The sequence below is a fragment of the Microcaecilia unicolor genome, chromosome 3 (genome assembly GCF_901765095.1).
Source record: "Microcaecilia unicolor chromosome 3, aMicUni1.1, whole genome shotgun sequence".
NCBI classification, from domain to species: Eukaryota; Metazoa; Chordata; class Amphibia; order Gymnophiona; family Siphonopidae; genus Microcaecilia; species Microcaecilia unicolor.
In genome coordinates this window covers 234,341,388-234,413,476 of record NC_044033.1, presented here as the reverse complement: position 1 = coordinate 234,413,476, position 72,089 = coordinate 234,341,388, and the positions used below count along the sequence as shown (strand labels likewise).

General features: G+C 44.6%; 1 pseudogene; it reads right to left on the bottom strand.

Moving 5' to 3' along the window:
- Window positions 1–44,321: 44,321 nt before the first annotated feature.
- On the bottom strand, window positions 44,322–68,876 carry LOC115464437 (annotated as a pseudogene).
- Window positions 68,877–72,089: the final 3,213 nt, after the last annotated feature.

Here is a 72,089-nt window from a genome sequence, read left to right as displayed (position 1 = left end):
CTCAGGGGAAAGCACGGGGGACAAGAGCGCTGACAACATAGGCTTCCCACAAAATTTACATTGGCCACCTTTCACTTCAACCCCGCACTTCGCGCAAAACCGACACTTCGCCAGCTTAGACATAATGGCTGCTATCACAATAAAAACAAACAGTTGCTTTGTGCTCTGACAGACTAATAGGCAAAACCGCCTAAGGCAAGAACACCCTTGAAGACGTTTTATCTCTGGACTGCCACATGAACAGCCAAAATAGCCGCCTTTTAAAAACATTTTTTTTAAACCTCTCTCGTTGCTGATGCCTAAACGCCTCAAGGGTACAGAACGAGGTCTGTAGCCGAGGTCAAGCAGTCCTCCAGAGGAAGAGCACAGGGGGAGGGACCCGGCCACCCGGGTGTGACACCCCATAGGGAATAAGAAGCCCCTGTAACAGAGATCCAAGTGTGGGTTCTCTAACATTTACAACCCAACCTAGAAACCCCAAACGGGCCTACCAGACTGAGTATACTGCACAGCAGTGGCGTACCAAGGGGGGGGGGGGGCGGTGGGGGCGGTCCGCCCCGAGTGCCAGTGGGTGGGGGGTGCTCCGCTCCCGCCGCCTCCCGTGGCCGTTCCCGCGGCGCCGCACATAAAAAAAAACGGCGAAGCAGCGTCGCAGGCAGCGCCTCGCGCCCTGCTTGTAAAAAAAAAAAATCAAATCTCCTTCCTTCTCCTCCTCGTCTTGACGTCTTGACGTCGACTCGGGCCTTCCAATCAATTTGATTGGAAGGCCCGAGTCGACGTCAAGATGGGGAGAAGGAAGGAGATTAGATTTTTTTTTTTTTTACAAGCAGGGCATGAGGCGCTGCCTGCGACGCTGCTTCGCCGGTTTTAACGGGACTGAGGTGGGGAAGGAGAGGGGTGAAAGGGACTCGGGTGGGGGTGTTCAGAGGGGACTGGGGTGGGGGTCTCAGACAGGGGAGGGGAGAAGGGGACTGGGGTGGGGGTGTTCAGAGGGGAAAAGGGGAGGGGAGAAGGGGACTGGGGTGGGGGTGTTCAGAGGGGAAAAGGGGAGGGGAGAAGGGGACTGGGGTGGGGAGAAGGGGACTGGGGTGGGGGTCTCAGACGGGGGAAGGGGAGGGGAGAAGGGGACTGGGGTGGGGGTGTTCAGAGGGGAAAAGGGGAGGGGAGAAGGGGACTGGGGTGGGGATCTCAGAGGGGAGAAGGGGACTGGGGTGGGGTGTTCAGAGGGGAAAAGGGGAGGGGAGAAGGGGACTGGGGTGGGGATCTCAGAGGGGAGAAGGGAAGGGGACTGGGGTGGGGGGTGTTCAGAGGGGAAAAGGGGAGGGGAGAAGGGGACTGGGGTGGGGGTGTTCAGAGGGGAGAAGGGAACTGGGGTGGGGATCTCAGACAGGGGAGGGGAGAAGGGGATTGGGGTGGGGATCTCAGAGGGGAGAAGGGGACTGGGGTGGGGGTGTTCAGAGGGGAAAAGGGGAGGGGAGAAGGGGACTGGGGTGGGGGTGTTCAGAGGAGAGAAGGGGACTGAGGTGGGGGTCTCAGACAGGGGAGGGGAGAAGGGGACTGTGGTGGGGGTCTCAGACAGGAGAAGGGGAGGGGAGAAGGGGACTGGGGTGGGGGTGTTCAGAGGGGAGAAGGGGGCTGGAACTGGGGGCTGAAAAAAGGGGCAGAAAGAGAGAGAGGGGACAGATCCTAGATGGAAGGGGGAGCGAGAGGGAGGGCAGACCCTGGATGGATGGGAGAGGGAGGGCAAATGGTGGATTGAAGGGGCAGAGAGAAAGGGGAGGCAGTGGATGGAAGGGACGGCAGAGAGGGCAGACACTGGATGGCAGAGAGAGAGAGAGAGTGAAGACAGATTCTGGATGGAAGGAAGACGGTGAAAAGAAGATGAGGAAAGCAGAAACCAGAGACAACAAACTATAAATAAAATATATTTTTTTATTTTTTTTGCTTTAGGATAAAGTATTGTAGATGTGTTAAATGTTTATAATAGAACATTTAAATAAGGTAATCTTTTTATTGAACTACTTTTAATACATTTTGACTAACTTTCGGAGAACAAAACCCCCTTCCTCAGGTCAGGATAGGATACTGTAACAGCACTATACTGTACTGACCCGAGGATGGAGGTTTTGGCCTCTGAAAGCTAAATGTATTAGTCCAATAAAATGGTATTATTTTACTTTCTATATTTGTTTTATTTCTATTTGTTAATTTGTAAAGTGGTGATTGGTACTTGTTAGTTTTTTTCAAATTTACATCTGCTGTCTTTATATTTTGCACAGTACTAGGGGACAGTTTCTGTTTCTGTGGTGTTGCACTGTATGCAGAGTCTGGCATTGGGGGTTCAGTTTAATTTTTGTCTAAATAGAAAGTTTATGATTACTTATTCTATAGTGGATTAGGGTGTATCTGTGTTTGTGAAAAAGACATGGCTTTCAGTTGGCATTGACTGTGCAGGATCTACGATCTGTACTATTCTGTCTGGTTTTGTTTTACAATAGGTGAATTGATGTTCTAGTGCTCACTGTAGTGTTTAAGATGCTTTCCTTTTCCTTGTGTGACTCGTAGAAATGACTGCTTATGGTATGGTAGAATTGCTCTATAGGTCCTGAGTGTTTTGTATTCTCGGCATGCCTAGTACTGGATTTGGGGGGGGGGGGGGGTTAAAAAATGACCGGCCCCGGGTGTCAACTACCCTAGGTACGCCACTGCTGCACAGGCTGCAACACATCTACCCTCTGCTGAGACTGAGAAAATACTGGTTAGTAGAAGGTCTGCACAGGCTACTTGTATAAGAAGTTTTAGTGTTCTCAGTCTCCCTCTGCTGGTAGGAGTGCATAACCCAAGTGTCTTGGTCTGGAGGATTGCTGAGGAACAATGTTTTACTCACAGTTACTGCCGATCAGAGGTTCTGCCCACTGGCACAGACTAGATTCTCTGTCGTACTGAGATTAGCAGTAGCTCAGAGCTGGCAGAATGGTGTACAATGCCCTTTTTCAGATTCCTTCAAGGTAAAAACTAAGTGCACTAACTAAGGGTAACACAAGAAAGGGTTCTGAACTGTCTTACAAAATGGCAACTACCTCATGACTAGAGGGAATTAAACAGGGGACACTCTGACCCAGTAAGCAGGGGGGAAACCCACCAGTGGGAACATAGCTTACCAACTGGCAACAGCTTAACCAAACATTTAACAGTTCTAAACAGACAGGCAAGTGGAATCACATTGCCCTATAACTACACCCATCATAATGCATTGCTGATGTGACTCTGCAGTGAGCATGACAGAAAAAGTGTCACACTTACCCCAGAACCACATCACAACCAAGGAAAGGCTATCAGAGGACAGAACACTCCCCGCCTGGTATTATCGCTAGATATCATTATTACTATTATCATACTTAACAGCTTAATGACATGCAAAGTCCATTATCTGTATTCAGGCTATTCGTCAGCTGCAGGGTCATCTTCTTCACCACTCAGAACCTGCAACGAGAGACAGACAGACAACAACACTAAACACAAAAGAGAGAAAAAGTCTTTGAGTCTCTGGTCTTCCTGGGTAGATAATGACTCGCAGAGCTCATGCCTCTTCATGTGGTACAAGGAACACAACTTCAGTGATGGGTCTGCAGAAGTTCTTTGCTGTTCCTTGTTTCACAGTTCTGACTTCAATTTTTCTGACTCTTCCATCTGCACTGAGAATGGTTTTGGTGACTAATGCCAGGGGTCAATCGTTGTGTTGAGTTTGGTTGTCCTTGAGTAAGACAATATCGCCTTCATGGATGTTAGTCTTACTGTTATGCAATTTACTGCGAATCTGTAGGGTCTGGAGGTACTTTCATCTCCAGCGGCTCCAGAAGGTGTGAGCATGGCCTTGTCTCCATTGCCACCTGCACAGGTCTTGAATCTGGGTGAGTTTCTTTTTCTCTTGCTTTGGAGTAAGCTTCATACTCGCTATGGCATCCTTGGAATTGAATTTCCACACCCTGTGGTGCTCAGGGCAGTCATTGGACTGGGTAAGCTCTGCACTCCCCAGGTCTTTGCTAGCCAGATACTCTGCTGGCTCATTTTTTTGCTGTGGCTTCAAGTCGAGTAGCTGACGTCACTGCTGGTTGGTTGGCTTGGGCTCCTCTGAAGCTTGATGAGTAGTGTGGATGTCCAGCTCCCTCTGGTTTAGGCCAAGGGAGTTCAGCCAATATCCTGCTTGAGAGCAACTTCTCTGGTCTTTTTTGCCCCCACCCTGTGTGAAGGCTCAGACTCTGCGATGAGCGTTCTTGCTTGGGTCTTTGCCCTGACCCTGTGTGAAGGCTCAGACTCTTCGATGAGCTTTCTTGCTCGGGCCTCTTTTGCCACCACCCTGTGTGAAGGCTCAGACTTTGCGATGAGTGTTCTTGCTCAGGTCTCTTTTGCTCCCACCCTGTGTGAAGGCTCAGACTCTGCGATGAGCGTTCTTGCTCGTGTCTCTTTTGCCTCCACCCTGTGTGAAGGCTCAGACTCTGTGGCTGAAATGGACCGTCTCCGTTAGCGCGTTTTTCTGGAGCAAGTGCCAGTGGTAGTGCATCCGTGTGAGTACATGCGTGTGGTTTCTGAGGGTGGTATACCCCAAAGATAGGTAGGTACCAGTACTCTTCGTTCTCTTTCAATGGTGGGGCCAGCTCTGTGTGGCCATTGATGAGCATGTTCTGCATGAAGGTTATGAAATGCTGCCTCATCTCTGGTTTCCTCCTCAAGGTTTTCCTCAACGAGACAAGTCGGGAGAGAGCATAGCTTCTGTTGTTTGGGAGTCGAAACCTAGGCTTACGGAATGGGAGGGGTGCTACTCATTTGTTTGACTCATCTTTTCTGAGCTCTTTGTTCATAATGTTCAAGAATTCTTTATCTTCTATGGAGAAACCAGGTTTGTCATCATCTTTGATGGTCTGGAACACTGAGCTTCCCAGATGTTCTCCTAAATCTGCTGCGGAAATGGTTTTATAAAGTGTCGAGACAACGCTCCTCTCTTTGTAAACAGGAGTCTCTTTGATAGTTAGGTGGTTGTTACATGCTTCAAACAGTGAAGTGCGCCCGGTTGCTCTGCTCATCTATGATGACATACATTTTGATTGCCTTCTCAGGCCACCCTTCAGGATACACTTTGGCCAGGCATATCTTGGTACAGGATCTACCTTCATGGCCTTTCCCACACACTGTTGTGCATTTCGGAGTGACTTGAAGTGTCGGTGTACTTCCCTCTTCCTTCTCCCCGCCATGATTCATCTCGGGGTTGGGATGTGGCTTTGCCCCTTCTGGGTGTAGGGCATAGACGTGTTGGTTGCTACCATACTCTGTGCACTGGACAGGTATTCTGCAGTCTCTGGCGAGATGGTCTGAGGAAGAACAGCACCTGTAACAGAATCTATACCTTTTTAGTAATTCTTTATGCTCCCTCAAAGGTTTCCCTATGAACCCTCAGCACTTTCTGAGAGGGTGAGGTGCTCTATGTATAGGGCACTGTTCTTTGGGTTCCCCTACATTCTCTGTGGAGGAAGAAGAATCAGTCAGTGTAGACATTGAGGGTGACACTTCTGTCTTATGTACAGACAAGCCGTTAAGCTCATTAAAACGGGCAAGAGGGGTAACCTGTCCGGCTCCAGGCGCCCCTCCCCCTCACCCCCATAAACCTCCCTCCCTCCTCCTCCTCACCCCGAAAAACTCCCTCCCTCCCCTTCCCCCCTCTTCCTCACCCCCTCCCCTACCTGTCACCCTCTCCCTCACACCCTTCCCTATCCAAGTTCCAGGACCCCCATCCCCCTCCCCCTATCTCTCCTCCCCCCTTTCCCCTATCTCCTCCTGCCCCTATTTCTTCCCCTTCCCCCTATCTCCCCCTCCTATCTCCTCCTCCCCCTTTCCCCTCCCCCTCTCCAAGTTCCAGGACCCCCTCCCCCTTCTTCCCATCCCCCCTCCCTGAGTTTTAGGACCCCCATCCCGCCTTCTTCCCACCCCCTCCCCATCCCCCCATTTCCCCTTCTTCCCATCCTCCTCCCCTTTATCTCCACCTCCCCCTTTCCCCCTCCACCTATCTCCCCCTCCCCTCCAAGTTCCAGGACCCCCGCCCCCCTTCTTCCCACCCCCGATCCCCCGATCCTCCCCCTAATCCCCTCCCCCCGCAATTTGAGTTCCAGGACCCCCCTCCCACCCCTCCTATTCGAGTTCCAGGACCCCCCTCCCCTTCCAGTTCCAGGACCGGCCCTCCCCTTCCAGTGGAGTTCCAGGACCCCCCTCCCCCTCTGTCATTTCAGGACTCCCCCCCCTCCCCTCTGTCATTTCAGGACCCCCCCTCCCCTCCTCCCCTCTGTCATTTCAGGACCCCCTCCCCTCTGTCGTTTCAGGACTCCCCTCCCCCCTCTCTGCCCCTACCCTTCGTAAGAGCCAGCTGTTGTTTAACAGTTTGTACCTCCTGCAAGCACGGACGCCACTTCAGACAGGCTTTGCTTTCGCTTGGGTGATCGGCTGAAAGGGGCGGGCAGAGGAGGTGGGTGTGGGAGATCCATCAGTCTTCTACCCGGAGGCCAGCCCCACTGCCACCACTCTCTATCCTCCTAAACCTCTCTTCCCACTGCTGCCCAGTGCTCGCAACAGGTTCCACCTACGCTACCCCATCTTCTTTCCGATTGGAGAAAGCTCGCATGAATCCAAACTGTAAGATCGGGAGGGAATAGCGATTGGCCCTGACTGGCGCAAAGCTGCTCAGGTGGACGGAGGATCTGCCGCGAAACTGTTCCTTACTGCCTCTAACAACGTCGGGACAGTTCTGTGACGTGCTGCGCTGTTCTGCGCACGCGCGGCATGTCGGTCACTCTTCATTTATATAGTAGGAGGTTTTTTGTACAGTTTAACTGGTTTCCCCTCCAGGAACTGGCTTGATTCAGGTAGCTCAACCGTGAGCCAAGGATCATTTCTTCTTTTAGCTATGTCTCTAATGAACCTTGTGAAGACATTAAAAGGAGGATATTTCCCTTGATTTTCTTGTTTGTATTGTGTGCCAACTACTGACTACCTCTACCTAATGTCGTGTGGTAGCTTTACTAAGATGCTCTTGGTGCCCCGAGGTGTGTCTAGCTGGCTGAGGTTTGGAAAACTGTTTTCGGCCTTGACTGCTTCCATCTCGTGTAGGAGGTTTCCCAGCTCTTGCAGCTTGTAGTTTTCTGCCTGATATCGTTGGGACTCTATCCAGCCTGTTGAATAGTTAATTTTCAATGGCTTCTGGGCTGCCATAGTACTCTTCGAGTCTTTACCACATCTCTTTTAACCCCTTTGAAGGGTCATTCAAATATGAATGTTTCAACTCCTCTACTCGTACGGCTGTTTCTTTCCCCAGCCAGTGAAGCATCATGTTCATCTCTTGTTTGGGAGTAAGCCCCATGCCCTTGATGACGTCCTTGAAGTCTGATTTCCACGCCCTGTAACGCTCAGGCCGGCCGTTGAACTGAGTAAGCCCTGAGCCTCCCAGGTCTTTGCGTGATAAATACCTTACTAGCTCGTCTCTTGTTGAGGCTTCATGTTGAACAGTTGAGGCCCCTGCTGGCTGGCTGGCCTTGTCTTCTGCGGGGATAGATGTGGAATACGACCAACCTGCTGGTTCCTGCTTGCATGAAGAGTAAATAGCTGGTGTTCCTCCGGGAACTGGAATGGTGCCTCACATTCTCCTTGCCTCCTGTTACCATGTGGCTCTGCAGCTTATGGCTGCAGTGAGGTGTCTGCTTCGTTAACCACTCTCGGGACATGAACTGTAGATAATGCGTCAGAGCGTGTAAGCGCATATAAGTTGGTGGGAAGAAAGCTGGCTATCATGCCATGTTGTACCTTGAGCTTTCTTTCCTCAGGTGGTATTCCCACCGATAAGGATGGTTTTGGCTCCTCAGCATCCGAGGACTCCCCTGAATTCAACTGTTCCAATGCCCTGAAAAATGGTGGAGAGTGTGTCAACACATAATCATTAGTTCTTAGGGCAGGATCTTCAGAGACAAAGTAGCTAAGTCTTTTGTTTCCATCATTCTGCCCCAATGCGTTTTCAAGGACATTAGCCTTCACCTCAAGTCCAGCAATTTCTTTGTCTTGCTGGAGCATTTCTATCATGATGTCCAACTCAGCCTTTCGACGTGCTGCCTCAGCTTCCATTTCAGCTTTTGCACGTGCTGCTTCAACTTCTCTACATGCTGCCTCAGCTTCTAGCTCTGCCCTTTGTAACTTCAGGGCGGTTTCTTTCCCACTGTGGCGACAGCGAGCCTTGGCCATTTCCATCATAGTCCACGCCTGCAGGGCTGCCAAGCTGTCAAGTTTTCAAGGCAGAAACTAGGTTCGTGAGCCCTTGGGCCACTGCCGTGGAGCAGCAGTGGCAGGCAAAACCATCCCACACCAGAGACAAGGCAGAACTCTGACAGGAACAGCTAGACTTCACCTGCACTTGACCGCCGTTCCTCAGGAGTTGAGCCCCTGGGTGCAGGCGGCCGGCAGGACTTACCGGACAGGGCAGGAACTGGATACCAACTCGGCTGAACAGGCACTGAGGGTCAGAGGGGAAAGGAATATACATGGGCAGCAAGGCAGGAACTGGGCTAGGACTCACAGACAGAACATACTACACAAGGCAGGGAAAAGAACAAGCTACAGGACAGGAACTGAAAGCTGCCACGCAGCCACTGAAACAGGGTACAAATACTGACAGACAAGAGTCAGGACTGAAAGCTGCAGAGCAGCCACTAAGCAAGAGACACAGACAAACCAAGAACTAGACACAGAAATACAAACAAGAAACCAGACTAGGAAACAAGCAATAAACCTAAGCTAAACTACACACAGACTAACTAGAAACAGACAAGGAACTATACAAGAAACCAGACTAGGCAGAAGTGCAACAAAGCACCAACAAACCAGGGACCTTAGACGATGCAAAGGCAAACACAGAAGTTTCCAGGTGATTAATAAAGCCCATCAGCTGCTGAAGTTCAGCTGCAGGAATCACAAGGCAGCTATGGGTGCTGTTCAGGCACTAACAAGAGAAGCAAGTCTGGCAGCCCGGAAGATCCGGGCCGGACTGGGCTGAAGTCTGGAATGGGTGACAGTTCATAGCAACCACCAGTTCTGGCCACCAGAGGGCGAGGTGAGCACAGACAAGGAAACGGTCTCAAACGTGACACGAGCTAGCTGTCAATTGGCTGGAGTGGTTTGTTGCACTTGATCTGGAGGATCTTGAGGTTTTGGCCATATGCTTAGACGAGTGGGAGTATAGGGAGATACTGTCTTGTGGATCTGCAATTACAGTCTCTAACTTCTTTACAGCCTCAGCCACTTCCGCTCTATGCTTTTGATCTGTGGGCTCTTGGAGTTCCTTTTCTACCAGACTATGCTCAGTATTTGTCTCATCTAAGAACTGGTAGTGCTCTGCTGACTTCTGCTGATAGCGTGCATAGCTGGTCTCTATTGATGACAGACTAGCGCGCCCTTGTCTGCCTCTGCTTTTGAAGCTCTAAATATGTTTTCTTCTACTTCTCTCCAGAGATTGCTTAGCTTCTCTGAATACTTCTCCTGTGTTGCTTGATAACTTTCCAGGAATTTCTGGGTTAATTTTGCGAATTCTTTTACCTTGACTCTGTTGAGGCTGCTGTGCATGGCTATCTGCTGAATGTGCGTCACCCTCTAGCTTAGGGTTACCATATTTTGTCCTCTGAAAAAGAGGACACATGTCACGCTCCCTGCCCCGTCCCTGCCCCGCCCACACCACGTCCCTTTCGGATCCTCATCCCGCCCTGTCACATATTCCCCTCCCCTGCCCCCGTCACCTCTCCTCCCCCTTGTCACATATTCCCCTCCCCTTCCCTTACTTTCCTGCCCCGAAGAGGTCACTAGACCACCAGGGCAGATAGTAAGGGAAGGGGAGGGGAGGGGAGACCCATGGTGCTGCCCGCCTGCCCGTTTGTCCAGAAATCCGGACAAACGTGCGTGCGGGCAAAACCCGCTGGACGCCCTGGACATGCCCTCAAAAAGAGGCCATGCCCGGGGAAATCCGGAGGAATGGTAACCCTACTCTAGCTGCTTCTGTGTATCTGGTGCAGGAAGTACTTTATCTGTTTCAGTCTGTGTGATGTTGAGCTCTGCCATCCTGTGATTGCTATATCAGTCTGTATTTAGTAAGAAGACAGCTCTTATTTAAGAAGAAGCTGGAAGTGCTCAGGTACTCTGTGTACAAGCTGTAAAGAAAATCAATTGCAGTGGCTCTCTCTATTCTTTGACTCAGGTTATTGAACATAGGAGATGGGAGGGGTAAGAGTTGCTCTGTGTCAGAATCCTCCCTCCTTTTGTGTGGCTTAGCAAGAACACACCCTCCTAGCCCTTGCCTAGAGGGTTGTCAGATCAGGTTTCTATCTTAGCTGCAGCCAATGGGGCGGAGCTTCACTTGAGCAGAGTCAGGAAATTGTTACAATTTTGTTTCTGTTCTGCAGGCAGGGGGCGTTGGCTTCTCTCGAGCTAAGCAGCAAGTTGTTATAATTTTTGCTTGGGTTCTGCAGGCAGGGGGCGGAGCTTCACTAGAGCAGAGCCAGTAAATTGTTACAATTTGATCTAATCTGTAGGCAGGGGGCGGAGCTTCACCTGAGCTAAGCAGCCAGAAATTGTTTCAATATGGAACTGTTCATTAATATGTTCACCTAGGAACTGCCAGCATCTAACACAGGAATCAGCTTTCTCTATATCTTCTGCTTTTCCCATATGCTTAACTTCTTCTGTTGAATGACATAATTCGGAAGGCTTTCACTTCAAGCCATCAAATACAGTTCTTTGGCTCTCTTCCAAGCTGAACCCTCCTTTCTTCCTTTCCTGTTAGGCTAGATCTTTTGCCACCCCTCTGTCAAGTTAGTTTTACTTTAGTTTTTACTTAGTTTTTACCGTGCAGGCCTTTAGGACTTGTTGCCATAAATCCTATATCCCGCCGTACAATCTTGGCACACCAGTTCACACCTGGAGACTCTTATCTCTCTGAAAAGTCCTTTATTGAATAACAATGTTTTACTCACAGTTACTGCCGATCAGAGGTTCTGCCCACTGGCACAGACTAGAGTTTCCGTGGTACTGAGATTAGCAGTAGCTCAGAGCTGGCAGAATGGTGTACAATGAATGCCCTTTTTCACATTCCTTCAAGGTGCACTAACCAAGGGTAACACAAGAAAGGGTTCTGAACTGTCTTACAAGATGGCAACTACCTCGTGACTAGAGGGAATAAAACAGGGGACACTGACCCAGTAAGCAGGGGGGAAACCCACCAATGGGAACATAGCTTACCAACTGGCAACAGCTTAATCAATCATTTAACAGTTCTAAGCAGATAGGCAAGTGGAATCACATTGCCCTATAACTACACCCACCATAATGCATTGCTGATGTGACTCTGCAGTGAGCATGACAGAAAAAGTGTCACACTCACCCCAGAGCCACATCACAAGCAAGGAAAGGCTGTCAGAGGACAGAACAATCCCTGATCTGCGTAGTTTTTGAAACACTGAAAAACTGATTCACTTCTACCTGTTCTATACCACTCAGGATTTTATAGACATAAGTATGTAAGTTTTGCCATACTGGGACAGACCGAAGGTCCATCAGGCCCAGCATCCTGTTTCCAACAGTGGCCAATCCAGGTTACAAGTACCTGGCAAGATCCCAAAACAGTACAATACATTTTATGCTGCTTATCTTAGAAATACAAAAAACAAAAATAATGGCTAAGCCTTGTCCAACAATAATTTGTAGAAATACACAACAATACCTAGACAAAGTAAATGTATTGCAATAAAAAATCTAACGACTGAAGAGGTTATCTCATAACATCCAGAGTGTCCATGTATGCCAACTATTGTTATGGCTCACAGGTCTGTATATATTTGTAATCATTGAACACCTCCAGCCAACCAGTAGTACCAAAAAGTGCTCATATAAATAAGCTTAAATGCCTCTTTGTTATTCACTGATTTTTCATTAATTGAATGAAAGCATAGATATCTAGGCACGGGAATATCAATATGTACTACTGTTCAAAAAATTCAAAAATTAAACATTATTGCAATAAACAAGCAAATAATGCACAAAATCCACTTAACTTGAGAGCTCCAAGCACTATCTAGTATCTTCTACGGCTGGAGCTCATCGGGTTTCACCTTGACATTGTGAAACCTCATTGGCAACTCCGATAATGTTGTAAGCCCGACAAGACCCTGTTTCGCGGTCTCTTGCTTTGTCAAGGGCATAGATTTTGCAACAATGACTGATGTTTGGCGACATCAGTCATTGTTGCAAAATCTATGCCCTTGACAAAGCAAGAGACCGCGAAACAGGGTCTTGTCGGGCTTACAACATTATCGGAGTTGCCAATGAGGTTTCACAATGTCAAGGTGAAACCCGATGAGCTCCAGCCGTAGAAGATACTAGATAGTGCTTGGAGCTCTCAAGTTAAGTGGATTTTGTGCATTATTTGCTTGTTTATTGCAATAATGTTTAATTTTTGAATTTTTTGAACAGTAGTACATATTGATATTCCCGTGCCTAGATATCTATGCTTTCATTCAATTAATGAAAAATCAGTGAATAACAAAGAGGCATTTAAGCTTATTTATATGAGCACTTTTTGGTACTACTGGTTGGCTGGAGGTGTTCAATGATTACAAATATATACAGACCTGTGAGCCATAACAATAGTTGGCATACATGGACACTCTGGATGTTATGAGATAACCTCTTCAGTCGTTAGATTTTTTATTGCAATACATTTACTTTGTCTAGGTATCTTAGAAATAAGCAGTGGATTTTCCCCAAGTCCATTTTAATAATGGCTTATGGACTTTTCTTTCAGGAAGCTATTCAAACCTTTTTTATAAACCCTGCTAACAGTGGTGTAGCCAGACCTGACATTTTTGGTGGGCCCAGAGCTAATATGGGTGGGCACTATGTATATATAGGTGTGAGTAGTTTTGGGGGGATTCTAAATAATTTTTAATAAACAGTCTGTCCAACAGCTGTCCTACAGCAACATAAACCACATACATGTTCGGAACCTATGTTGCAAACCTTAAAACCACCAGTACTAGGCATACCGAGAATACAAAAAGACTCAGGACCTATAGAGCAATACTAGCATACCATAAGCAGTCATTTCTACAAGTCACACAAGGAAAAGGAAAGCATCTTAAACACTACAGTGAGCACTAGAACATCAATTCACCTATTGTAAAACGAAACCAGACAGAATAGTGCAGATCGTCGATCCTGCACAGTCAATGCCAAATGAAAGCCATGTCTTTTTCACAAACACAGATACACCCTAATCCACTATAGAATAAGTAATCATAAACTTTCTATTTAGACAAAATTAAACTGAACCCCCAAGATGCCAGACTCTGCATACAATGCAACACCACAGAAACAGAAAATGTCCCCTAGTACTGTGCAAAATATAAAGACAACAGATGTAAATTTGAAAAAAAACTAACAAATACCAATCACCACTTTACAAATTAACAAATAGAAATAAAACAAATATAGAAAATAAAATAATACCATTTTATTGGACTAATACATTTAGCTTTCAAAGGCTAAAACCTCCTTACTCAGGTCAATACAGTATAATGCTGTTACAGTATCCTATCCTGACCTGAAGAAGGGGGTTTTGTTCTCCGAAAGTTAGTCAAAATGTATTAAAATTAGTCCAATAAAAAGATGACCTTATTTACATGTTCTATTTATAAACATTTATTAACACATCTGCAATACTACTTTATCCTAAAGCAAAAAAATAAAAATATATATTTTATTTACAGTTTGTTGTCTCTGGTTTCTGCTTTCCTCATCTTCTTTTCACCGTCTTCCTTCCATCCAGCATCTGGCTTCACTCTCTCTCTGCCATCCAGTGTCTGCCCTCTCTGCCGTCCCTTCCATCCACTGTCTGCCCTTTCTCTCTGCCCCTTCAGTCCACCATTTGCCCTCCCTCTCCCATCAATCCAGGGTCTGCCCTCCCTCTCGCTGCCCCTTCTTTTCGGCCTCCAGTTCCAGCCCCATTATCCCACCTGCCCCTAGTTCCAGCCCAAGCCCACATCTCCCACATGCCCTTCCTTTTCAGCCCCCAGTTCCAGCCCCACTATCCTACCAGTCCCCAGTTTCAGGCCCAGACCTTTTCTCCCACCAGTCCCGAGCTTCAGCCCCCAGCCACTTCTCCCTGTCCCCTTTTCAGCCCCCATACCCCATTCCCCAGTTTCAACCCCAGCACTTTTCTCCCAACAGTCCCGAGCTTCAGCCCCAGCCACTTCTCCCTGTCCCCTTTTCAGCCCCCAGTCCCCACAGTTTCAGCCCCTGCCCCATTTCAGCCCCAGTTCCAGTACTAGCCCACTTATCCCACCTACCCTCCTTTTCAGTCCCCAGTTCCAGTCCCCTTCATCCATATGCCTTGCATTAGGGCCCCCCTTTTCAGCCCCAGACCCATTCTCCCACCTGCCCCAGGCATGGCCCCATTCTCCCTTCTTCTGCCCCTTCTCAGACCCCAGTTCCAGCTCTAGGCCCCTTCTCCCATCTGAGCCCACCCCACCCAGACCTGGTCCCCTGCTCCCATCTGAGCCCCCCACCCAGCCCCAGACCCAGTCCCCTTCTCCCATCTGAGCCCCCCTCCCCGACCCAGTCCCCACCTGCCTACCAGCTCCATCGACAGACAGATGACCCTTTTCTCCTGCCACCCAGCCTTAAAAAACAAATCTGTGAAGCACCTTGCGTCTGCTCTGCTGTACAGGAAGCAAATCACCTCGTCGCATCGGCCCTTCCCTCACTGTGTTCCGCCCTTGCGGAAAGAGGAATTTACATCAGAGGGCGGGACACAGTGAGGGAAGGGCCGATGCGACGAGGCGATTTGCATCCTTTACAGCAGAGCAGACGTGAGGCGCTTTGTAGTTGTTTTTTATTAAAGGCTGGGTAGCAGGAGAAGAGGGTCATCTGTCCGTCGACAGAGCTGGTAGGCACGTTTGGACTGCAGCGCCAGCGGAGCACCCCCCCACCTGCTGACACCCGGGGCGGACCGCCCCATCCCTGGTACGCCAAAGGATGTTGGCTGGGCGGGCATAGAGGGAATGTGGTTGGGCCTGGGCCCATCCAGGCCCGCCCGTGGCTATGCTCTGCCTGCTAAGCTGCTTTTACTACATTCTCTGGCAACGAATTCCAGAGTTTAATTACACGTTGAGTGAAGAAATATTTTCTCTGATTCGTTTTAAATTTACTACACTTATGTTACACCTGACAAAGAGCCTACTCCAGTGAGGCACTCCCTTATTATCAAGCTCACTGGATTTTAAGATATGAAACAGAACATAAATTGTTGCTTTCTTTTGCTGCAAGAATCATAGTTGCTGCAAACCCTGCTTAGAGTCTGCAAGAAGAAGTTTCTTGTCCCAACTGTTTAAATTATTTTACAGATCCAGTGATTGCAAACTATGGAAGATCGCTCCTGTATCACTCAGAGCTAGAACGGCAGAGACACAAACTTCCCCTGTCCACACTAGTGCAGGAAAACATCTCAGCACAGGAAAATAAGACTGAACAGGCAGCTGACAAAATATGACAGAAATAGGGAAAATGTTTTCTCAGTGCGGAGTGAGATCGGAAGAGGAATGTGACGGACCTGTTCTCCAGATTCGCCATAGCCGTGCCAACAAGGAACCAGTCTGCAAGAACAACAGCCAGGGAGCTGGTAACCAAGTGGTTTTCTGTGTATGGATTGCCGGAGAGGCTACATTCTGATCAATGGGCAAGTTTTGAGTCGAAACTGATCAAAGAGCTGTGTGAGTTGTACGGAATAAAAAAAACCAGGACCACCCCGTACCATCCACAGGGGAACGGACGATGTGAGAGGTTCAACCGCTCTTTCCTACAGATCATCCGAACTTTTCCAGAAGAGAGAAAGAAGTGCTGGTCGAAGTATGTCCCGGAAGTTAACCAAGTATATAATAGTTCGGTACATCAAGCCACTTGATATACGCCGGCATCCTTATTTCTGGGAAGGGAAGATCTGTTGCCCCATCACTTGTTGGTAAAAAGAGAAGAGTGGCCAGAGGATGTGGAGTTTGGGGGAAGCCTGGAAGAATGGGTGAGACAACACCGGGAAAAGCTGGAGTTTGCACGAGAGATAGCCGGAAGAACAGTTGAGCGACGGAATGAAAGAAAGAGAGCAATACAATAAGCATGCTCGAGCAGAGCCTCTCAAAGAAGGAGATTGGGTTCTGCTGTGGAGACAGATTTCTGGGCAGGCATAAGGTTCAAGACATATGGGAAGCTCAGCCATTTCAGATAGTGGAAATTCTTAGGGAAAATTCCAATGTGTTGAAGTTATTCAATGAAATAAAAGGTGAAAAAATAGTTCACAGGAATTTAGTAAAATGTTGTCTGTTGAAAAATGTGAAGTATGGTGTACCCCAGACCCAATGCAATGTACAGGAAGAGAGGTCAGTGATCCCGAGATCGGGGAATGTAAGGAATAAGTGTGGTTATATAATTTATACCGAATACAGTATGGAACCTGCAATAGTACAGGGTGAATTCAAACAAGAGAGTTGTGAAAGTGTAAGAAGGTCACATAGAGGGGACATGTTCCTCTTTCTTAAGAGAAAACTTTATTTTAAATTAAAGGTATATGGGAAAAAAACAATACCAATCATTTCTGAAAAGCGTTGTTCAGAATTGTCTTGGCCTGTTTCATTTCACATTTTTAGGGATGGGTTGAGTTTGAAGGGGACTGAGGGTACAGTGTTGATAAAATGATTTAGGTTTATGACTGCAGAGGTGATGAGTGGGAGGATGAGTAGTTGGAGGTTGGAGGTGGATAGTATTACGTTGTATGAAGTATTTGATAATGGGAGTTTGAAAGGGGATAGTATGTTTGTATTGAAAGTACCTGAGTTAGAACGTTAGTGAGGGGTAACAATATTGTGGACGATATTGATTTCTTAGCATGGGCGAATGTAACATAGGGTTAAGAATATAAAGAAAAAATTAAATACTTACCTGCTTCTTATGAGGGATCTTGGAGTCCCTCGGGTCTCTGAGGGCTGAAGGGCAGATAGCGCTGTTATGGGAGGTTTCTGGGGACATTCTTGGATGCTGGGGTCAGCTTCGAGGCCCTGGGGATGTTGTGGCGCCGCTGCAGGTAGCGCCACTGCTTTAAGTGGCCTGACACATCTTCGGGCCATCTCAGAATGGAGGAGGCAGTTCGAGGAGTTTTGGGGCCGGGTTTGAGCCTGACGGGTTGTTTCGGGCTGTCTTTGGGGCTTCGGGAAGCTGCACTGCTGGAGGTAGCGTCGGAGCCGATTTTAGGCCCGTTGTTGTGGTTGGAGCTGGCCGTCGAATCGACGATGGGCAGGAGAAGGAGCACCGAAGGAGCGATGCGCTGCAGGGAGCAGCGTCGGGTTTCGGTGGGCCGGTCCGGCCAGTGAAGGGGGCTGTTCTGTGGACCGACGGCAGGAGGGGCATCGGTTTGCTGGCAGAAGAGAGGAGAGAAGAGGAGAAAGTGCGGGTGCACTCCCGACGGGGTGCGTGCCACATGCATGAATCAGGGGCGCGCATTTTTCTGGAGCTCTGGCGAGGCCTAGAAGCCTGGGCCTCAATTTTTAACTGTAATCCCAGCAAAATGGCGGTTTTTGGGGCCGTTTTTTTAATTTTGGCTCCGTTTTCACCTCAGGACCAGCGGGACCGGAACCAAGGGCAGGCGTCATGTGTGAGGAAAATCAGGATGAAGGTAAGGGGTTGTTTGGCCCAAAATTTTAATTAGTTTAATTTTAAATTGTGGAAATTGCGTTTTTTATTTTTAACCCTCTAAACTAAATTAGGAATTTTTCAAACTCATATAACAATATAATAAACACACCAAATGTTTGAAAATATCAAATACCAAATGAGTGAGTCTCCCTCTGTGCAAGGAATTTAAAATTACAATTCCTATTATTCTGCTGACTTAACAAAGGACCTCAAATCTCCTACTGGGGAATCTACTGCAAACATTAGTCTGCAAGTATAAATCTTAACCCCATCTTTATAAGGAGTCAATTACTATCACAGGTCCTAGTGGGAGAAGAAACAGGAGAAAAACAGACCAGACGTAAAAAACTCACCGTAACGTGAGAAAACCAAATGATCTAAAAAAACTCACTGTCTTCTACACCACTTTAACTATATAGCACAGTGAGACCACCCACTTAGATTAAATTGTGAATTTATGATAATGAACCCAGACCTGACCCTCGTAGTTGTAAATCAAAAAATCAGTTCTTTCTTAAATCAATCTCAAATTTCCTTTTGAACTGAGACTGTTTCAGACCCTACAGATTGTTGTCTGCCAAGGGCACTGAGAGCAGCCCCTTCAGCCCAAGCCTGTGGACAGCGAGGGATTTTTCTGCAGTTGGAGTGTCGGATTACCCTGTCAGGAGCTGAACATTTGGGATGAGTAAAAGTGCTTTGCATGTTTTTTATGGATGTTGAACAGTTGAAGGATTTTGAAAATGCTCTTGAATTTAGGGGGAGGTGCCTTGGACTGATTTTTTGATTTACAACTACGAGGGTCAGGTCTGGGTTCATTATCATAAATTCACGATTTAATCTAAGTGGGTGGTCTCACTGTGCTATATAGTTAAAGTGGTGTAGAAGACAGTGAGTTTTTTAGATCATTCGGTTTTCTCACGTTACAGTGAGTTTTTTTTACGTCTGGTCTGTTTTTCTCCTGTTTCTTCTCCCACTAGGACCTGTGATAGTAATTGACTCCTTATAAAGATGGGGTTAAGATTTATACTTGCAGACTAAAGTTTGCAGTAGTTTCCCCAGTAGGAGATTTGAGGTCCTTTGTTAAGTCAGCAGAATAATAGGAATTGTAATTTTAAATTCCTTGCACAGAGGGAGACTCACTCATTTGGTATTTGATATTTTCAAACATTTGGTGTGTTTTTTATTTTTAAAAATTCAGGGATTTGTGTTATTTTAATTCTGTTTTCGGATTTGGGGTCTAGGGATTTTTTGTGATTTTTCTGGTGATTTAGTTTTAGAATTTTAATATTTTTAGGGAGTCTTTTGTAGGGGGTATGATTTTAAGGGGTTAGGAAAGGGTTAAAAAGATTTATTTGACGTGGTAGGTTAAGAAAGAGTTAATTTAATTTTTGGTACAGGTTTAATTAAATTGGGAATTTTTGGAGGGGTCTTAGAGGGGATAGTTTGTTGCGGACTTTAAAAAATGGTTAATTTTAAAATTTAAAATTATAGTTTAATAGGGAATGAGGAGTTTAATTATTTTGGGAAATTTGGGGTAGTTTGATTGAAGTTTAATAGGGAATTTATTTGTTAGAATAAAATCTCCATTGGTTTCTATAGAAATTTACTGTTTAAAATGGAGATTTAGCAGTGCTGCTCAGAATTCCGCCGGTCAGCAGGGAAATGTGGAAGCCTGAGGGAGGCTTGGGATTGGCTGGAGTTGCTCGGAATTGGTAGCCGAGGGACAGTTTCCTAGGAAACGGCTGTTGGGGGCAGTTGGGAGAAGGAGCTTGAGCGTGGAAGAGAAAGGATGTGTGTGGTGGTACTCTGTGACTGTGATTGAAAAAGTAAGAGTTAGTGGGTTTATAGGTATGAGAAGAGGTTGAAACTAAAGGGAATAGGGTAGGATAGGTGCTGAGGGCTGGTATCTGCAGTTGGAATTTGTATTTTGTCATTGAAATAAAAGGGAGGGAAAATACTTTATTGGTAAGGGTTAAGGTTAAGCTTGGAGAAGAGACGGCTGAGGGGAGACATGATAGAGGTATATAAAATAATGAGTGGACTGGAACAGGTGGATGTGAAGCATCTGTTCACGCTTTCCAAAAATACTAGGACTAGGGGGCATGCGATTAAACTACAGTGTAGTAAATTTAAAACAAATCGGAGAAACTTTTTCTTCACCCAACGTGTAATTAAACTCTGGAATTCGTTGTCGGAAAATGTGGTGAAGGCGGTTAGCTTAGCAGAGTTTTAAAAGGGGTTGGACGGTTTCCTAAAGGACAAGTCCATAAACCGCTACTAAACGGACTTGGAAAAATCCCAAATCCCAGGAATAACATGTATAGAATGTTTGTACGTTTGGGAAGCTTGCCAGGTGCCCTTGGCCTGGATTGGCCGCTGGCGTGGACAAGATGCTGGGCTCGATGGACCCTTGGTCTTTTCCCAGTATGGCATTACTTATGTACTTATATAAGGAGTGACTGCGTGGGGACGCAAAGGGAAAGCTGTGAAGGTGGTACTAGGAACCCTGAGGAATCCTGCTTTAAAACTTGATTCTGGGAGTTCGGGGTTATATTTTAAAAGAAAGGGTAAAGGAAGAGAAGTAAGTTTAAAAGAGGTTCTCTTTGCTACAAAAGAATGCTGTGAGTGATGGTGAGATGAGACTGAGTGAACACGCTACTGGTCCACTCCTTTTAGGCAGGGAAATGAAGTGAGTTAGGTTGCAAATAAAGGGAATTGAATTACTTTTCTTTACAATAGTTAGTGACCACAGTTTTGAACAACCCAATTAAATGCCATTTAGGAACGTGTTTCATTGAAGAGTCAGGGGGATATGGTTTTGCTTCCCTGTTCTGTTATTAAGGGGAGGTATAGGAGGAAGATCCAGAAGGCATCGCATCATCTGAAAGCAACAGGCCCCCACGCAAGAAAGGAAATTGCCTACGCTGGTACAAGAGAGTGAGACTGAGCAACACACCGAAAGGGAAGTGACTTTGGGGTGAAAGGAAAGGGGGTGAAAAGGAAAAACACTTACCTGAATCCTTCGGGAGGATATCCTGAAAAGCAAAAGAAAGTTGACACAAAGAATCAATTCTTAGGAATTTTGGGAAATTGAGAGAACATTATTCTATAGTTAAGTTGAGAAAGTTAGAGTTAATTTTAAATACTTATCTGATATTTTCTGGTAGTGAGTTGAAGGGTTGACCTGTTAAGAACAACAACAAAAGCACAAGTTGAATGAATTTGAATTTGTTAAATAATAATAATCTGAAATTGTGGCACTAATAGGGAATTTTTATCTAATTTAAGAGTTACATCTTCCTTATTTGTTTAATTTATATTTGAATAAACTAAATTTACTGTAAACATTGAAGTTTGCTTCTTTCTAATCAGACCAAATCCAACAAATTAGATTCTTTTCCTCCCATCTCTGGAACAGACTTGGGACGAGGTTAGTGTACTGTAATCTGACTCCCTCTGCTCTGAAGCGGGTGATTACTCTCTTGGCACACAGGTAAAGAGAGGTTCGTGTCACCTATTAGCTGAAGACCAAGCTCTTCAGAGCAGGGGGAGAGGTTTACAGTAACCCCCCCCCCCCCAGCTTTCTCCCAGTTTCACCCAATCTTGGCTCAGGCCCGCCCGCCCACCCACCTGCCAAGTCTCCCACATTCAGCGGGAGATGATTTCTTTTATCATTTCTGCGTCTACCTGCTCATCCTGGCGAGGCGGACGGTAGTACACTCCTATCACCGTCCTTTTCCCTTTTATACATGGAATTTCAACCCACAATGATTCAAAGGTGTGATTTGTGTCCTGCTGAATTTGTAATCTATCTGAGTCAAGGCTCTCGTTAATATACAATGCTACCCCTCCACCAGTCCGGTCCACCCTATCACTACGATATACTTTGTACCCCGGTATGACAGTGTCCCACTGGTTATCCTCCTTCCACCAGGTCTCAGTAATGCCTATTATATCCAATTTTTCATTTAGTGCAATATATTCCAACTCTCCCATCTTATTTCTTAGACTCCTAGCATTTGCATACAGACATTTCAGAGTATGTTTGTAGTTCCTATTTGCATGATGCTTAGTACTTGACACTAATGATTTGCCATCTTTTGTCTGATCTTTGGTTGTATTTAAGGGCACCTGGCCTACCACAGTCTGTTGTGCAACCTCACTATCCAGAAACCCTATCTTCCCTGTTTGTGAGGTATCCTTGCAAGATATCTTATCCCGAACCATGTGCTTTTGAGCGACTGTCGGCCTTCCCCCCATTTCTAGTTTCAAAGCTGCTTTATCTCCTTTTTAAATGCCAATGCCAGCAGCCTGGTCCCACCCTGGTTAAGGTGGAGCCCATCCTTTCGGAATAAGCTCCCCCTTCCCCAGAATGTTGCCCAGTTCCTAACAAATCTAAAACCCTCCTCCCTGCACCATTGTCTCATCCACGCATTGAGACTCCGGAGCTCTGCCTGTCTCTTTGGCCCTGCGCATGGAACAGGTAGCATTTCAGAAAATGCTACCCTAGAGAATCTGGATTTGAGCTTTCTACCTAAGAGCCTAAATTTGGCTTCCAGAAACTCTCTCCCACATTTTCCTACATCATTGGTACCCACATGTACCAAGACAGCCGACTCCTCCCCAGCACTATCTAAAATCCTATCTAGATGACGTGTGATGTCCGCCACCTTCGCACCAGGAAGGCAAGTCACCAGGCGATCATCATGTCCACCAGTCACCCAGCTATCTGTATGCCTAATGATCGAATCACCAACTACAACGGCTGTCCTAACCTTTCCTTCCCGGGCAGCACTTGGTGACATATCCTCGGTGCGAGAGGATAGTACATCCCCTGGTGGGCAGGTCCTGGCTACAGGAGTACTTCCTACTTCACCAGGGTGATGTTCTCCTTCTAGGAGACCTCCCTCCTGCAAGGTAGCACAAGGGCTACCAGACTGGAGGTGGGGCTTCTCTACAACATCCCTGTAGGTCTCTGTAGGTCACAAACAGAAGAAACAACCTCCGTGAATGAAGTACCCCAGACACAAAACAGTAGAGGAGACAAAAACAAGGAACCTCTCGCAGATGGTGTCCAAATTCTTTTTATTTTCCAAATGGTTCTATAGCAAGGAGATCTGACATGACTCGTGATTCAGCCACATTGGCCTGCATCAGGGGTCTAAAAACTTGTCATTGCATTCATATCTCCAGAGAAATCCACAAAAAGTCAATCAGTTGGTAGCTTCAGCATTTTGTCAGAAAGCGTTTTTTTTTTAAATTTGCATGAAGTCTTTATTAACCAGGAAAACAAAACAACACTGCTTCATTAACATTTAGAGTGATGCCATTCTTCATAAGTTTGTACAATCCTATAAGAAATAGTCAGCACACCCCATTTCTACATCCATACCTGTCATATTGTAACCATAATGAACTTCCAGAAAGCGTTTTATTCTGCACAGAAGCTACCGACTGACTGACTTTTTTTGTGGATTTCTCTGGAAATATGAATGACAAGTTTTTAGATCCCCTGATGCAGGCCAATGTGGCTGAAACACGAGTCATGTCAGGTCTCCCTGCTGTAGAACCATTTAGAAAATAGAGAATTTGGGCACCATCTTTCAGAAGTTCCTTGCTTTTGTCTCCTCTACTGTTTTGTGCCTAAATAGGAAATGATCCAGGCCAGTTCATTCGAACTTTGGGGAACATTTTCAAAGCACTTAGTTACTATATAACTTTATAAGTCTAAATGCGGTAACCAAAACTGCACACAGTATTCAAGGTGCAGTCGCACCATGGAGTAATACATAGCATTCTTACATTCTCAGTTTTATTTTCTATTCATTTCCTAATTCCTAATATTCTATTTCTTTGTTAGCCGCCGCTGCACACTGAGCAGAGGGTTTCAACGTATCATCAATGATGGCACCTAGATCCTTTTCCTGGCCGGTGACTCCTAATGTGGAACCTTGCATTACATAGCTGTAGTTCAGGTTCTGCTTTCCCAGTCACTTAAGGTCCTCTTGTAATTGTTCACAATCAGAAGCGTAGCGAGGCCAGCTGACACCCGGGGCGGTTCGCCACTGCGCCCCCCCCCCTGGGTGCAGCATGGCGCCCCCCCCCCCCCCGGAGTGCACAACCCCCCCCCCCCCCGGAGTGCAATCTTACCAAGGGGGGCAGGCGGGAGGACCGCTCCGCCCCGAGTGCAGTCGCTGGGAGCTGCGTCGGCTCCGTTGGTTCCCCTGCTCTCTCTGCCCCGGAACAGGAAGTAACCTGTTCCGGGGCAGAGAGAGCAGTGAACAAGCGGAGACGACACCCCCCCCCCAGCAGCGGGCACCCGGGGCGGACCGCCCCACCACCCCCCTTCCTACGCCACTGTTCACAATCCTCTTGCAATTTAACAAATTTGAATAACTTTGTGTCATCAGCAAATTTATTAACCTCAATAGTTATTTTCATTTCTCATTTATAAATATGTTAAAAAGCAACAATCCCAGCACATACCCCTGGAGAACCCCACTAGAAACTAGAAAGAGAGCTTTTTTTTTATCGCTGGTCCACTTTTAAGGTAGTCTGTACACATTAGGATGACTAAAGACACAGACAACCAATTCCATAAAAGTGGACCAGCGATCAAAAAAAGTTCTCTTTCTAGTTTCTTCAAAATGAATCTCTCAAAGCTGGAATATATAAGCGACAAGCACCTTCTGATCTCAACTATCAACTGGGAGAGTATATTTTGAGTACAACGGAAATATAAAATGTTGATTCCTTTTTTAAGGCCTTACGCGTGAGAAGTAATACTTGTAATGTACTTCAGTGTTAACCGGAAGCAGGTCCTGAATATTAATCTGTAACAGAAAATATTGGTAACACCCTCAATAGGTGCTGTCTAAAATTTGCAGCATTTTTTTTATTGTGCTTTAGTGAAAGAGTGTCTAAGTTTGAACCTGAAGCAATGGAGACTTAAATGATTTGCCCAAGATCACAAAGAGCAACAGTGGAATTTGAATCCTAATTCTCAGGCTGTTACTTAAAACATTAGGCTATTCCACCCTCCCCATCAAAGTACAGGCCTAGTCTTGTGAAACAGAGATAGAGAACATAGAGTAATAGGGTAAAAGAAGATGCCCTGAATGAGTGGGGTACTCTTTCCCAGTACATCAAACACAGCATGTTTCATCATTTGGATCAGAAATGGGTTGGGGAGAGACAGCGTACAGAATGGGACATGAGGGTACTCAAGGGGTCTGAATGGAGTAGGTCCCTAATACATGCTAGAAAAATCATAGCTACTGAGAGTCAGGCTGGTGAGCCTAGCTGACATTGCTAAAGTACTATCCCCCAATATTCAGCACTATTTAACTGGTCAGAAACAGCTGCTGACTGGTTAAATAGCGTTTTTGCGTCAACTGTAAACATTCAGCAGGAGATAACCGGTTACCTTTACTGAATATTCATAGTTAGTGCCTACCATGAAACCAGATATGTGGTGCAACTTATCCGGTTAGGCATGATTATTCAGTGCTAGACCAGATAAGATTAGCAAATCAGCCTACATAAATAGCAGTCCTATCTTTAACCGCTATAACTTAACCAGTCAGCTGCTGAATATCCGCTTAGCCAGTTAAGTGTTTAGCATCCAACCCCTCCTGGATATTCAATGCCACTCACATAAAATGGCCCGGCATTGAATATCTAGGTTTAACACTGTTGGCGGACAGTCAAAGTGTTGCCCACCACCAGCTGAATATCAGGGGATATCTTTTTAAGCCATATATTTTCAGCTTTAAAAGGAGATTTCTCAAACTGTACAAAAGCATGTTTTTCTTACAAATTATATCGTAGTGATAGGGTGAATCGGATTGGTGGAAGGGTAGCATTGTATATTAACGAGAGCCTTGAATCAAATAGATTGAAAATTCTGCAGGAAGCAAAACACTCCTTGGAATCACTGTGGATTGAAATTCCATGTGCAAAGGGGAAAAGGATAGTGATAGGAGTGTACTACCGTCCACCTGGCCAGGACGAACAGACGGATGCGGAAATGTTAAAGGAAATCAGGGACGCAAACAAACTGGGCAACACAATAATAATGGGGGATTTCAATTACCCGCATATAGACTGGGTTAATGTAACATCTGTACACGCAAGGGACATAAGATTTCTTGATGAAATCAAGGACAGCTTCATGGAACAGCTAGTTCAGGAGCCGACAAGAGAAGGAAAAATACTAGACTTAGTCCTTAGTGGTGCTCATGATCTAGTGCAGGGGGTAACGATACGAGGGCCGCTTGATAACAGTGATCATAATATGATCGGTTTTGATATTGGCATTGAAGGAAGTGAAACTAGGAAATCAAGTACGCTAGCGTTTAACTATAGAAAAGGTGATTACGACAAAATGAGAAAAATGGTGAAAAAAAGACTGAAAGGAGCAGCTCGCAGAGTAAAAAACTTGCATCAGGCGTGGATGCTGTTTAAAAACACCATCCTGGAGGTTCAGGACAAATATATTCCACGTATTAGAAAAAAGGGAAAAAAGACTAAACGTCAGCCGGCGTGGCTAAACAGTAAGATAAAGGAAATCATTAGAGCCAAAAAACAATCCTTCAGAAAGTGGAGAAGAGAACCAACTGAAAGTAACAGGATAGATCATAAGGAATGCCAAGCCAAATGCAAAGCGGAGATAAGGAGGGCAAAAAAGGACTTTGAGAAGAAATTAGCGTTGGAAGCAAAAATACATAGTAAAAACTTTTTTAGATACATTAAAAGCAGGAAACCGGCCAAAGAGTCGGTTGGGCCGCTGGACGAAAATGGTGTTAAAGGGGCGATCAAGGAGGACAAAGCCGTAGCGGAGAAATTAAATGAATTCTTTGCTTCGGTCTTCACCGAGGAGGATTTGGGGGGGACACCGGTGCCGGAAAGAATATTTGAAGCGGGGGAGTCGGAGAAACTAAACAAATTCTCTGTAACCTTGGAGGATGTAATGGGTCAGTTCAGCAAGCTGAAGAGTAGTAAATCACCGGGACCTGATGGTATTCATCCCAGAGTATTAATAGAACTAAAAAATGAACTTGCGGAGCTACTGTTAGAAATATGCAATCTGTCCCTAAAATCGAGTGTAATACCGGAAGACTGGAGGGTAGCCAATGTTACTCCGATTTTTAAGAAGGTTCCAGAGGAGATCCGGGAAATTATAGACCGGTGAGTCTGACGTCGGTGCCGGGCAAGATGGTGGAGGCTATTATTAAGAATAAAATTGCAGAGCATATACAAAAACATGGACTGATGAGACAAAGTCAGCACGGATTTAGTGAAGGGAAGTCTTGCCTCACCAATCTAATGCATTTTTTTGAGGGGGTAAGCAAACATGTGGACAATGGGGAGCCGGTTGATATTGTATATCTGGATTTTCAGAAGGCGTTTGACAAAGTGCCGCACGAAAGACTCCTGAAGAAATTGCAGAGTCATGGAATCGGAGGTAGGGTATTATTATGGATTAAGAACTGGTTGAAAGATAGGAAGCAGAGAGTAGGATTGCGTGGCCAGTATTCTCAGTGGAGGAGGGTAGTTAGTGGGGTCCCGCAGGGGTCTGTGCTGGGTCCGTTGCTTTTTAATGTATTTATAAATGACCTAGAGATGGGAATAACTAGTGAGGTAATTAAATTCGCCGATGACACAAAATTATTCAGGGTCGTCAAGTCGCAGGAGGAATGTGAACGATTACAGGAGGACCTTGCGAGACTGGGAGAATGGGCGTGCAAGTGGCAGATGAAGTTCAATGTTGACAAGTGCAAAGTGATGCATGTGGGTAAGAGGAACCCGAATTATAGCTACGTCTTGCAAGGTTCCGCGTTAGGAGTTACGGATCAAGAAAGGGATCTGGGTGTCGTCGTCGATGATACGCTGAAACCTTCTGCTCAGTGTGCTGCTGCGGCTAGGAAAGCGAATAGAATGTTGGGTGTTATTAGGAAGGGTATGGAGTCCAGGTGTGCGGATGTTATAATGCCGTTGTATCGCTCCATGGTGCGACCGCACCTGGAGTATTGTGTTCAGTACTGGTCTCCGTATCTCAAAAAAGATATAGTAGAATTGGAAAAGGTACAGCGAAGGGCGACGAAAATGATAGTGGGGATGGGACGACTTTCCTATGAAGAGAGGCTGAGAAGGCTAGGGCTTTTCAGCTTGGAGAAGAGACGGCTGAGGGGAGATATGATAGAAGTGTATAAAATAATGAGTGGAATGGATCGGGTGGATGTGAAGCGACTGTTCACGCTATCCAAAAATACTAGGACTAGAGGGCATGAGTTGAAGCTACAGTGTGGTAAATTTAAAACGAATCGGAGAAAATTTTTCTTCACCCAACGTGTAATTAGACTCTGGAATTCATTGCCGGAGAACGTGGTACGGGCGGTTAGCTTGACGGAGTTTAAAAAGGGGTTAGATAGATTCCTAAAGGACAAGTCCATAGACCGCTATTAAATGGACTGGAAAAATTCCTCATTTTTAGGTATAACTTGTCTGGAATGTTTTTACGTTTGGGGAGCGTGCCAGGTGCCCTTGACCTGGATTGGCCACTGTCGGTGACAGGATGCTGGGCTAGATGGACCTTTGGTCTTTCCCAGTATGGCACTACTTATGTACTTATTCCCTTGTAAGCAGTGCCTAAAACAATCTGATACTGATAGACATAGTGAGGGGGAAACATTCATCTTTCCCATCACAACTACACACCACACACAGGGCCAGCCTCAAATATTATGGGGCTCTGTGCAGACTAGTATGGGAGGGACTTCCAGTGGTTGGGTATACCCCATGTCTCTAAATACTCCCTACCTTAAAATGTGCATTTCTCCTTATTGGGCTCAGGGTAACAGCAGCAATTAATGTAGGCCATCTGATGACCTTAAGAAATTGGAAGACTGGGCATCCAAATGACCGATGAAATTTAATGTGGATAAATGCAAGGTGATGCACATTGGAAAGAACAATCTGAATCATAGTTACCTGAAGCTAGGGTACACCTTTGGAGTCAACACTCAAGAAAAAGATGTAGGTGTCGCCGAAATCTGCTCAGTGTGTGGCGGCGGCCAAAAAAAGCAAACAGGATGCTAGGAATTATTAGGAAAGTGATGGCGAATATGATTGCAAATACTATAATGTCTTTGTATCGCTCCATGGTGCCTTCACACCTTGAGTATTGCGTTCAGTTCTGGTCACCGTATCTCAAAAAAGATATGGTGTAATTAGAAAAGGTTCAAAGAGCGACCAAAATGATAAAGGGGATGATACTCCTGTCATATGAGGAAAGGCTAAAGAGGTAAGGGCTCTTCAGCTTGGAAAAGAGACGGATGAGGGGAGATATGATTGAGGTCTACAAAATCCTGAGTAGTGTAGAAAGAGTAGAAGTAAATTGATTTTTTACTCATTACAAAAGTACAAACACTAGAGGACACTTGAGGAAGTCACATAGAAATACTTTTAAAACAAACAGGAGGAAATATTTTTTTCACTCAATGAATAGTTAAGCTCTGAACTCTTTGCTGGAGGATGTGGTAACAGCATTTAGTGTATTTGGTTTAAAAAAAGGTTTGGACAAATTCCTGGAGGAAAAGTCCATAGTCTGCTATTGAGACAGACATGGGGAAGCAACTGCTTGCCCCAAGATTGGTAGCATTAAATGTTGCTGCTAATTGGGTTTCTGCCAGGTACTTGTGACCTTGCTTGGCCTCTGTTTGGAAAACAGGATACTGAACTAGATGGACCATTGGTCTGACCCAGTATGGCTACTCTTATTTTCTTATGTACAGAGGTATGGTAAATAGCATAACAGTACTACTACTACTATTTAGCATTTTTATAGCACTACAAAGTGTACACAGCGCTGACAAACATAGCAGAAAGACAGTCCCTGCTCAAAGAGCTTACAATCTAATAGAACATAAAATCTGGCAGGGGCGGACAGAGGTTGGTCGGGGCCCTCAGGCAGTAAAGATCATTGGGATCCCCTTGGCCACTGCCTGCCGCTCCACCACTGCACCGCCACCCCCTCCCACACATTTCAGCTCCCCCCCCCCCCCACTGCCGCAGTTGCCGCCCCCCTCCCACACACCCTCAGCCAAAGTGGGCCCTCTTTGGTCCTACCTTGAAGGGCCCTGGTGGTCTAGTGGCCTCTTGGGGGCAGGAAAGAACTCCACTTTTTCCTGCCCACTATCGCTACTATGCCCAGCGCTGCCATGTTTTCAAAATGACTTCTAAGACATACTGTGGAAGTCTCATGGGTCTCAGCAGTCTGAGCAGCCATTTTAAAACATGGCAGCACTGCCAAGTAGAGTAGAATAAGTGGGCAGAAAAGAGTGGGATTATTTCCTGTCCTCGCAGAGGAGACTAGACCACCAGAGCCCTTCAAGGTAGGACCGGGGAGGGCTGTAATGTGCAGCAGCGGTGGCAGTGGACAACCAGAGAGAGCCTCAGCATGTCCCATGGTAGTGCCTTATAATACACGGTAGCCATGTGCTAATGATACTGCGACTTAGTAAAAGGACTCCTAAATGAGCTATTGGAAATCAGATACTAACCAAAAAGGGATTAGAATTGCTATTATAACCAGAAAATCCAAATAAATGACTCAAAACTTGTGTGTATCTGTCTGACCTTGTAATAATTTGAAGGCTGAATTAAACCATCTATCTATCAGGTCTAAAACAACGTTGTGTGGTTACTTAGCCCTCAACTTTGTTTTTAGGGTCTTACTTTTTTATTTTTTGCTATTTTGGTATATGAAAGTTTTTCTAAGCAGAATTTTTTCCTGACTGATGATAGAAAGAAGTTCTATTAGGAAATGTGTTGTACACTCCTGGTTTGGAGCATGATTTACTGATTTTATTTAAATATTCTTATATTTACTTAAATTGTATTAAGTTATATAAAACCATTTTTTTTGTTGTTTAATTGAGACAGACACCGGCTGATATTAACCAAGCAAGAGAAGTTAAATCGCTTATCACTCATTAAGTGGTGTTATTCAGTAGCACTTAACTGGACAGTGCCACTGAATTACCACAGAATACTCTACAAAAAAACGTGGACAGGACAGGGAGCGGAACCGAAGAGGAGCTGGGGGTGATGCGGGTGCATCTAACTACACAACAAAAACTGTGTAGCTATGCGGGTCCCAGGGTTTCCATTCCTAAGTCCCCTCGATCCCCCTCCCAGCCCACGAAAAAGCAAGAGATCACAGCAGCCATTTGCAGGGGGCAGCTGCAGGTGCAGGAGTGAGTGGGTGTTGCTTCTTCCCCCATCTCCCTTACTAGGACCACCAGGGATGCAGGTAGGCCCAGGGGGAATTGGGGGTGGGTCATTCTTCGGGGGAGGAAGTAGAAAGGAAGGGGCTTTTTCCAAGAGCCAGGATGGAGATTGGGGGACTTAGGAATAGAAACCTAGTTATGCAGGTCCCGGCCCAGGGGGAATTGGGGGTGGGTCATTCCTGGGGGAAGGAGTTAGAAAGGAGGAGACTTTTTCAAAGAGCCAGGAGGGGGTTTGAGAGACTTAGGAATAGAAACCTAGTTATGTGCGGCCCGGCTAAATATTGGCTGGGATCTGCATAGGCTCCGGTGGCCATTCCCGTCAAATTTAACCCCTGATATTCAGTGCCAGTGCCTAGACATTGTCTGGCACTAAATATCTGGGGCTAATCCAGCCAGCAACAATTAACATAAAAAACAAACAAAAACAAAAAATAGAAAAAATGCATACATTGTGAATAGGCTCTTAAAATCCCCAAACCCCTCCAAAGACCTTTAGTCAATTTTTCGGCAGTTGCTCGGTCCCCCCAGTGTCAGTTCACCAAGCTCTACTCCCTCAGCAGAGGCCTTTTTCTTGTTTTCCACTAACAAAATTGAGTCCTTTCCTTATTAAAACCCTTTCTTCAGTCTCCCAGATTTTCACCCCTTCCTCTATGTATTCTCCTTCAAACAACCTTCCTGTAACCCAAGCTGGCTCCTTGGACTAGCCCTCTTTCCAAACCCCATTCTCTAAAAACTCTTATGTCCGCAATGAAGTTGACTTACTGCTCTTGTGATCTGATACCAACCTCCTGGCTCAAACTCCCTGAAATCGGTCTATTTCTGGCTCTGTTGTCTATAATCAATCTTCCACTGGTCTATTTATATACGTACAAGCCGTAAAGCCCGTTACAAGGGGTGCCATTTATGTAGTATGTAATGAAATAGCCTCACAGTCAAGATGTTTTATGTTTGAAATGTTATTTATTAGTTCCTTAATGTAATTATAGTTTATATTTACAGTACACTTCTGTAGACAATGTTTTTGGTGTAAACAGCATTAGATCCTTCGATTAATGTACCTTGTTCTAATGTCTGTTTAACTAAAACTTTTACATCAGAAGCATTTTTTACTCTTGAAAATGTGACATATAGCTGTCCGTGGCTGAACACAGGGTTTGGTAAATAGATTCCCACCTTGTGCAAAGTTTGTCCTTGTGCTTTATTTATAGTTATGGCAAATGCTAAATTCAGTGGGAATTGACGTCTTCTAAGTTTAAATGGTAATCCTGAATCTGTTATAAGGTCAATTCTTGGAATGAAGACTGTTTCTGTTTGTTCATTGTTACTTAACGTTGTTGCTATTATTAAGTTTGGTTTTAAGTCTTCAACAATCAGTCGTGTTCCATTACATAACCCTCCTTTAGTGTTGAAGTTTCGCAGTAGCATAACAATTGCTCCCTTCTTCACTTTTAAAATATGAGGTGCAGTTCCCGATGGACTTAAAGAATTGAGGAATTCTACTGGGTAGTCACTGATGTCATCTCCATCTTCACTGATGAGATCGTCACAACTTAGATATGTGTGTTCCTCCTCTTCTATTTTGCTTAATACTTCAAGATTTATTTCATTGACTTCTTCATTTTTTGGTGATAAAATAGCAATTTTTGAATATGCTGTAATATGTTTGGATGCTAATGTTGTACCAAACGTATCTTCAATAATATTGTTGGTTAAAATAGCAGATGGAATTTCGATTATGTCTTCATTGAGGCCCACAGTGTTGGTTAATTGTCCGTTACCAAGCTTAGTAAGCCAGTTACTATAAGTTAAGTCTGTACATCTCATATTTGTTTTCAGGTTCAATTTTGTAAAGTGTTTCCAATTGTGATGAAACTTTAGGGAAGACTGAACTACTTCTGAGGAATTTGCTCCTGGTATTACAGGTAAACATTGTCTGAAGTCACCACCCATTAATAGTAGTTTTCTGCCAAATGGAAGAGTTTCATCACATGTTATTTCCTTCAGCAAACGATCTACACAATCAAGTGCTAAGCCAGGTGTCATGGATGCTTCATCCCAAATGATTAGTATGGATTCTTTGATAGTTTTTGCATCTTGTGATGTCATTTTTATACCTGATACAGATGTATCGTTGTGTTAAAGGTACTTTAAATTGTGAGTGGTAAGTTCTCCCAGATGTTAGAAGATTAGCTGCAATTCCTGTAGATGCAACTACCAGTACAACTTGTCCAGTACTTCTAATGTAACTTATTAGTGCTCTATATAAATGTGTTTTTCCTGTTCCACCTGGCCCATCTAAGAAGAAGCAGTTAGTTTGCTTTGTGGTTGTTATTGCTTGAAACGCTATTCTTTGTTCATGGTTTAAAGTTGCTTGCAATTGTTCAGATACTTGTTTCTCAAGTTGGACATCAATTGCATCTTTAAAGTGTAAAGGTAGGTTTGGCAAAGGTATTTGCAGAGAGAAGTCATTGCATGTTTTCCCATGTGTTTTCAAAATTTCTTCTATATCTCTTAATGCATATGTTTTGCAGACATTGCAGAGAATGTTAAATAAATGTCCATGTTTTGTACAGTAGTCTTCAATTAACATTTCTTGATGATTACCCCATAAAGTGGACATGTCAGTGAGGCCACTGAAAATACAAATGTAGGCAAATAACTCCCTTACACCTTTGGGCATAGCAGTTTCTGTAGCATCATTTAGTGTATTGTTCCAGACATTTGGATCGTTTGTCAAACCTCTTGCTTTAGCTGCATCGAAGTATGTGTCATATTGAATACCATTAAATGTTTTTAGAAATTGAAAAGAGGTTACTCCTGGAACATGTAGCAGTAGCAATCTTAAGAAATAGCGTTCATTATCATTGATGCTTACAGGATACATTCTTCCAATTGTTTTTCCAAATCCAGCTTTCCTAGGTTTCCATTTACGTTGTTTTGCAATGAATACAAAGAGGGGCATAATCGAACGCAAACGCCTATCTCCATAGGCGTTTATCTCCGAGAACGGGTCCGTGAAGGGGCGGGCCGAACCGTATTTTCGAAAAAATGGACGTTTTTTAGCTGGGCGTTTGTTTTTTTTTAGCGATAATGGAAACTAAAAACGCCCAGCTCAAAAACGTCCTAATCCGAGCCATTTGGTTGTGGGAGGGGCCAGGATTGGTAGTACACTGGTCCCTCTGATATGCCAGGACACCAAATGGGCACCCTAGGTCAGTGCGGTGGACTTCAGAAAAAGCTCCCACATGCATAGCTCCCTTACCACGGGTGCTGAGCTCCCAACCCCCCTCCCCCAAAACCCACTACCCACAAATGTACAACACTACCATAGCTCTTAGGGGTGAAGGGGGCACCTACATGTGGGTACAGTGGGTTTTGGAGGTCTCCCATTTACCAGCACAAGTGTTACAGGGATGGGCCTGGGTCCACCTGGCTGAAGTGCACTGCGGTACCTACTAAAAGTGCTCCAGGGACCTGCATACACGCAGGCCTCTAGGACTTGTTGCTGCTGTATAACATTGGCACACCAGTTGACACCTGAAGACTAATCTCTCTGAAAACGTCTTTTATTGGAATAACCGTGTTTACTCACAGTTAACTGCAGATCAGAGGTTGTGCCCCACTGGCAACGAGTGTCCCTGGTACTGAGATTAGCAGTAGGTCAGAGCTGGCAGAATGCTGTACAATGCCCTCTTTCAGCCACATTCAAGGTAATAACTAAGTTCTCTAATGTGGCTAACACAGGAAAGGGAACTAAAACTGGCTTACAAAAATGGCCACTACCGCATGGACTACAACAGGAAACACAACAGGGCACACTCTGACCCAGTAGGCAGGGGGGAAAGCACCATGGGAGAAGAGCCTACCAACTACCAACATCATGAGACTGTAACACAAGCTAACACAATACCCTACATCCACCACAATGCAATGCTGATGTGACCCTGTACTGCACCCGAGAGCCACATCTGACCCAGGGAAAGGCTGTGACAGGATCAAACACATTCTGCTGTCATGGAGGTGAGTACGGCATTTGAGGCTGGCATAGAGGCTGGAAAAAAAGTTTTTAAAGTGGGGTTTTGTTTGGTGGGAGGGGGTTAGTGACCACTGGAGGAGTCCGGGGAGGTCATCCCCGATTCCCTCCAGTGGTCATCTGGGCAGTTGGGGCACTTTTTTGGGGCTTGTTTGTGAGAAAAAAGGGTCCAAAAAAAGTGACCCAAAATCGCGGTCGAAACGCCTTTTTTTTCGATTATCAGCTAAAGACGCCCATCTCTCCTCAGCTGATAACCACGCCCCAGTTCCGCCTCCACCATGCCTCCAACACACCCCCATCAACTTTATTCGTTTCCGCAACGGAGTGCAGTTGGAAACTCCCAAAATCGACTTTCGATTATACCGATTTGGGCGCCTTTGCGAGAAAAATGCCCATCTCCCGATTTGGGTCGAAATATAGGCATTTTTCTTTTTCGATTATAAGCTGGATAGTGTTCTGGTATGTCCGTGTATTTGTACACACATGCTGCTTCATTTTCTTGATTAATTTTAAACCATGCAGTTAAAGTAGAGTCTTTTTCTTGTTGCAGAGCAGTGAAAACACTTTGTAAATTTGGTTGATATACAACAGTTTGTGCTCCTTCTAGATGGATTGCTAGTCTCATTATTGAGTGGATTTTTGATGCATACCAAATCGAAATATTCTCCATATAGCCTCTGGAGGGCTTACGTAACGTGAATCAATATAAGTTTGTACTTCATCTACTGTCACATTGATTGACATTTGCACAATCTGTGCCTTTAAATGCATATTTGAATAAGTATTTTACGCTTTTGAAAGAAGCACAAATTTCCACATTTATGTGGCAATTGTAACGAAGTGATAAGTATGGATTGTACGGAACAACCCAAGTGTTATCTGTGCTATGTTTACCAACTATGGTTGTTTCTAATTTTCTTCTTTTATAAATAGGATATCCGTCATCATGTGCAGTTGTTTCATTTTGAAACTTCTTTGGAAACCCTTTACATCACTTTCCATTAACTAAGCATGGTGAATTTGGATTTCTGTCATCCCGTGGTCCATGTATCATAGTTGTTTTGATAATGTTGAGTAACGTAGGGTGCAGATTAGCATCTGGTATTTCTGCGGAAACTAATTTATTGATTGTGACTACGTCTTTTGGTTTGTCACATAAAGCCAAAGTAAAGATCATATGTCATGTGGTAGTCCTCTTTTTTGAAACTCAATTACTTGAACGTAGGCGTTCCAAAGATTTCATCCTTTACAATGTCGTCCATAAGTTGTTTAAGTTTCAGTTTAAATACCCTAGCCACTAAGTCGGGTCTATTTTCTGCTGTTTCTGTATTATCCATGTTTTCTGTCATTTCTTTCCATTTAGGATTACATGTCATCGTAATGAAAAGGTCTGGTTTTCCATATCTCATTGTTATTGCCATAGCATCTTGGTAACATTGTTGCATGTTTCTTGGACTTCCAGTAAACGTAGATGGTAGAATTATGCGTTTACCAACATTTTGTGCATCAGCATCATCTTCAATATAGTTTAATTCATTTAGTTTTTCTGCTCGTAGTTCTTTTTGTTTGCTTCTTATGAAATTCAGATCATTGCTTTCAGCTTTTACATAGGCATCGACAACATATTGTTGGGTCAAGCGTCCTGCTCTTAAGAATGGATTAAAATTGTCTCTAATTTGGAAATAATATGAATAGTATGTTTCAGAGATACTTGCCTTGAGCTGTGAGTTTTGACATTGTGTAACGCTAAGCCAATACCCCAACTTTGTTCACCATTTGGAAATAAAAGGGGATAACAAAGTGCATCTAAATTTCTGTCTCTGTAGTCTGTTCTACTTGTTGCACGTACATTTCCGTTTGGTCTCAAGTGAACCAATAAGTCTCTGTCGATTGGGGGTTCTCCCTCGGGGCTGACAAACACCATAGCAACCTCATTGCAACGTTGTGCATTGTATCGTCTTGGGTCTGTATTTCTGTTGTTCAAAATTCTCATATGTATAGTGAAAGTGTTGGCATTATTAGTTTGTATTTGTTTCTGTTCTTTTTCCACCTCATGCATCATTTTGTATGCTCGTGCTAAAGGATTAGACCCAATAATTTTGGCTAACTGTTTCATTACATGTGGTTTGCAAGTTTTATTTGCAGGATTGTTCATCCTTTCCTCATTTACAAGACATTCATCTAAAATACATAATTGAGCATATTTAGGTTCTTTATCTTCTGGTGGATGAATGGTTCCTGACAGATGATACATTTGTCCGTGTATTTTAAAACAGTATGGTCCAAAACCTTTTGGAACATTAATATGAGTTCCTACAGATACGAAAGCTAATGCGCTATTATACGATCGTATATTTTGCATGAATATTTTTCAATCAGGATGTTGTCCAGTCATGAGGTTCATAATGTAATCATTGGTACTTATAGCTGGTAAATCAACAGATCCTTTATTGCAGCACACATTAAATTTTTGGTCGTTTGGGCGCTCAGTTGTAAAATGTTTAGCTTTGCAATGTTCACAGATGTCATTTAAAGTTCCCAGGTAGCTAATTGATATATCTTTTTCTTTAAAGGTCTGTAAGTCTGTTAAACCTTGTTTTGTTGTCATTGAAATGTGTAGTAAGCGATTTTTAAGTCTTGATGTTTTATGTCTCTCTATTTCTGCCTGTCTTTGCTCTTCATTTCTCTGTGATCTTAATGTCCGTACTCTTTGTATGTCTGCTTGTCTTTGTTGTGGTGTTCTTTTTTGACATCTATTTTTTTTCTTTTCTGCTTTTATCCTTTTTTTTGTATTTGATTTTCTGTACAGCCATTTTCATGTTTTCTTTTTTTCATTGGTCCCATATGTCTTCAGTTATGCAGATTGTGAAGAAAAAGTGTGTGTGTGCGCGTCTATTTGAAAGAGAGTGTGTTAATGCGTACAGAGAGAGAGAGTGAGAGTGTGTTTGTGTGTGAGAGAGACAGAGTTGTTAGAAGTGTCTATGACAGTGGAGGTTCACTGCCTCCTAATAGGCTGTAGTTTAATTTTGTATTAATTTTTTTGTGTGTGTGGGATAGACAGTGTGTGTCTGTGTCTGATTGACTCACAGTGAGGAAGTGTGTGTGTGTGTGGGTGGGTGAGAGACAGAGTGTGAGAGAGAAGGTGTGTGTGTGTGTGTGTGTTAAAAAGACAGCGAATGAGAGAGTTCAGAGAAAGAGAGAGAGATAGAGATAGTGTGTATGTGTGTGTGTGAGTGTGAAAGAGTGTGAGAGAGAGCTGCTATTAGTTGCTGTCTCAGTGGAGGGTCAGATGTTCCTTATAGGCAGTGTTCTTTTTGTGTACTATGTTTTGTCTGTGTGTGTGACAGAGAGAGTGTGTTTTTGTGTCAGAGATAGATAATGAAAATGTGTGTGTGTGTGTGAGAGACAGAGAGTCAGAGAGAGTAAAAGTGAGTGTGTGTGTTTATGTTAAAGAGACAGAGTGTGAGAGTGAGTTCAGACAGACAGAGATAAAGAGAGAGAGAGTGTGTGTGTATATATATATATATATATATACACACACATATATATATATGTGTGTGTGTGTGTTTGTGAGAGAGAGAGTGAGCTGTTAGTACTGCCTGTGACATTTGTACTTTATAGTTCCCCCCTCCCCCCGTGTGTGCCTCTTTCAGAGACAGTCAGAGTTTGTGTGTGTGTGACAGAGAAAGAGAGAGAATACGTGCGTTTGTATATGACAAAGAGAGATGGAGAGTTATAGAGAGAAGGTGTGAGTGTGTCTGTGTGGAAGACATTGAGAGAGTGTGAGAGTGAGTTCGCAGAGGGAGAGAGCGAGAGAGATAGAGAGAGAGTGTGTGTTCAACAGAGAGAGTGAGAGTGTGTTTTTGTGTGAGAGAGAGAGCTGGTAGGAGTGCCTGAGACAGTAGAGGATCTGTAGCTCCTTTTAGGCAGTTGTTTATTGTATAAAAAAGGGTTGTCTGTGTGTGTCACAGTCAGTGTATGTGTGTCTTAGAGAGACACAATACAAAGTACGTGTGTGTGAGAGACTGAGAGACAGTCTGTGAGTAAAAGTCTCACGGTGAGGTAGTAGTACCTGCGTCAGTGGAGGTTCAGCTGCTCCTTATAGGCAGGTTTTTATTCTTATAGTATTTGTTGCTTCTGTGTGTGAGAGAGAGAGATGTAGAAAGTGTGTGTGTCTGTCAGGAATAGAGAGACAGTGTGAGAGTGACTGTAGAGAGTGAGGGTGAGACTGATACAGAGAGTTTGTAAATGTATGTGTGACAGTTTGTGTCAGCTGTTATTAATCCCTGTGGCAGTGAGACTGTGAGTAAAAGTCTCACAGTGAAGGAGTAATACCTGCGTCAGTGGAGGTTCAGCTGCTCCTTATAGGCAGGTTTTTATTCTTGTAGTATTTGTTGCTTCTGTGTGTGAGAAAGAGATATGTAGATAGTGTGTGTGTCTGTCAGGAATAGAGAGACAGTGTGAGAGTGATTGTAGAAAGTGAGTGAGGGTGAGACTGATACAGAGAGTTTGTATATGTATGTGTGACAGTTTGTGTCAGCTGTTATTAATCCATCTGGCAGTGCTTCTCCTTGTAGCAGTATTGCGTGTTGACCGTTTTAAAGTGTTTAGCATTTGAAATGGGCGGGTGTAGAAGGTGGGTGTGGTGATGAATATGAGTGCTGTAGGGTTGATGATTAATTAGGGGTTTGCACTTGCTACTGATTTGAGGGCGTGCGCAGGAGGTGGGTGTGTTTAGGAACATGTGCGTGTTTTTGATTGGCTGGCTGTTGTGGAAGACATGGGATATTTCTAAAGCCACTTGTTCTTGTTCACATTTGCTGAGCTTTTTTAAAGGGAGGGACATGAGCAGGAGGTGGGTGTGTTCATGAGTGTGTTCGTGTGTACGGGGCTGCCGGAGGAGGTGGGATCGAGACCTCTCAGGAAGGGATAGCGGTTTGCGGATGTGGGTCGCTGTAAGCTGGCGTTGGTTGTGGACGTGCAGTGTTGTAAAGTGCTTAAGATATTCTGCTTTTGGAGGTGGGTGTGTTCAATAGTGTTCCGGTGGAGGGGGGTTGGTGGAGACCTCAGGGGGAGAGCGGTAGCGATGGCGGGGCGGGGCAGGGATGTGTGACGTTGCGCACATGGGCGGTAGCTGGAGGTGAGTTGGAAAGGGGTTTGGATTTAGGGTGTTGCGCGGTGTGATCGGGGCACTTAAGATATGCTGTTTGGTGAGTTTTGTGTGTTCGAGAGTGGTCAACATAGAAGGCCCGTTTGGTGGGGGGCCAGCAAAGACCTCAGGGGGAGAGCTGTAGCGATGTCGGCGGGGTGGGGTGGGGCGGGGATGTGTGACGTTGCGCACATGGGCGGTAGCTGGAGGTTTTACTCTGTTACATTGTCCAACAATGTCTGAAGCATTCTTCTGCGCATGTGCGGCATGTCGGTCACTCGTCATTTATATAGTAGGATGGAAGATGGCTATAATCCATCCCATTTTGAAAAAAACAAATCTAGATCCTTTGGTTCCAGATCACTACCATCCAGTCTCCACCTCTCCTACATGTCTAAAGCAGGGGCATAGCTACGGGTGGGCCTGGGTGGGCCCAGGCCCACCCAATCTGAGCTCAGGCCCGCCCAATTTATCCTGATTAACAGTGTGAGTACACACAGCCTTTGTGCTGTGGCTCGCTCTCTCATCCACATGCAGCCTGCAGCCCTCCACTGCAGCCAGAAGCTCTTCTCTGGTCCTCCTCCACAGTACCAACCTTTTTTTTTAAAGTGCTTCCTGATCCAGAAGTCTGTCGTAGCGCGGCGCCACACACTTACTGCCCTTCCTGCAAGTCTGACGTTCACTTTCACTCTCTCTGCCTTGTTGTCTTGCCTGAACCCCTCCCCCCCCCCCATGCACAGAAAGGTGCCACAGTGGCGCACAGGAAAGTCTTCCAGCTTCCAGACCAGTATCGCTGCTGTCGCGCGCTGTGGTGGATAGGGCCGGTCTTAGGCCTCGCGCCTAAGGGGGCCCCGTGGCACGCCACAACTCTGCCCGCTCCGCTCCCACAGTACCAGCGCTCTCAGCCCTCAGGACGGTTGCTCGGTGCGTCGCCTCTTCTTCCCTGGGCTTCAGTTAGCTCCTTTTCCTTTTGAAAAGACGTGCGGAGTTGTACACGGCCGCCACCTGTCCCTACCTGTCCCCCCTCCAAAGCCGCCAAACATGTCGAACTCGAACCTCAGCAAAAGCACGGGCAGCAGCAGGAACACCAAGGTGCGCATTCGGGCCTTTCCTGTAAGTAGTGACTGGAGTGGGCACTGCAGAATGGGTGATGGACATACTTGTGATCACCGGGTTGTGCTGCTCTTGATGGGGTGGGGAAGGCAGGCGCTTCCAACTGGATCTCCAGGCCCGGTTACTGTTTTATTTGGTGCTTGATGGACCGATGTGGTGTTCTGTGAGATTATTAAAAATAAATGCGTGTCCATCTGTAAAAAGTCTAAAGCTGTTCCAGTTGGATAAGCCTTAAAAGGTGGAGGAGAAAAGATTTTGCTTTCTTTTTTTACTTATTTGACAGCTTTTTAATTTATCTGAAAGCTTCCCCATATCTAGATTTAAATATCATGAAATAAAAATTGAACATCACTAAAACAGCTTAAAAATTATTATAGCTGGTAGAAACAGCAGTTATAATCCCTATATTTTGTGCTTATTTTTCTAAGCTGGTTCTATACAATACAGTTGGAGAAATTTCAGTGAGAATATCCTGTTTCTTGATCTTAACTGTTCATCTGTTTCTGTAATCTGCCTATGGGAAGCCTGGTGTTATAAAGATGGAATATATTGAAATTAAATGGAAGTAGAATTAAACTCTGCTTTCATTGGGGGCACATGGAATCACATCCAGTGGAGCTTGCAAATAGTGTCCAAGTCTGATAATGTGCTATCTTGAATAGAGCTAAACAAGAATGTCACTGGTAACACCAAACCAGTGCTCCAGGGGACAGCAATCCTTTTTATTACCTCCGTGAAAACATTTAATGAAGCCCTGGGCGTCCAGTAGTTCAGGATTCGGGGCTCTTAAGATAAGTTATTTTTTGTGACTTGCATCTTTTTAGTGTAGCTAGCCATTTTTGGTTGGAGTTAAGACTTAAATTTTGTTTGAGCACATCACTATACATGAATAGCGCGTTGGGAGGTGGTGGAGAGGAAAACGGTAACGTAATTCAAACATGCGTGGGATAAACATAAAGGAATCCTGCTCAGAAGGAAGGGATCCCCAGAAGCTTAGCCGGTGATGGGAGGCAGGGCGAGTGGTCGGGAGGCGGGGATAGTGCTGGGCAGACTTATACGGTCTGTGCCCTGAAAAAGACAGGTACAAATCAAGGTAAGGTACACACAAAAAATGGCACATGTGAGTTTATCTTGTTGGGCAGACTGGATGGACCGTGCAGGTCTTTTTCTGCCGCCATCTACTATGTTACTATGTTACTATCTGATGTCTGTTTTGGTTACTTGGTGGCCCTTTACTAGGTGAAAACATCTCTGCATGAATAGAGGGGGAGTCCCATAGCCAGCCCCTCCAAATGACACTGATTTTAAAAGGAAGAACGAATTAGTACTATAATCATCAAACTAATACTTCCTCTTTGTACATCCATATGCTGCACAAGCCAGCATGTTTGAAAATTAATTGAGATTAAATAATGCTACCAACAATAGAGAACAACAACAAGAATGTAGCAGCTCATAGGTTTGCTTGAATACATTTTTCCTATGTAATTATATTGCAGGATCCTGCCATGTGTGTTGAGAAGTTTGCCGTTGTAGTAGACCTATGTATGGTCAATTTTAAGATATGGGATAATGTAATCATATTAAAAATATCAATTTTTCCATTAAATATGTATGTGGTTATGTTGATGCGGGGCAGCTGTTGGGCAGACTACTTAGAAATCCATTATCAAGGGCATTCGAAGGCATTATTTTGTAGTATCACAAGAAACACTACTATATACACAGTGCCCACCCATATTAGTTCTGGGCCCACCCAAAATCTCAGGTCTGGCTATACCACTGGTCTAAAGCCCTGTGAAAAAGTCATTTTTAAACAGCTTTCTGATTTTTCTGAGAAAGTACTTGCATTGTACCCTCGCCAATCTGGCTTCAGAGCGCATTTCAGCATGGAAGCAGTTCTGGCAGAACTACTAAGTGAAGTTAACTCTCACTTTGACCAACACAAAATCATCCTACCTGTCTCCCTTGATCACTCAGCTGCCTTCGACTTGGTCAATCAGTGGTGTGCCGCTGCCAAATGCTGAAACTCTAGGTTGATGCCTAGTACGTCTTGTGGTAGAAGAAGCTTTGTGGGACCCTTTTACTAAAGTGTAGTAAGTTTTAGGCTTCACTGTGCTTCAGCAGGAAAAATTAACCCATGGTAAGTGTAAGTCTGTGTGGTAAGTGTTGGGGGTGTGTCTTCTATGTCCATTTCAGTTGCCACACTAAAATGTTCTTTACCATGCGTTACTGTTTGCATTTTTCATTGATGCGCTTAAAAGGAGGCAGTAAATGAACCCGTACCATGTGCTAACTGCAGTGAGAAGTCCACAACCATAATTCGCCCAGTTCCCACCCCTAATGCAGTTGACATGTGAATTAGCATATGCCATCTCACTACTGTGCTAAAAATTACGAGTGCAAATTTGGTCGTGTACCAAAATTGCACGCGCAGTTTAATTGAATAATGAGACAATTAGCACCAATAGTTTACTTTTTAACAAGCAATTATTGGCACTAATTGAAATCAATTAACATGTATGCACATAAATTTAGGTGCATGATCCATGCCTAAATTTTACACACATCCCAAAATAAATAAATTGAGCTGCTGTATTTTGAGCAGATTGGGGTCTTTTTAGGACCCGTTCTTTGCAACCTGAATAAACATGAAGGGAGTAACACACTGAAAAGCTACTCACATGTACAAAGTTAATCCAATAATAAGATACCACAGACAAAATTGTTATTGACCATTATATTTACTTAAATTTTATATTCAAATTGTGTATTAACATCTTATTTTAGCTATAATATAAAAAATGTGTAATTTAGGATGGCCTCAACCAATGATACAGTTTCTGGCAAAAACACAAATCATTTACTTTGGACTCACCCAACAAATAACAACAATAATACATTAATCCATCTTTTACAAAAAAATTTAATCATTCCAGTTTTTAGTTATGTATTTTCTGCTGTTCCTTTCAGGCCTCAGCAGAATAATGTAGCACTTAGGGAGAAAAATACAGCCCAGAAGTCCAGCACTTGAAGCCAGGATAGCAAATATCTCCACTGCCACCATGTACTTGCCCTTGGAGCTCAAATACGTTAGGATGAAGGAGACCCAGACGCTGCAGAACACCAACATGCTGAAGGTGATGTACTTGGCTTCATTGAAGCTGTCAGGTAGATTTCTTGCTAGCAAAGCTACAATAAAGCTGGTACCAGCCAAAAATCCTAGATATCCCAGAACACAGTAAAATGCAACGATTGATCCTTCATTACATTCAATTAGAATTGTTCCAGTTTCTGATCTCATATTAAGATATGGGAAGGGGGGAGCAGTGCACAACCAGATGAGACAGAAAAGAGCCTGAAGAAGGGAACAGGAAAGGACTATAGAGTTTGAGAACCTGGAACTCATCCATTTCCGGAGCTTGTTGCCAGGCTTGATGGCTTGAAAGGCCATGATGACAGTGATAGTTTTTCCCAATACAGAGGAGAGTGAAATGGAAAAAGTGATCCCAAAAACAACCTGTCGGAGAATACAGGTCACCTTTTCAGGACGGCCAATGAATATCAAAGAACAGAGGAAGCAGAGCATGAGTGAGATGAGGAGAATGTAACTGAGGTCTCGGTTGTTGGCTTTCACTATGGGAGTGTCTTGGTAGTAAATGAAGATTCCCAAAATAACAGTAGTGATGAGAAAGAAGAAAATTATGATGAAAGTCAAAGTTATCCCCAAAGGCTCTTCATAGGACAAGAACGTTATTACTTTTGGGATGCAGGCATCTTTCTTCTGATTGGGCCATTGGTTCTCTGGGCATGTTATACAGGTATCCATATCTGAGAATGGAAAATATTGTCTGATTATCTCACAAATAGGATCTGTTGCAGGACATACATGAATGTCTATGTTCTTTTATAGAATAGGCCCCTCCCAGGCATCTTCTAGGATCCAGTCCTTGCCTTACCCTTGTCTTGCACTTTTCTGGTCCCAGTTTTAGTATAGTTTCATGTCTTGCCTTTTTCTGCCTTGCCTTGTATTGCCTGGATCCAGTCCCAGTTTTAATCTAGTTCCGAGTCTTTCCTTGTCCTGTCTGGATTCCAGTTCTAGCTCCCTTGCCTTGCCTTGGCTTCCTTGCCTAATCTGGATCCGGTCCTTGTCTTGTCTTGTACTTTGTTACTTCTGCCTTGCTTTGTGTAGTCTCCTGGTTTATTGTAGTCCTATCTTGCCTTGTGCCTAGTCCAGTCTTGCTCTGACTTCTACCTTGTGCCACCCAGGTGACTTGTATGCCTTAGCTCCGACTGTGGTCCAAGGGCTCACTATACCTGAATCCGTGACAGCTTCTTTGTTCAAAAAACAAAACAAACAAACAACAGTTCTGCCGCAAGATAAAGCACTGTGTGGTTTGTATTTCTAATATAGTAGAGGAGTGTGGTAGCCGTGTTAGTCCACTCTTAAGGTTATCAATAGAAATCAAACAAAATAAAATATGGAAAAGAAAATAAGATGATACCTTTTTTATTGGACATAACTTAATACATTTCTTGATTAGCTTTTGAAGGTTGCCCTTCTTCGTCAGATCGGAAATAAGCAAATGTGCTAGCTGAAAGTGTATATAAGTGAAAACATTCAAGCATTACTATGACAGTCTGACAGGGTGGGAGGATGGGGGTGGGTCGGAGGTATGCATGGGGACATCAAAGCAAAATTGTTATTGACCATTATATTTACTTAAATTTTATATTCAAATTGTGTATTAACATCTTATTTTAGCTATAATATAAAACACGTGTAATTTAGGATGGCCTCAACCAATGATACAGTTTCTGGCAAAAACACAAATCATTTACTTTGGACTCACCCAACAAATGATAACAATAATACATTAATCCATCATTTGATGTCCCCATGCATACCTCCGACCCACCCCCATCCTCCCACCCTGTCAGACTGTCATAGTAATGCTTGAATGTTTTCACTTATATACACTGTCAGCTAGCACATTTGCTTATTTCCGATCTGACGAAGAAGGGCAACCTTCGAAAGCTAATCAAGAAATGTATTAAGTTATGTCCAATAAAAAAGGTATCATCTTATTTTATTTTCCATGTTTTATTTTGTTTGATTTCTATTGATATTTCTAATATGTAACCCAAGAAAGAAAGGCAGACTTTGGCCTTCCTTGCTTTCAGTAAAATCTTTTGGCACACAGCTTGTTGAACCCTTTTCTTCAGTATAACTTGAAACTCCTCAATAACTTTACAAGTCCTCCTCCACCCCCTCACAGCTCAGAGCAGAGTCCTATTTCCAGGTCAAACAGCAAATGGTAGCCATAGCCTTACTATGGCTTATGAAATAAAGTTCATTTCTTAGTTCCATTAGTTCGAACAGTCCAGCAATAGTTAATAGCTTTTCACTCTGCTTTGCTGACAGCCCCAGTGCAGTTTCAGCTGTGGCTTGTCCCCACCTCCCACTTTACCAGTTAAACTGGCTCCAGTCCTCCCAGGGGGCCTGTGTGAAGAGAAAAAAAATGGCAAATTTTATCCAGACACTGAATCTCCCTGCAGCTGGGTTCCTTCACTCCTCCAGTGCTACCTCCATTTGTGATGTCTGGAGTAGTTTGAGACACTGCCTGATCAGCCCACTCCATCTCTGGTTCCTCACTTCCTACTTCCTCCTTCATATTAGCCCATGGTGACCACTCCCCTTCCCAGCTGCAGCCTATATCCATACTATACTTAGTCAACCAGGGTGCCTGGGCTAAATCGGAATCCTGGTCTGTCTTTAAAGATTTTCCCTGATATTGAATGGAACCTGTCTGACTGGGATCCTTCTCCTTCTCTTGCCAGGCCAGGTTTTCCCTCACCCTCCAAAACCAATGCTGTGGCCGGGGATAATACAAGTAGGCCCTTTCCCTGCTCTGCCTGCCAGCTTTAGGCAGAACCCATTAGTCATTACAATATCTATGTGCAGTGTGTTTTTTCTAGCGAAAAAGGTGCCAGTACTCAAATTCTAGGCCACCCTTCAGGGGGTGGGGTGATCACTGAGGGACCCACCCCACGATAGCCAGGCTCCCTGCAGCAAGTCAAAAAATCTATGACAAGGCAGAATTGTTGTGTAGAGCCTGAACTCTTTTGTGAAAACTTGGGGACCAAGGGTCAATTTTAGCAGACAATGGAAAAGGTGCCAGTCATAGGCGTAGTTTGACTGTTTCATTTGGGGGGGCAAAGAATGGGCAAAGCATATTAGCATATCATTTGCAGATATACATATGCAAATGAATATGCTAATATGGAGAAAGGAATTGAAATTTACAGGCAAAATATCACAGATGCACATTTCAAAAAGCTGACACATTTCAATTAATAAATTATGAATAAAATACTTTTATCTACCTTTGTTGTCTGATCATTTAGTTTTTCTATTCGCTTTGGTCCCAGTGTCTTCTGTTTTATGCAGTGTCTTCTTTCCAGTAGGCTTCCCTCTGCTCCCCACCCTCCCAGTCCCATCCATCTCTTGCTCCTTCCCTCTGCTCCCCACCCCTCCCAGTCCCATCCATCTTCTGTTCCTTCCCTCTGCTCACCATCCCTCCGTCCCATCCATCTTCTGCTCCTTCCCTCTGCTGTGCCTGACCTCTCCCAATCCCATCCATCTCCTGGTCCATCCCTCTGCTCCACACCCCTCCCAGTCCCATCCATCTCTTGCTCCTTCCCTCTGCTCCCCACCCCTCCCAGTCCAATCCATCTCCTGGTCCTTCCCTCTGCTCCCCACCCCTCCCAGTCCCATCCATCTCTTGCTCCTTCCCTCTGCTCCCCACCCCTCCCAGTCCCATCCATCTTCTGCTCCTTCCCTCTGCTGTGCCTGACCTCTCCCAATCCCATCCATCTCCTGGTCCATCCCTCTGCTCCCCACCCCTCCCAGTCCCATCCATCTCTTGCTCTTTCCTTCTGCTCCCCACCCCTCCCAGTCCCAACCATCTCTTGCTCCTTCCCTCCGCTCCCCCACCCCTCCCAGTACCATCCATCTTCCTTCTACTGCCCCCCCCCCGCGAGGTCCAAGATGGTGACTCCGTTTACCCCCTTTCTTCCTCCCTCCCTCCGGCGCAGGCAACAGTCTTCAGCTTTTTCAGCGTTCCTGGCAGCGGTAGCGATGTACACGCTGCCTTCGGTCTGCCCCGGAAGCCTTCTCTTCAAGTTCCTGTTCCCACCTATGCGGGAACAGGAACTTGAAGAGAAGGCTTCAGGGCAGAGCCGAAGGCAGCGTGTACAACGCTACCGCTGCCAGGAACGCTGGAAAAGACTGCTGCCTGCGGCGGCGGAGGGAGGGAGGAAGAGAGAGGGGTAGACGGACACGCTCCTCTCCGTCCGCTTGGCTTCCCTGCCCTCTCTGTCTTCGTCCCGCCTTCCTCTGACGTCAGAGGAAGGCGGGACGAAGACAGAGAGGGCAGGGAAGCCAAGCGAATGGAGAGGAGCGCATGCCTGCATGTGTTTTTTTTTTTTTAAACTAATGGCGCGGCGGCGCCTCGTCGTCGTTTGGGGGGGCATTGCCCCCCCTCGCCCCCCCCAGTCTACGCCTATGGTGCCAGTAGTCAGTACCCCCTCAAAAAAAGCCCTAGCTATGTGAGTACTAAATTTGTCTGGATATTGGTGATCAATACAATGATGTGTTTATAACCATGGCTGCCAGTATTTTTAAACAATGCTATCTGCTAAAGCTGGATACAGGTTCAATAATGAATAACCAGTGCCCAAGAGCAGCCTCATTATAATCTTATCACTCACCAGTTTGGTTGGAGACCTCGCCTTCTGAACAGGGAACACAGTCATAACAGCAGATGGGCATTCCTTCCCTGGTTAATTTTCTGAATCCAGGAAGACAACTCAGGCTGCATCTAGACTGTGGAGTTGCCTGAGGATTGAGAAAATAATCTGAGAAAGTTGAAAGAACACTGAATTATTACTTTTCAGATGCAGTTTTACTTTTCTTTGTAAACATGAGCTGGTTCTATCATTTTTTTTGTCTCATTACCAAGCTATTCAGTAGAATACAGGGGTGAGGAAGGAACACTATTTTTATTGGAATATATAAATAAACTTTGAAACAAGGTTGACCTGGAATCAGTTATTCAGGTTCATTGGGGAATGTGTTGAAGAATGTTCTTGTGCTGGTCACCCTTAAAATTAATATCTTGATTAAACAGAATGATGAAATACCTCTGTTTCCTCAAATAAATTTGAAATTTCCATATGCTCATAAGATTCAGACAGATAAGATCTTTGTCCTCAACATGTAGCCAAAATTGATCTGCGCGTCTGAAGAAGGGAGCAAGGTTGTTCCAGGGGCAGACATAAAGTGCTATAGATATAAGTAATACTCATCTACTACCCATATAACTTATCCATACATAGCAAATTATACCCAGAAAGAACAGGTCTATCTTTATATGGATAACTTATCTGTACAAAGTAAGGTCAACATATTCAGCAGACTTATCTATATGGATATTACCACTCAATACAGCATGAAGATATTCAGATAAATGATCAAGTTATGCAGTCATCCTATATACTAATTCTCACCTCCAACATTCTGTGCCTGGCTTGAAGCAACATTCTAAGGCTGTGTAGATCGGTGACGTCACCAACCGCATTGTGACATCACTCACAGCTGATTCACAGGCAAGGAGAAGGAGTAGGGAAACACAGCTCCCCAACCCCGAAGCACATCAACCCCCCCACCCCCTCGCCAACCGCAACTGCCCCTTGCCAACCGCAACTGCCCCTCGCCACCCGCAACTGCCAATGGAAACGATGACAGGCTGACGTCACTCACAGCTGATTCACAGCGGAGCATGTTTCCCTACTCCTTCCCCTGCCTGGGAATCAGCTGTGCGTGTGCCGCTCCCTGCCACTTGCAGACACTTGCTGCAAGTGGCAGGGAGCAGCGCATCAAAAAAAAAACTCCCCAACCCCGAAGCACATCAACCCCTCCCCCCAACCACATCAACCCCCTCGCCACCCGCACCTGCCAATGGAAACAATGTCCGGCCACTGCTGGTTCTCCTGTTGACCAGCAGCAACCACTACAAAAAGGAAAAACCCTAAAGTTTTGTATACCTCAAGTGCGGCACCGCAGACAGCCATCAGGCATTGGCTGTCGGCTCTGCAGCCGCTCCTCCTCTCGCCTCCACGTCACTGCCCCTGGAGGAAGACCCCAGAGGAGCGCAGCGATGTGAGAGGGGAGAGGAGGAGCGGCTGCAGAACCAACAGCCAATGCCTAATGGCTGTCGGCGGTGCCGCAAGTGAGTTTTAAAAACATTTATGCTTTTCCCTTTTTGTAGCATCCGCTACTGCTCAACGGGAGAAGCACCAGTGGACGGACAGCGTTACCAGTGCCAGCTGTGAGTGGCGAGGGGGTTTGATGCACCGGGGGGGGGGGGGGGGCAGGGGGGAAGGGTCGCTGGACATGGTTGGCTAAAGGGGGAGGGGGGAGGAGGGTAAGATCCCTGCTACACACTGAGCCCACTTTATACCATGGCCATGAAAACCCTTTTTTAAAAAGGAGGTCTTCATTGGCACTACGCTAATTTTACAACTGGCCTGCCATCATTTACTACTTGAGCCCTTACAGCCACCTATTTAATAGGAAGTGAGAGCTCACGCACTACTCACATGGTAATCGGGAACTGCGTGGCTATGGCCATAAACTGCCTGATTACTTCCAGCACACACCCATGCTAGAAAAAGTTTTTTGTATATTCCGGCATGGGAAACGACATGCGCCAAAAACAGAAATACCGCTGGGCAACTGGGCGTGCCCGGCAGTAGTGCTGTTTTCCCTCATGCTCCCCAGCGCCGGTGCTAGGGTTTCTGGTGCCCTCCTGCAGCCTATTAGTCGGTGCCCCCTACCCATCCAGGGGCGGAATCACAATGGCTCTGCCCCTAAAGTTGTGGCACCCACAGTAGCCACACCCCTTTACCTGCCATGCATCATTGAAAATATTACACCAGTTTAGGAGAAGAAAAATTAACTTGTGGGGGGGGGGGGGTTCATTATAAATAATTTATGTAAGCTGTTACAGCTCCAGTATAACCAAAATGACACAAACCAAATTAGCATGCAGACCAGGAATTAGGAGAACAGGCTTGCCAAGTCAGAAACAATATGTTACCAAAATCTCAGAACCTAACAAACAGATCCTTATTCAGACACTTGGCCTTGCAGTCACACATGCAAAACAGATATAGCCCCAAATCCTAAGAAGCTAACTCTGCATGCAGCACAATACCAGAAAAAACAGAAAGAAACACATTGCAAAATAAGACAGCAGATGGAAATTCTCAAATTGGACATATTCCAAACACTAAAATGAAAATAAAATGATTTTTTTCTACCTTTGTTGTCTGGTGACTTTGTTTTTCTGATCATGTTGGTCCCAGTCTCTGATTCTGCTGCTCTCTATCTGTTCTCTTAACTCTGTTTCCAGGGCTTCCTTTCCATTTATTTCTTTACTTTCATCCTTTCTTCTTCATTTCTTGCCCTACATACATAAGTAAAAGCCAGGTCCTCCGCAGACTAGATCCAGCTTCAACCTATTTTCTCCATCCATGTGCAGTTTTTCTCCTCTCTTCCTTTTCCCTCATCTCTATCAGTATGTATCTCCTTCCTCTCTCTTCCCTCCTCTCAATCCATATGCATCTCCTTCTCTCTTCCCTCTCCTCCATGTCCAGCATTTTTCCTCTTTCCCCTCTCCTCCATCCATGTGCATCTCTTCCCCTGTCTTCCTTCCCCCTCCATCTATGTCCAGAATTTCTCCTGTCTCCCCTCCATCCATGTGCATCTCTTCCTCTGTCTTCCCTCCCCTTCACCTATGTCCAACATTTCTTCTCTCTCCATTCCCCTCCATCCGTGTGCATCTCCTTGCTCTATCTTTCCTTCCCTCCATCCCTGTCCAACATTTCTCCTCTCTTTGCCCTCCATTCCATCCATGTCTAGCATTTCTCCTCTCTCCCCTCCCCTCCATGTGCATCTCCTTCCTGTCTTCCCTCCCCTCCATCCATGCCCAGAATTTATCCTGCCCTCCCCTCCATCCATCCATGCCCAGCAATTCTCCTCTCTCCCCTTCCCTCCCCTCCATCCATCCATCCATGTCCAGCAACTCTCCTCTCTCCCCTTTTCTCCCCTCCATCCATCCATGTCCAGCAACTCTCCTCTCTCCCCTGCCCTCCCCTCCATGTTCAGCAATTTCTCCTCTCTCCCTGGGCCCTGCCCTCCCCTCCATGCTCAGCAATTTCTCCTCTCTCCTCCCCCCATCCATGTCCAGCGCTTCTCCTTTGCCCCCTATCCTCCCCTCCCATCCATGTCCAGTGACTCGCCCCAGTCCTCCTTTTCAACCCCTGAGTTCCAGTTCCAAATCCAGCCCCACCTGCCCGCCCTCTTCTCCGGCAACATCTACCTTTTCATTCCTGCTGCCCTGCGGGACTTAAATCTTTTATTTTACCTCGTCGTAGCGGCAGCAGTGTCAGTGGCGTCAGTGGCAGTGAAAGCAGCAGGCTCACCTCCAGCCTTCCCATTCCTTTCAGAGTCCCGGCCTCACGGAAACAGGAAATTACATCAGAGAAAAGTGGGACACTGAGGGGGAAGGGAAAGCTGCAGATGAGCCTGCTGCTTTAAGTGCCGCCACTGCTGTGACTTGAGGTGAAATAAAAGATTTAAAACCCCCAGGGCGGCAGGAACAAAAGGAGGGCTGTCAGGGAGCTGAAGGCAGGCAGATGGGATCCGAGAGCTGCCTGCAACTGGGCTGGAACTGTGAGCCACCCGGGCAGTGGTAAGCATGGCTTGTGGCACCGTCCAGAGGTTGACACCCCCCTGCCATGCTTACCGGGTTCTGCTAGCCCTGATGCTCCCCATTTGTTATCCCTACTGCCCTTTAGTAAAAGGGCCCCTAACTGAAAAAAATATTTTCTCCTATTTGTTTTAATTATACTGCTTAGTAATTTCATGGCATGCCCTCTAGTGTTTGTACTTACTGAAAAAGTAAGCAATTGATTTGGCTTTATTGTTCCAATTCACTCTGGATTTTATCATATCTTTTATCATATCTTTCCTCAGCTCTTTATTTCCAAGCTGAAGAGTTCCAACCTCCTTTCAATCCCATTAATCATTTTAGTTTCCCTGCTCTGAACCTCTTCTATTATATCTTTTTTGAGATGCAGGTGACCAGAATTGCACACAATACTCATTGTACTACTGAATAACAGCTCCCATTTTAGAAATTGAAAGGCTAACCTTCAGAGGAATTAGGAGCCATATTTTTGGAGTCATGGTCCTAAATTAACTCATTTAAATAATGACAATTTTATTTATTTATTCATTTATTTGATAAAGTGGTTTTCACATGGTTACAATAGGGCAGTGTATAGGGCTGATTTAAGACATGTAGACATATGAGAATGCATCTTTCTAGTAAAACAAAAATGTGTGCTTAATTCTGAGTAAGGAGCTTTTGACTCTTTGGAGAGTAGTGACTTTAATTTGACTAATTTCTTAGAAACATCTTCTGATAATATTATTACTAGAGCCACTCTCTTGGTTACTTTTTTTTGTAAAAAAAAGGATACAATTTTATTTCTTCAATTGAAATCAAAAATTTCTCAAGTGGGTGGGACCATTTTTTTTTTTTAGTTTCCTTTGTAACTGTTTAATCTCTTGGCAAGGGAAACAATATATCTTTTTTGACCCTCTCCATTTGTAGAATTTTTTGAGTGATAAAGTTCCCTTATAAAGCTATTTGTTTGTGTGTAGGAGTGGGATATAGGTCTGTAATGTGATGGGATCATTAGCTGCAGATTTGAAATAAATCAAAATTTTCCTGTTATATTTTTGATAATTTTTTCAGCTTTCCCCTTGACATGGGCTAAGGTGATCAGCTTTTGTATTCTTATATAACAACATGCATGATAAGTGCATGGTTCAGTAGTTTCCATCTTATATCTGACCTGATTGAATAAGTCCTCCCACATACAGTGGGGGAAATAAGTATTTGATCCCTTGCTGATTTTGTAAGTTTGCCCACTGACAAAGACATGAGCAGCCCATAATTGAAGGGTAGGTTATTGGTAACAGTGAGAGATAGCACATCACAAATTAAATCCGGAAAATCACATTGTGGAAAGTATATGAATTTATTTGCATTCTGCAGAGGGAAATAAGTATTTAATCCCTCTGGCAAACAAGACCTAATACTTGGTGGCAAAACCCTTGTTGGCAAGCACAGCGGTCAGACGTCTTCTGTAGTTGATGATGAGGTTTGCACACATGTCAGGAGGAATTTTGGTCCACTCCTCTTTGCAGATCATCTCTAAATCATTAAGAGTTCTGGGCTGTCGCTTGGCAACTCGCAGCTTCAGCTCCCTCCATAAGTTTTCAATGGGATTAAGGTCTGGTGACTGGCTAGGCCACTCCATGACCCTAATGTGCTTCTTCCTGAGCCACTCCTTTGTTGCCTTGGCTGTATGTTTTGGGTCATTGTCGTGCTGGAAGACCCAGCCACGACCCATTTTTAAGGCCCTGGCGGAGGGAAGGAGGTTGTCACTCAGAATTGTACGGTACATGGCCCCATCCATTCTCCCATTGATGCGGTGAAGTAGTCCTGTGCCCTTAGCAGAGAAACACCCCCAAAACATAACATTTCCACCTCCATGCTTGACAGTGGGGACGGTGTTCTTTGGGTCATAGGCAGCATTTCTCTTCCTCCAAACACGGCGAGTTGAGTTCATGCCAAAGAGCTCAATTTTTGTCTCATCTGACCACAGCACCTTCTCCCAATCACTCTCGGCATCATCCAGGTGTTCACTGGCAAACTTCAGACGGGCCGTCACATGTGCCTTCCGGAGCAGGGGGACCTTGCGGGCACTGCAGGATTGCAATCCGTTATGTCGTAATGTGTTACCAATGGTTTTCGTGGTGACAGTGGTCCCAGCTGCCTTGAGATCATTGACAAGTTCCCCCCTTGTAGTTGTAGGCTGATTTCTAACCTTCCTCATGATCAAGGATACCCCACGAGGTGAGATTTTGCGTGGAGCCCCAGATCTTTGTCGATTGACAGTCATTTTGTACTTCTTCCATTTTCTTACTATGGCACCAACAGTTGTCTCCTTCTCGCCCAGCGTCTTACTGATGGTTTTGTAGCCCATTCCAGCCTTGTGCAGGTGTATGATCTTGTCCCTGACATCCTTAGACAGCTCCTTGCTCTTGGCCATTTTGTAGAGGTTAGAGTCTGACTGATTCACTGAGTCTGTGGACAGGTGTCTTTCATACAGGTGACCATTGCCGACAGTTGTCTGTCATGCAGGTAACGAGTTGATTTGGAGCATCTACCTGGTCTGTAGGGGCCAGATCTCTTACTGGTTGGTGGGGGATCAAATACTTATTTCCCTCTGCAGAATGCAAATAAATTCATATACTTTCCACAATGTGATTTTCCGGATTTAATTTGTGATGTGCTATCTCTCACTGTTACCAATAACCTACCCTTCAATTATGGGCTGCTCATGTCTTTGTCAGTGGGCAAACTTACAAAATCAGCAAGGGATCAAATACTTATTTCCCCCACTGTAATTGCCTTCTCATTGATGGTAAAGTCCTCCCCTAGTGGAGCAAAAGGGTTATAACTTCCAACAATTTCATTACTACGTGTCCCATTGGGTAGAATGACCAGTGCTTATAATATCATATCCAATGGCGAGATCACCATTCTTATCAAAAAAGATTTCCTCGCCCAGAACATTCTTAAAATGAAGGTTCTTCAGATAATGATGAAGCTAATGGAAAGCAAAACATTTTTGTTAGTGAATTAACTGCAGGGATACACTCCTAAAGTCAGGCACTCTAGATTCAATTCAAAAAAGTACTCAATCCTGAAAATATGATGAAAAAGTATATCGGATGCCTAGAGATGTAATCACTGTGATGTTTCTTAAAAGGGCACAAGGGAGAGTTCAGTATAGGCTGTACCTACAGCCGAGCATGAATTTCAGTGAGTCAAACCACAAAAGCGGCTCACTTTAAAGCTCTATACATCATAAAGTACTCTCTAAACATGAAGCCCTTAACTCCCCAAGTGAATATAACTTAAATTTAAGTGTCCCAAAACAATAATAAGGATTAAGTAAATCTGCTAAATAGAAATAGTTTTATCAATAGGTATCCATATACAATCCAGACCCTTAATCCAGCAGGAACATACTTTCCTCTCAGTGGTCTTAGTGCAAACTCTCTTGAAACTGTATGAATATAACAAGTAATACACTGCACTGGAAGATAAGGAACAAACGATACAAGAGGTATTAACAGAATTATCCGCTTTCTCCCCTCTTTTTTCTTTCTTTTTTTTTTGACATTCACATAATTTTTGTTTTGCCATTCTCAATTTTTAATTTATTCATTTTTTAATTAATTTAGCTTATTATTTTATTTTATTTTTTTTTGTTTCAACAGTTTTTATTGATGGTTCAGCATGTTATACATGAATATACATTTCGATGTAAAATTGTGTAAATAACATGACATACTTATATGAAGAAATCATTAATTTCTATTATCTAGGTTTTTTCCCCCCCACATTTTCTCCCCCCCCCCAAACCTTTGTGCCTGTGAACATAATATTTATATCTTTGTTGTTACATGAACTTCTAAATAAAATACTGAATTCAAATAATAACTCTTGTTGTGTATTGCTGATTATTAGCCTATCCTGATTTACAGAGACAGCAGATCACATATATGTCCGCTTAATATTGCGGCAATAACCTCTTGTATACCAGGATTAAAGATAGTGCAAAACAACCATCTAAGTTATGCTTTAGAAACTTTTCTCCCCCCTATGCCCCCCACCCCTTTCCCTTCCCTTCTCAAGTTGGTATTCTTTATTAACTTTATTAACTTCAAGATGACCTGAGCCTCAATCATCTAAAACCTTCCCTGAAACGAGAATTAACCGTGATATATATTGAAACTCATTAAACAAATGTCAGGTAGGATCCTGATAAACAGGGCCCTCTCCAGCCTTTAATCTACCTAACCAAATCTCTTTTCCTTATTCCCCCAAATTCCCCCCCTCCCCTCCCTTCCCCTCCCTGCGCATTGCTTATTGTCAAATTCCCTTTACTGGTCCCAGGGAAGTCTATTCAAGATATGGCTTCTCGCCTTAGGTGATATAGAAGGGCATAATTGAACGAAAACGTCTATCTCCATGGGCGTTTATCTCCGAGAACGGGTCCGTGAAGGGGCGGACCGAACCGTATTTTCGAAAAAAATAGACGTCCATGTTTTATTCGACAATTTGTGAGCTGGGCGTTTTTGTTTTTCAGCGATAATGGAAAATGAAAGTGCCCAGCTCAAAAATGAATAAATCCAAGGCATTTGTTCGTGGGAGGGGCCAGGATTCGTAGTGCACTGTCCCCCCTCACATGCCAGGACATCAACCGGGCACCCTAGGGGGCACTTTTACAAAAACAAAAAAAAAAGTAAAAGAGCTCCCAGGTGGATAGCACCCTTCCCTTGTGTGTTGAGCCCCCCAAATCCCCCTCAAAACCCACTGCCCACAAGTCTACACCATTACTATAGCCCTAAGGGGTGAAGGGGGGCACCTACATGTGGGTACAGTGGGTTTGGGGGGTTGGACGACTAATAAGCATTAAGCAGCACAATTGTAACAGGTAGGGGAGGGATGGGCCTGGGTCCACCTGCCTGAAGTCCACTGCACCCCCTAATAACTGCTCCAGTGACCTGCATACTGCTGCCAGGGAGGTGGGTATGACATTTGAGGGTGAAAATAAACAATTGTGAAACGGCATATTTTGTGGTGGGAGGGGGTTTGTGACCACTGGGGGAGTCAGGGGAGGTCATCCCCGATTCCCTCCAGTGGTTATCTGGTCATTTAGGGCACTTTTGGGGGCCTTATTCATGGAAAAACAGGGTCCAGGAAATGTGCCCTAAATTCTCGCTAAAAACGCATATTTTTTTCCCATTATCGGCGAAAGGCGCCCATCTCTGATCGGCCGATAACCACGCCCCAGTTCCGCCTTCACCACGCCTTCGACATGCCCCCGTCAACTTTGTACGCTTCCGCGATGGAGTGCAGTTGAAAACGTCCAAGTTTGGCTTTCGATTATACCGCGTTATTCGTTTTTGGGAGATAAACGCCTATCTCCCGATTTAGGTCGCAATATAGGCGTTTTTGTCTTTCGATTATAAGCTGGCTAGTGTTTATATATGCCCCCCATATTGCTAGAAACCTCCGCTGCCTTCCCGGCGACAGTCCCGCCCCTCTAGACTCCCATGTCAGCAGTTCCTGGAGTCTATTCCTCCAGTGCCAAAAGGAGGGTGGGCAATCATCAGTCCAGTGTAGTAAGATGCATTTTTTCCCCAAAATGCAGGCCTTGCTAAAACAATTTCTCTCCCCTCGTGGTTCCCATCCAGAGTCTAGGCATACTGAATATAGCTCTTTCAAATGTTATACTGATTGTGCGCCCCAACACCCTTGTCAAGTATCTGCCAATTGCCGCCCAGAATGATGATATTGACCTACATTGCCAGATCCCATGGAATAAGTTTGCCTCCAACCTAAGACATTTCCTACAGTTCTGTGTGGTCAAAACTCCTGCTCTAAAAGCTTGTCTCTGAGAGAAGTAAGCCCGATGGATAGTGCGAAAGTGACACTCCTGTAATTCTGCACTGTGAACTATGGCTACCCCACTCTGAAGAGCTGACGATATTAACTGTGTAGAGATGTTTCTGCCTGACTCTATGCTCCATCTATTTGCTACCTCTGTCAGGTCCCGTTCCATTGCGAGCCTACCTAATTTATTGTAAAACCAGGACACTGAGATTTGCCCCGCTGCATCTCCTTCTAATAATTCTCTTAATTGTCTCCCAAATCGTGGGTGTAGACTATCTGGTGGGAGGGTGTTCACATAGTGAGATAACTGCCTGTACGCCAGCCAGGCAGCCGTTTTCTGCCCACACTTCTCCAAGAAGTCAGTGTACGAGAGTAAGGATCCATCTTCCCTTACCAGCTCGTCCATCGAATGGATTCCCTTACTCTCTAATAGTCGGAAAATCCTATTTTCATCTCCGGGCCTGAATGAAACATTCCCCCTCAAAGGTAACCACACACTTCCTCTACTATCCTGCCCCCAATACATGAGCACTGTTTTCCACACATGTCTCATTGACTTTAACAGCACACTTCCTCTTACTTTTTCTGGTAAATCTCTCCTTGGAGAATGTATCAAGGATACCAGGTGCCAAGGCCTGAAGAGGTCTCGCTCAAGTTCCACATGTGTATAGGTATCTGAATCCATCAACCAATCTCTCAAGTATCTTAACATGCACGCCTGGTTATACTTTCGGATGTCTGGGAGTCCTAAGCCACCCATCTTTTGTGCCCCTAATAAGTATTTCCATCTCACTTTAGATTTTCTACCCCCCCAGCAAAATTTCATCACTAATTTCCTAAGGGTTTCTAAATCTTTTTTGAGTAGCCACAGAGGAAGGGTTTGTAGAAGATAAAGCCATCTAGGGAAGACCATCATTCTGAACAAATGCAATCGTCCCAACAAAGTTAATGGCAAATTAGCCCAGTTCATCAGTTGCTCCTTTGTCTCCCGGAGGAACCGTTGCACATTAATTTCATATAACCTTGTCGGGCTCATTGCCAGCTGGATTCCTAGATATTTAAATGAGTCGTTTGCCCACTGCAATGGGAATCCCGCTCCCCACAACTTCCGTAAATCGTCTGAACTAGCCAACGCTTCTGATTTTAAAAGATTTAATCGGAAACCAGAGAAGTCCCCATATTCCGCCAGACTCTCCATCAGGTAGGGCAGGGAATCTCTAGGTTCAGTTAGCAATACCAATAGGTCATCTGCAAACGCAGCTGTTTTAAAGAGAAAGTCCCCTACATGTACCCCCTTCACATCGGGATTAAGCTGCAGTTCCCGCAGCAGTGGGTCCAAAGTTAAAACAAATAGTAAAGGGGAGAGAGGGCACCCCTGTCTAGTTCCTCTTCTAATCTTGAATCTATCTGAAGTTATACCATTTGCGTATACACAGGCCTCAGGGTCTTCATACAATGTTTGCACAGCCTCATTAAACCAACCTTCTATCCCGTAAGCCTTTAATATACCGAACATGAAGCCCCAGTCCACTCTGTCAAACGCTTTTTCAGCGTCAAAGCTGATGAGTAAAGCTGGGTGTCCTTCCAATCCAATTGTCTCCAAAGCCGCCAGGATCCGTCTTATATTTTTGGCTATAACCCTTCCCCGAGTAAACCCCACTTGGGGCTCAGCTACTAAGGATGGTAATACTCTTGCCAGTCTGTTTGCCAATATCTTGGCCAAAAGTTTGACCTCGGTGTTAAGTAGGGATATGGGACGGTAAGATTCTGGTTGATCTTCAGGTTTACCTGGCTTCCTTAATACTATAATCTGTGCTGTGTTCAGATGTCTCGGGAGGGCTCTTTGTTGGACAGATTCCTGAAAAACCTCTGTCAGGACCGGACCAATATCGTCCTGTAATAATTTATAAAACTCATTGCGGAGCCCGTCAGGACCCGGCGCCTTTCCCAGAGCACTTTGCTTAATTACCCATGCCACTTCCTCTGTGTCTATTGGGGCACTCAACTGTGATAATTCTTCACTCGTTACTCTAGGAAGCTCTATGCTATTCAGATAAACGTCACTATCTACCAACTGAGATTGCTGTGACTCATATAGTTTAGCAAAAAATTCCCGAAACACTTTGTTGATTGCCTTATCATCATTCACACGCTTCCCTTTAGAATCCACCAGTGTGGCTATCTTGCTCCGACCTGTACTACCCTTTGCTAATCTAGCCAGGAGAGCGCTACCTTTATTCGCGAACTTATAAAGCTGATATTTATAGTACGCCCATGATTTCTTTGCCTCTAAATGTATTAACTCGTTTAATATTTGTTGGGTTTCTAATAATTGCTTCTTTATTCGCAATGAATGACTCACTCCATATTGCTGTCGTAGGACAGTCACTTGTTTTTCTAGACGCAAAAGCTCTCGCCTCCTCACTTTCTTTTGGTGACTCACATATGAAATGATTTCTCCCCTGAGCACCACCTTTGCTGTCTCCCAGAACAGGGTTACATTTGATCTATGCTGTTCATTATCTATTTTATATTGTTGCCACTTGGAGAGTAAGAATGGAGTGAAGTTTCTATCTCTATATAGGTGCGAGGGAAATCTCCAACTGCTCTCCATTTGCCCAGAGCGCCCTCCTTGAAGGCTTAACTCTACCCAGGCATGATCGGATATCATTATGGGCCCTATTTTTGTGTTTTCAACCTGCGTGAAAAGTTCTCTTGATATTAGCAGATAATCTATTCTAGATAGTGTGGAGTGGGCCCTTGACATGTGTGTGAAGTCCTTCTCCAAAGGATTTAGTGTTCGCCACCCATCCACCAGACCCAATGCTGACCCTAATAAGTTCACCCCTCTCACTATCTTTGTTAATTCTCTATCAGTAGGGTTGGATCTATCCATTTGAGGATCTGCCACATCGTTAAGGTCTGCTCCTAATACTATCGGGATATCACCCATGTCCAATATCTGTCTGATCACCTTTGTATAAAATGTTCGATCAAAGATGTTTGGGGCATAAAGATTGCACAATAGCATAGGTTGGCGCTCAAGGATTACCGAGGCCAGAGCATATCTGCCCTCTGGGTCCACAATGACCTTCTTTATCTCTAAGTGCAGACCCTTCTTGAATAAAATTACTACACCCCCCTTCCTTCCTTTTGCTGGGGCTTCTACAAGATTGCCCACCCACCATCTTTTAAGCTTGGCATGTTCCATCGCGGAAAGGTGTGTCTCCTGCAAAAAGGCAACGGAGGTCCCCCTGTCTCTAAGTGTTTTCAAGATTTTATGCCTCTTTATTGGGGAGTGAATCCCTCCAACATTCCAGGTAGTAAATTTTAAGCTAGGCATATTAGCCTACCCCTAATCTCTCCCTATAGACAATGCCCTCCAGTGTCTTTCTTCTCTTATTTGTGAGAGGGCGTCCCAGCCTCCGCCCCCCCTCCAGACTTGAATGTTCCAAATTCTCAGTTTTCCCCCTATCCAGTGCTTCTACAAATTGTGCGCAATGCCCTCCCCCCCAAAAACCCTCCCAACTCCCCAAACTCCCATCTCCCCCCTCCTTCCCTTTTTTCCCCAGTCCTCCCATTCGGTTCCCCGAATCCATTCCGTTCTGGACTTGGAGCTACCCACCCTTTCATTTACAAATCACCCAATCCCTCCTCCGCTATTCGGATCCGTCCCCTCCCTCCATTCCTTTAAACATAACATTGTCCCTCAGAAATCATTCAATCATGCCTCCTCTCAGCCACTCTTCAGACTTCTCTCTGCCACTACATAGTCTAGTATATAGCCCCAAAAAAAAAAATAATAGTTGTTGTAATGGAAAGTACGCTCTCTACTTAAGTTAAACTAAGAAACCTCTTCAGTGGCCTTCAGTCATTCATTCTATACCGTGTGGTATATACTCCTATAGATATCCCACTGTGGTCCATCTTGGTCCATATGGACTCTACCTGTACTAGAGTTATGATCTTCATCTAGATTCTCTGTTATATAGACCACTGCAGGGCACAACCTTTTACATTTCAGGTGGCCTTAAACTTATCACCTTACCCCCCTCACTCCACTCATCACTTCAATCCTCCATTCATTCAGACGCTCCCTCAGCCATCCTGCCATTCATTATCTTGTCCGATATGTTTATAATAATCATCAAATAGTTGACCTACTGAGCTCAGTAATAGTTACATGTTTTTTTAAGTACTGCAGCTTGTCGACTGTATTGTCCCGACCATGTAATGTGCACTCATTAGACTCTTTTCAGTTGTTGATATCCTCCTTCATATATGCTCTCTGCTGCAGCTGCTTTCCGTGGCCGGGCCCATATTGCCATGCCTTGTCCCTCAATCCATCTGCAGTGCACTTAGGGTTTAGTTCCACTCATCCTATGTCCTGGAAAATTACTACTGCCAAACAGGTGCCAAACAGGTGATTTTACATCCACTTCAAAATTAAATCACCTCGATTTCCACATGGTATATCTGTCTTTCTTTATGATGTTACTTATGTGGGTTGCTGTCTGTCGTCCTGCAACTTATTCACATAGATTTTCGCTTCCTCCACGCGATCAAAAAAGACCACTTTACCTCCATCTTGAATTCTCAGTCTTGCCGGGTAAAGGAGGCTAAAACGGCAATTCATCTCAAACAGTTTTGAACAGAGTGGTACAAAAGCCTTTCTCGCGATCGATACCTTAGCTGAGTAATCCTGAAAACATAGGATTTTTTGGTTTTGGTATTGCAAATGTTTCCCGCCACGCAGCGCTTGTATTATTTTCATTTTATGGGCATAGTTGAGCGTTTTGAAGATTACTGTTCTGGGCCGATCTCCTCCTGCTTGCCGCTGCCCCAGCCGATGTGCTCGCTCCACCTTAAAGTCGCCAGCCAATTCCGGGAGCGCTGCTGCCTGCGGGATCCAAGTTTCTAAAAAGTTCTGCAGATCTTTGTCAGGCAAGGCCTCTGGGAGACCGACCAGGCGCAAGTTGTTCCGCCTCGATCGGTTCTCCAGATCGTCGATTTTTTCTTCTAAGTCCTGCACCCGTTTGGACAACTTTGGGTGTTCGGTAGTTATGCTCTTTAATTCATCCTCCACCGTCCCAAGCCGCTGCTGCGCCGCTTGTATGTCCGCCATCATGGACACGTGCCTCTCCTCCATGCTATCTAATTTATCAATGATTTTTTGCATCTTAGTGTCCATAGCATGTTCCACCGCCGCTTTTACTTCTGTGATTATTTCCACGGTCCATAGTGAACTCGGTGTAGGGGACGGCGGCGAAGTTTTCTCCGCCATTTTGGTTTCCACAGCCCGCCCTTTTTCGCGGCTTTCTTTTCGTGTCGATTTCGTTGCCATTCACTCTCTTTCCGTCTCCTCACCACTTTCTTCGTATACAGGGACGTTTTATATGTATTATTATGCTCTTGGGCTAGGTTTAGGTGTTGAATATAATGCCGATTTCTTGGGTGCTCCGGAGCAGCGATATTTCCCCTCTTCACTCCTCCATAGCCCAACCGGAAGTGCCGCTTATTATTTTATTTTTATAGATCTGTTTGTAATACAAGATAATATTATATAACACATATGTTTCATTTTGAATTTTTTCACATTTTAAAAATCTTTTTCTCTAATTTTATCTTACTTATTTGTTTGTAACATAAGTTAAATTTCATTTTATATTTTTATCATATATTTTTTAATCATTTTAGGGCTTATTTACAAAACATTTAAATATATTATGTGATCTTCATCGTTTTATTTTATTTTGTTTGATTAGCAATTAACGTTTTTATACTTGACAAGTAATCAATATTTCATATTGTTATTTAATTTCCATTGCTATCTAATTTGTATATAATTGTATTTTTTTACATCCAATTTTTATTGTCATCTAATTTGCATTATATTATTTAATCGTGTTTTTAAAATATGTTCATTTACAGTGGGGGAAATAAGTATTTGATCCCTTGCTGATTTTGTAAGTTTGCCCACTGACAAAGACATGAGCAGCCCATAATTGAAGGGTAGGTTATTGGTAACAGTGAGAGATAGCACATCACAAATTAAATCCGGAAAATCACATTGTGGAAAGTATATGAATTTATTTGCATTCTGCAGAGGGAAATAAGTATTTGATCCCCTACCAACCAGTAAGAGATCTGGCCCCTACAGACCAGGTAGATGCTCCAAATCAACTCGTTACCTGCATGACAGACAGCTGTCGGCAATGGTCACCTGTATGAAAGACACCTGTCCACAGACTCAGTGAATCAGTCAGACTCTAACCTCTACAAAATGGCCAAGAGCAAGGAGCTGTCTAAGGATGTCAGGGACAAGATCATACACCTGCACAAGGCTGGAATGGGCTACAAAACCATCAGTAAGACGCTGGGCGAGAAGGAGACAACTGTTGGTGCCATAGTAAGAAAATGGAAGAAGTACAAAATGACTGTCAATCGACAAAGATCTGGGGCTCCACGCAAAATCTCACCTCGTGGGGTATCCTTGATCATGAGGAAGGTTAGAAATCAGCCTACAACTACAAGGGGGGAACTTGTCAATGATCTCAAGGCAGCTGGGACCACTGTCACCACGAAAACCATTGGTAACACATTACGACATAACGGATTGCAATCCTGCAGTGCCCGCAAGGTCCCCCTGCTCCGGAAGGCACATGTGACGGCCCGTCTGAAGTTTGCCAGTGAACACCTGGATGATGCCGAGAGTGATTGGGAGAAGGTGCTGTGGTCAGATGAGACAAAAATTGAGCTCTTTGGCATGAACTCAACTCGCCGTGTTTGGAGGAAGAGAAATGCTGCCTATGACCCAAAGAACACCGTCCCCACTGTCAAGCATGGAGGTGGAAATGTTATGTTTTGGGGGTGTTTCTCTGCTAAGGGCACAGGACTACTTCACCGCAACAATGGGAGAATGGATGGGGCCATGTACCGTACAATTCTGAGTGACAACCTCCTTCCCTCCGCCAGGGCCTTAAAAATGGGTCGTGGCTGGGTCTTCCAGCACGACAATGACCCAAAACATACAGCCAAGGCAACAAAGGAGTGGCTCAGGAAGAAGCACATTAGGGTCATGGAGTGGCCTAGCCAGTCACCAGACCTTAATCCCATTGAAAACTTATGGAGGGAGCTGAAGCTGCGAGCTGCCAAGCGACAGCCCAGAACTCTTAATGATTTAGAGATGATCTGCAAAGAGGAGTGGACCAAAATTCCTCCTGACATGTGTGCAAACCTCATCATCAACTACAGAAGACGTCTGACCGCTGTGCTTGCCAACAAGGGTTTTGCCACCAAGTATTAGGTCTTGTTTGCCAGAGGGATTAAATACTTATTTCCCTCTGCAGAATGCAAATAAATTCATATACTTTCCACAATGTGATTTTCCGGATTTAATTTGTGATGTGCTATCTCTCACTGTTACCAATAACCTACCCTTCAATTATGGGCTGCTCATGTCTTTGTCAGTGGGCAAACTTACAAAATCAGCAAGGGATCAAATACTTATTTCCCCCACTGTATATGTTTATATACTATTCAGCATTAAGATGTCAGCAGTGTTTTTTCCTAGCTTATTAACTTAATTTACACTTAGGGCTTACAAGCCGGTCAAAAGATGATCATATTTTATATTTCATATTTAATTTGTCTTTTTAACCAAGAATTTGTCCTTTATATATCATTTATTACATGATCTATTTCACTTGTCTATTGCTTATTTTATTCATACAATCTTTATGTGTCACGCTATGCATTTTCCTTATATGTTTCAGCATTTATTTGTTCATATATATTATTTCTGATTTTATGTAGATTTTACAAGACCCCTGAGGCAGGCCTTTGGGCTGAAACACGGCCGTGCCGGGTCAATCTTTTATTTATTTTTTATTTATTTTTGTTACATTTGTACCCCGCGCTTTCCCACTCACAGCAGGCTCAATGCGGCTTATATGGAGCAATGGAGGGCTAAGTGACTTGCCCAGAGTCACAAGGAGCTGCCTGTGCCTGAAGTGGGAATCAAACTCAGTTCCTCAGTTCCCCAGGACCAAAGTCCACCACCCTAACCACTAGGCCACTTATTTCAATAAAGTTTCCTCTTTGGACCTACCTCACTGGTTTATTTTGGTAAGGGCTCCCTGTCACATGGCCATGTCGTAAGGGTTCCGAGGTCTTTTTACCCGCTGCGGTACAAAGCGCCCTGGCAGACAGGAAGAACTTCCCCTGCCGCTAGCACAGGGCCCTTTTTCCTGCAGCTTGGTAAAAGGACCCCATAGTAAATGACAACAGATAATGGTCTGTCCAGTATGACCAGCAGTCACAATCATTATCAATTCATGATTAAACCGACAATGAATGCGATATAAAATGCACGATCCTTATCTTTCCGTTTGTTCCAGATGCTGCAATTTAAAAGGATCAGGGTGAGGAATAAGCTCTCTTCCCCCCCCCCCCCCCCATCATTGGGCTCCAGTTTTGGGGTGGTTCTATCACAATGGGCATGGACTCTGTGGTTAAAGCAGTAGTTATAAAGGAAATAGTGTGATTATTGAAACTCAGATGCTGTCAGATACATGAATTACTATCTGATGGGTTTGATTGAAGTGGGAGTTTTGAATATTAACCACCTGGCTCTGCTGTAGGGTAAACTTAAAGCAGAGAAGAACAAAGGAGTCTTTCATGGTGGAGAATGGAGTTTGATTGGGGGAGTGATAAGATGGGGAAGGAAAAGACAAAAAGGGATAGAAAGTGGAAAATTTTGGTTATTTGTTTGTTAATACTAGTTGGCAAATTCATTCTGTTGTGCAATGTGTTAACTAGAAGCTTTCTGTTACATGATGCAGATGTTTTGACAAATTGAAAAAAGATACACCCGCTGTGGAAATAATTTATAAATAAAGCAATTTAAAAAAAAACCTTTTACAGTTGTGCAATTAATGCTATGGTGCACATTTCCGATGGTGGGAAGCATCTATGTGAGTATACAGACTTCACTGCATCCTGCAATTGTTGATCATCACTTCTTTCTGAAAATAACATTCCTCTATCAAAGGATATTACCTTCCATGGTAAAAAATCCAAAATGCTCTCAAGTTCTCCACTCCAAAGGTTGGTATTTCCAGATCTAGAAGAGATCATGTCGTGCAGTGCATGTGCCAGGCCGTACACAGCATTGTATACATTATAGCTGCTCCCAAGGATTGAGATGTCACAGTGTAAGAGGTAGTCAGATGTTTCATTACTGCTGCAGGATCTCTGGATGCTCTTGGGGCACTGGTGGTTACACAGGTCCTTCCACCATGTCTGTATCAATAAATCACTTGGAAATAGAGCAGGATTAACCTCACGAACAAATTTGTGAAAGTTTGGAATACTCTTTTTTCCCACAGTGAGGGAAGGAAAAATAACCTTTCAGCTGTGATGATCCAGACCTTTCCTGGTGCTTCCCAAATACTTGAATGTATTATGTACTCTGTATAGTCTCTATTACAATATAAAATAATCACTTTAGCTGAAGATGTAATGATGGTGTTGGAAATATAACCTGTATTTTGAAGCAAGAGTGAAGTGGACTGACGGATGGTTTCTATGAAATCAATGCAACCTCCACTTTGCTCAATCCCTTCTCTCAGGATCTGCACAGCCCTCATGCTGTTTTCATCACTGGCTGCAACGATACCGACCCAGGTCCAGCCAAAATGCTTCAAAAGTTTGACTATCCCATCACAGAGGTGCAGCTCACTGGGGACAGTCCGATAAAAATAAGGAAATTTAAATGTGTCGCTCATGACAAGATTCCCTGAGGTGTAACTGATCTGTTGAAAATAAAAGATTTAATTCATCATATCAAATATTTAGAACATAATTATACTGTATAGAGTGAAGGAGAAAAAGTATTGGATGACAAAGCCAACTGGTATGAAATATCAGAAAATCTGTACTGACCTATCAAAGAGATAAAGCTAAGCAAAAGAGTGCTGCGCACAGAAAATGTTTGTGTTTATTATTATTATTATTCATGTTTGTTTGATATTATGGTTGCTTCTTTTACTTAAAGTCAATCAAGCAAATAAAAGGAAGAGTATCTTACCTGAAGACAGCAAGAACGTGTAAATATCGTGGCTTTAAAAGGTATGCATTAAGTACACACGTACATAAGTGTTGCCATACTGGGACAGACTGAAGGTTCATCAAGCCCAGTATCCTTTTTCTAACAGTGGCCAACCCAGGTTACAAGTACATGGCAAGATCCCAAAACAGGTGAATTATGTAACAGACCTGCACACATGGTGCATCAGGTGCCTTGGGCCTTCTTCTATCTGTTTAAAAATGCAGTTGAGGACACAGAGGGTGCATCAGATCTAGCAGAAGAAACTTCTTGGCTCTTTGAATGCTGGTCCATAAACATCAACAAGTATTGAGTCTGGGACTAGGTTTTGTTCCATCCACGAAGTATGACCCTTTTTCCACACGGATGGCGCTGTTTAGATTTTTCAGGAAACTGCATTTAAAAAAAATGTTTCCTTAATCATCCTCCAGCCTCAGACAGATCCATTATCAACCCATGTTCATGTTCAACTTGGATGCCTTTAGAGAATTTGGACCCCTCTATTCTAGCATTCTAGAAATGTATGTTACTAGATCTCACTAAATGGGAGACGGAGCATGGTCGCGATGAGACCAGATATAACATTTCACGCTCATTACGTGAAGCACTAACATTGCTACAGAATCAAACTGATGTAGTGGTTCTCCAAGCAGACAAGGAGGAGCAGTGACCCTATAGAGAAAAGAAAAGTACTTGACAGAAGGTCACTGTCAGCTTCAAGATGTGACCACCTACAGGAAATTAGCTGCAGATCCCACTCCTAGTTTGTTAATTAAAATTAGAGATCTGGTTACTGAAATGGAAGCAAGACATATGCTGACTGCTAAAGAAGCAAGATTTTTGATAACTGAGTACCCCAGTATTCCAAGAATCTATTTTTTACCAAAGGTCCAAAAGGACATGGAGTCCCCTCCAGGCCATCCGATAGTAGCTTCAAGAGAATCCTTTCTGGAACCTTTGTCTCAATTTCTAGACCATTTTTAAAAGCCTTTTGCATCCCAAGTTGCTTCTTTTTTACAGGACACGACTGATTCTTTATGATGTCTTCAATTGGTTGACCTGAGGAATCCATCTTTGTCACGATAGATGTGACTGTCACGTCTGTGGCCGTGCCCACCCTCATACTTACCCTGTTTCTGGGAGTCAGTGGCTGTGCTGGCTTCTGCTTGTCTCTGTGTCTGTCTCTGTCTTAGTTTCTTTCTGGCTCTGTGTGCTGATTGCTCTACTGAACCTCACCTGTGTGGGCTATGCCTCTTCCAAGATGGCTGCTGACTCCTCTATGCCAGTATCCAAGATGGCTCCCACTGTTCCTTCCTGGGGGCTGACTTCTCTGTGTGTCAAGCCTCTGTTTGGAGGCAAGGAGATTGCTGCAGCTGTGCCTCTGGTGTTGAAAGGCTTTATTAATCACTTAGAGCCTGCAGCCCTGGCCTTTGCATTTCGTCTAAGGGCCCTGGTATGTAGAGTGCTCTGTTCACTGCTACATTGTTTGCTCTGTGTGAGTTTCTAATGTTTGACTTGTTAGCTTGGGCACAGCTTTGCTTGTTAGCCTGTGTACAGCTTTACTAGTTCTTCTGAGATTGCTCTGTGTATGTTTCTAGTGTATGACTTGTTAGCTTGGGCACAGCTTTGCTTGTTAGCCTGTGTACAGCTTTGCTAGTTCTCTGTGTATGTTTCCAGTGTATGACTAGCTAGCTTGGGCACAGCTTTGAGTGTTAGTCTGTGTACAGCTTTGCTAGTTCTCCTGTGATTGCTCTGTGGATGTTTCTAGTGTATGACTTGTTAGCTTGGGCACGGCTTTGCTTGTTAGCCTGTGTACAGCTTTACCAGATCTCCTGTGTTTGCTTAGTGTATGTTTCTAGTGTATGACTGGTTAGCTTGGGCATAGCTTTCTTGTTAGCTTGTGTACAGTTTCCTAGTCTTCTTGTGTTTAGCCTGCTGGTTTTCCCGTGTGGGTTGCTTCTGGAGCTTCAGCCCTTGTTCAGTCTGTTGCCAGCACTCCTTGATACTGAAGCTCCAGCCTCAGCCTTGTTCCTTGACTTGACCATTGCTTTAAACCTGCCTACTGCCGGAACCCGGACATTTCCTGCCTGTCTGCCTTGCTTTCGCCTAGGTGCCTGGGGGCACTCCTGGATCCTCATTCCTGCTGTTCCTGCTTGCAAGTTCCAGTTCTGGTTTTTCCTGTAAGCCCTGCCGGCTGCCCGAACCTGAGGGCTCAACCCTCGGGGAAAGGTGGCTAAGCGTAGGTGAAGCCTAGGTCCAGTGTGTTCCTGTCCAGCAGGTTCCGGTCCCGTGGGTTCCAGTCCAGCAGGTTTCACTCCTGTATGTTCCAGTCCAGTGGGGCCACTCCAGTGTGTTCCAGTCCAGCGGGCTCCACTCCAGTGCGCACCCGTCCGGTGCGTTCCAGTTCCGTGTATTCCTGTGTAGAACTCCAGTCCGGGGTTCCGGTCCAGTCTTGTCTCGTCTCTACCTTGAAGGTGATCTTGCCTGCCACTGCCACTCTACGGTAATGGCCCAAGGACTCACGAACCCAGTGCTCCCGGGGAAGAAGCCTGACAGTATGCCAAGGTCCTCGAGAACGCGACAGTGACGTCCTTATACATGGTCATACCTCAAGAGGAAGCCTTAACATTGATGGAGGAAATTTTGAATAAATGATTAGCTCCACAGCGTGTCTTCACTGGATTCTTGATTGCTCTAGCAGGCTAGCTATTAAAAAATTATTTTTTCTGGTTTCAGCAAGAATTTTATGCGCAAAGGCAGGGGATTGCAATGGGGGCTTCCCTTGAGCCCTCTATAGCCACCTTATATCTGATGAAATTTGAAGAAATGTTCATATATAAATCAGAAGGATTCAAGAACATTGTGATGTGGAAACATTTTCTCGATGACATCTTTTTTTATCTGGAATGGCTCT